Source organism: Metopolophium dirhodum, chromosome 5, assembly GCF_019925205.1.
Source record: "Metopolophium dirhodum isolate CAU chromosome 5, ASM1992520v1, whole genome shotgun sequence".
Taxonomy (NCBI): domain Eukaryota; kingdom Metazoa; phylum Arthropoda; class Insecta; order Hemiptera; family Aphididae; genus Metopolophium; species Metopolophium dirhodum.
Genome location: NC_083564.1, coordinates 36,546,974 through 36,619,062, shown reverse-complemented (window position 1 = coordinate 36,619,062; position 72,089 = coordinate 36,546,974). Strand labels below are relative to the sequence as shown.

The 72,089-nt window shown below is 33.9% G+C and overlaps 2 protein-coding genes across 3 annotated transcripts; both read left to right on the top strand.

Annotated features, from left to right (window-relative positions):
* The first annotated feature begins 23,441 nt into the window (after positions 1–23,441).
* LOC132944211 (uncharacterized) lies at positions 23,442–69,928 on the top strand. The gene is made up of 2 exons (XM_061013443.1): positions 23,442–26,200; positions 68,442–69,928. Exon 1 carries the CDS (start codon positions 23,944–23,946, stop codon positions 26,143–26,145), a length of 2,202 nt encoding a protein of 733 aa, XP_060869426.1. The 5' UTR covers positions 23,442–23,943; the 3' UTR covers positions 26,146–26,200; positions 68,442–69,928.
* On the top strand, positions 39,060–49,051 carry LOC132945368 (uncharacterized). 2 transcript variants are annotated; one of them, XM_061015089.1, is made up of 2 exons: positions 39,060–39,863; positions 46,107–49,051. In XM_061015089.1, the coding sequence occupies exons 1-2, from the start codon at positions 39,850–39,852 to the stop codon at positions 47,941–47,943; spliced, it is 1,851 nt and encodes a 616-aa protein (XP_060871072.1). In that variant the 5' UTR covers positions 39,060–39,849; the 3' UTR covers positions 47,944–49,051. The 2 variants fall into 2 exon arrangements, with proteins under 2 accessions (XP_060871072.1, XP_060871073.1); XM_061015090.1 differs by having other exon boundaries at positions 45,113–48,284.
* Positions 69,929–72,089: the final 2,161 nt, after the last annotated feature.

The window sequence follows — 72,089 nt, the reverse complement described above, 5'->3', positions numbered from 1 at the left end:
TGCATTTTAGAAAACAAAAAAAAATTAAAAAAAAAATATTATTGTAGGAATACACATTACAAAGTCCAAACAAAAAATTCAAATAGAGTTACATAACAAAAAAAAAAAAAATTGAAAGAGGGTGTTGGCGCCCGCAGGCAAATACATTTTAGAAAACAAAAAAAAATTAAAATAAAAATATTATTGTAGGAATACACATTACAAAGTCTATACAAAAAATTCAACTTGAGTTACATAACAAAACAAAAATAATATTGTAGGAATACACATTACAAAGTCCATACAAAAAATTCATCTAGTCGCATAACTAAAAAAAAAATTGAAGAAGGGTGTTGGCACCCACAGGCAAATGCATTTTAGAAAACAAAAATATTATTGTAGGAATACACAATACAAAGTCCAAACAAAAAATTCAACTAGAGTTACATAACAAAAAAAAAAAATTGAAAGAGGGTGTTGGCGCCCGCGGGCAAATGCATTTTAGAAAACAAAAAAAAATTAAAACAAAAATATTATTGTAGGAATACACATTACAAAGTCTATACAAAAAATTCAACTAGAGTTACATAACAAAACAAAAATAATATTGTAGGAATACACATTAAAAAGTCTATACAATAAATTCAACTAGTCACATAACAAAAAAAAAAATTGAAGGAGGGTGTTGGCGCCCTTAGGCAAATGCATTTTAGAAAACAAAAAAAAATTTAAAAAAAAATAATATTGTAGGAATACACATTACAAAGTCCATACAAAAAATTCACCTAGTCGCATAACTAAAAAAAAAATTGAAGGAGGGTGTTGGCACCCGCAGGCAAATGCATTTTAGAAAACAAAAATAAATTTAAAAAAAAATAATTTTGTAGGAATACACATTACAAAGTCCATACAAAAAATTCACCTAGTCGCATAACTAAAAAAAAAATTGAAGGAGGGTGTTGGCGCCCGCAGGCAAATGCATTTTAGAAAACAAAAAAAAATTAAAACAGAAATATTATTGTAGGAATACACATAACAAGGTCCATACAAAAAATTCAACTAGTCGCATAACAAAAAAAAAAAAATTGAAGGAGGGTGTTGGCGCCCGCAGGCAAATGCAATTTAGAAAACAAAAAATAATTTAAAAAAAAATAATATTGTAGGAATACACATTACAAAGTCTATACAAAAAATTCCACTAGAGTTACATAACAAAAAAAAAAATTGAAGGAGGGTGTTGGCGCCCGCAGGTAAATGCATTTTAGAAAACAAAAAAAAATTAAAAAAAAAATAATATTGTAGGAATACACATTACAAAGTCCATACAAAAAATTCAACTACTTACAAAACAAAAAAAAAATTGAAAGAGGGTGTTGGCGCCCGCAGGCAAATGCATTTTAGAAAACAAAAAAAAATTAAAACAAAAATATTATTGTAGGAATACACATTACAAAGTCTATACAAAAAATTCAACTAGAGTTACATAACAAAAAAAAAAATAATATTGTAGGAATACACATTACAAAGTCCATACAAAAAATTCACCTAGTCGCATAACTAAAAAAAAAATTGAAGGAGGGTGTTGGCACCCACAGGCAAATGCATTTAAAAAAACAAAAAAAATTTAAAACAAAAATATTATTGTAGGAATACACATTACAAAGTCCAAACAAAAAATTCAACTAGAGTTACATAACTAAAAAAAAAATTGAAGGAGGGTGTTGGCACCCGCAGGCAAATGCATTTTAGAAAACAAAAAAAAATTAAAATAAAAATATTATTGTAGGAATACACATTACAAAGTCTATACAAAAAATTCAACTAGAGTTACATAACAAAAAAAAAAATAATATTGTAGGAATACACATTACAAAGTCCATACAAAAAATTCACCTAGTCGCATAACTAAAAAAAAAATTGAAGGAGGGTGTTGGCACCCGCAGGCAAATGCATTTTAGAAAACAAAAAAAAATTAAAAAAAAAATAATATTGTAGGAATACACATTAAAAAGTCTATACAAAAAATTCAACTAGTCACATAACAAAAAAAAAAAAATTGAAGGAGGGTGTTGGCGCCCGCAGGCAAATGCATTTTAGAAAACAAAAAAAAATTAAAAAAAAAATATTATTGTAGGAATACACATTACAAAGTCCAAACAAAAAATTCAAATAGAGTTACATAACAAAAAAAAAAAAATTGAAAGAGGGTGTTGGCGCCCGCAGGCAAATACATTTTAGAAAACAAAAAAAAATTAAAATAAAAATATTATTGTAGGAATACACATTACAAAGTCTATACAAAAAATTCAACTTGAGTTACATAACAAAACAAAAATAATATTGTAGGAATACACATTACAAAGTCCATACAAAAAATTCATCTAGTCGCATAACTAAAAAAAAAATTGAAGAAGGGTGTTGGCACCCACAGGCAAATGCATTTTAGAAAACAAAAATATTATTGTAGGAATACACAATACAAAGTCCAAACAAAAAATTCAACTAGAGTTACATAACAAAAAAAAAAATTGAAAGAGGGTGTTGGCGCCCGCGGGCAAATGCATTTTAGAAAACAAAAAAAAATTAAAACAAAAATATTATTGTAGGAATACACATTACAAAGTCTATACAAAAAATTCAACTAGAGTTACATAACAAAACAAAAATAATATTGTAGGAATACACATTAAAAAGTCTATACAATAAATTCAACTAGTCACATAACAAAAAAAAAAATTGAAGGAGGGTGTTGGCGCCCTTAGGCAAATGCATTTTAGAAAACAAAAAAAAATTTAAAAAAAAATAATATTGTAGGAATACACATTACAAAGTCCATACAAAAAATTCACCTAGTCGCATAACTAAAAAAAAAATTGAAGGAGGGTGTTGGCACCCGCAGGCAAATGCATTTTAGAAAACAAAAATAAATTTAAAAAAAAATAATTTTGTAGGAATACACATTACAAAGTCCATACAAAAAATTCACCTAGTCGCATAACTAAAAAAAAAATTGAAGGAGGGTGTTGGCGCCCGCAGGCAAATGCATTTTAGAAAACAAAAAAAAATTAAAACAGAAATATTATTGTAGGAATACACATAACAAGGTCCATACAAAAAATTCAACTAGTCGCATAACAAAAAAAAAAAATTGAAGGAGGGTGTTGGCGCCCGCAGGCAAATGCAATTTAGAAAACAAAAAATAATTTAAAAAAAAATAATATTGTAGGAATACACATTACAAAGTCTATACAAAAAATTCCACTAGAGTTACATAACAAAAAAAAAAAATTGAAGGAGGGTGTTGGCGCCCGCAGGTAAATGCATTTTAGAAAACAAAAAAAAATTAAAAAAAAAATAATATTGTAGGAATACACATTACAAAGTCCATACAAAAAATTCAACTACTTACAAAACAAAAAAAAAATTGAAAGAGGGTGTTGGCGCCCGCAGGCAAATGCATTTTAGAAAACAAAAAAAAATTAAAACAAAAATATTATTGTAGGAATACACATTACAAAGTCTATACAAAAAATTCAACTAGAGTTACATAACAAAAAAAAAAATAATATTGTAGGAATACACATTACAAAGTCCATACAAAAAATTCACCTAGTCGCATAACTAAAAAAAAAATTGAAGGAGGGTGTTGGCACCCGCAGGCAAATGCATTTTAGAAAACAAAAAAAAATTTAAAAAAAAATAATTTTGTAGGAATACACATTACAAAGTCCATACAAAAAATTCACCTAGTCGCATAACTAAAAAAAAAATTGAAGGAGGGTGTTGGCACCCACAGGCAAATGCATTTAAAAAAACAAAAAAAATTTAAAACAAAAATATTATTGTAGGAATACACATTACAAAGTCCGAACAAAAAATTCAACTAAAGTTACATAACAAAAAAAAAAATTGAAAGAGGGTGTTGGCGCCCGCAGGCAAATGCATTTTAGAAAACAAAAAAAAATTTAAAAAAAAATAATATTGTAGGAATACACATTACAAAGTCCATACAAAAAATTCACCTAGTCGCATAACTAAAAAAAAAATTGAAGGAGGGTGTTGGCACCCGCAGGCAAATGCATTTTAGAAAACAAAAAAAAATTTAAAAAAAAATAATTTTGTAGGAATACACATTACAAAGTCCATACAAAAAATTCACCTAGTCGCATAACTAAAAAAAAAATTGAAGGAGGGTGTTGGCACCCGCAGGCAAATGCATTTTAGAAAACAAAAAAAAATTTAAAAAAAAATATTATTGTAGGAATACACATTACAAAGTCCATACAAAAAATTCATCTAGTCGCATAACTAAAAAAAAAATTGAAGAAGGGTGTTGGCACCCACAGGCAAATGCATTTTAGAAAACAAAAATATTATTGTAGGAATACACAATACAAAGTCCAAACAAAAAATTCAACTAGAGTTACATAACAAAAAAAAAAATTGAAAGAGGGTGTTGGCGCCCGCGGGCAAATGCATTTTAGAAAACAAAAAAAAATTAAAACAAAAATATTATTGTAGGAATACACATTACAAAGTCTATACAAAAAATTCAACTAGAGTTACATAACAAAACAAAAATAATATTGTAGGAATACACATTAAAAAGTCTATACAATAAATTCAACTAGTCACATAACAAAAAAAAAAATTGAAGGAGGGTGTTGGCGCCCTTAGGCAAATGCATTTTAGAAAACAAAAAAAAATTTAAAAAAAAATAATATTGTAGGAATACACATTACAAAGTCCATACAAAAAATTCACCTAGTCGCATAACTAAAAAAAAAATTGAAGGAGGGTGTTGGCACCCGCAGGCAAATGCATTTTAGAAAACAAAAATAAATTTAAAAAAAAATAATTTTGTAGGAATACACATTACAAAGTCCATACAAAAAATTCACCTAGTCGCATAACTAAAAAAAAAATTGAAGGAGGGTGTTGGCGCCCGCAGGCAAATGCATTTTAGAAAACAAAAAAAAATTAAAACAGAAATATTATTGTAGGAATACACATAACAAGGTCCATACAAAAAATTCAACTAGTCGCATAACAAAAAAAAAAAATTGAAGGAGGGTGTTGGCGCCCGCAGGCAAATGCAATTTAGAAAACAAAAAATAATTTAAAAAAAAATAATATTGTAGGAATACACATTACAAAGTCTATACAAAAAATTCCACTAGAGTTACATAACAAAAAAAAAAATTGAAGGAGGGTGTTGGCGCCCGCAGGTAAATGCATTTTAGAAAACAAAAAAAAATTAAAAAAAAAATAATATTGTAGGAATACACATTACAAAGTCCATACAAAAAATTCAACTACTTACAAAACAAAAAAAAAATTGAAAGAGGGTGTTGGCGCCCGCAGGCAAATGCATTTTAGAAAACAAAAAAAAATTAAAACAAAAATATTATTGTAGGAATACACATTACAAAGTCTATACAAAAAATTCAACTAGAGTTACATAACAAAAAAAAAAATAATATTGTAGGAATACACATTACAAAGTCCATACAAAAAATTCACCTAGTCGCATAACTAAAAAAAAAATTGAAGGAGGGTGTTGGCACCCGCAGGCAAATGCATTTTAGAAAACAAAAAAAAATTTAAAAAAAAATAATTTTGTAGGAATACACATTACAAAGTCCATACAAAAAATTCACCTAGTCGCATAACTAAAAAAAAAATTGAAGGAGGGTGTTGGCACCCACAGGCAAATGCATTTAAAAAAACAAAAAAAATTTAAAACAAAAATATTATTGTAGGAATACACATTACAAAGTCCGAACAAAAAATTCAACTAAAGTTACATAACAAAAAAAAAAATTGAAAGAGGGTGTTGGCGCCCGCAGGCAAATGCATTTTAGAAAACAAAAAAAAATTTAAAAAAAAATAATATTGTAGGAATACACATTACAAAGTCCATACAAAAAATTCACCTAGTCGCATAACTAAAAAAAAAATTGAAGGAGGGTGTTGGCACCCGCAGGCAAATGCATTTTAGAAAACAAAAAAAAATTTAAAAAAAAATAATTTTGTAGGAATACACATTACAAAGTCCATACAAAAAATTCACCTAGTCGCATAACTAAAAAAAAAATTGAAGGAGGGTGTTGGCACCCGCAGGCAAATGCATTTTAGAAAACAAAAAAAAATTTAAAAAAAAATATTATTGTAGGAATACACATTACAAAGTCCATACAAAAAATTCACCTAGTCGCATAACTAAAAAAAAAATTGAAGGAGGGTGTTGGCACCCACAGGCAAATGCATTTAAAAAAACAAAAAAAATTTAAAACAAAAATATTATTGTAGGAATACACATTACAAAGTCCAAACAAAAAATTCAACTAGAGTTACATAACAAAAAAAAAAATTGAAAGAGGGTGTTGGCGCCCGCAGGCAAATGCATTTTAGAAAACAAAAAAAAATTAAAACAAAAATATTATTGTAGGAATACACATAACAAGGTCCATACAAAAAATTCAACTAGTCGCATAACTAAAAAAAAAATTGAAGGAGGGTGTTGGCACCCGCAGGCAAATGCATTTTAGAAAACAAAAAAAAAATTTAAAAAAAAATATTATTGTAGGAATACACATTACAAAGTCCACACAAAAAATTCACCTAGTCGCATAACAAAAAAAAAAATTGAAGGAGGGTGTTGGCGCCCGCAGGCAAATGCATTTTAGAAAACAAAAAATAATTTAAAAAAAAATAATATTGTAGGAATACACATTACAAAGTCTATACAAAAAATTCCACTAGAGTTACATAACAAAAAAAAAATTGAAGGAGGGTGTTGGCGCCCGCAGGTAAATGCATTTTAGATAACAAAAAAAAATTAAAAAAAAAATAATATTGTAGGAATACACATTACAAAGTCCATACAAAAAATTCAACTACTTACAAAACAAAAAAAAAATTGAAAGAGGGTGTTGGCGCCCGCAGGCAAATGCATTTTAGAAAACAAAAAAAAATTAAAACAAAAATATTATTGTAGGAATACACATTACAAAGTCTATACAAAAAATTCAACTAGAGTTACATAACAAAAAAAAAAATAATATTGTAGGAATACACTTTAAAAAGTCTAAACAAAAAATTTAACTAGTCACATAACAAAAAAAAAAATTGAAGGAGGGTTTGGCGCCCGCAGGCAAAAGAATTTTAGAAAACAAAAACAAATTAAAATGAATTATATTGTGTGAATACACATTACAAACTTCAAACTAAAATGTCCAGTATCTTAAACAGAAAAAACTATTCAAAATATTTCGTTAAGGACATAAAATAATGTTAAATTTAAAATAATATTGTATTTGGCTGGGTCCACAGTCAATATTAAATTACGAACTATTAAGTCTAAATGCAAATAAAAACATAGTCAAATATCTATCTACATTTTATAATATTTGTTGTGGTAAAAAAATCATTAATTAATGTTGGCTGTATTTAATTTTTTAATAACTATACTTTAATAACTATACTATAACTATAACTATACTGGTACAACTCTAGCTGACAGTCTTTAAGACGTCTAGTTTCCTGTCCTATCCTCACCTTACCTCACCTAACCAAATTAATAATATTTAAATATTTTCTTTCAATGTTATGTTTACAATATCGAATACCTTGATAGTTAGTAGGAATAGATCATGGCAAAGCTCACGACCAGTGATGATAGTCGTCTATCATCACCATAGCTTCAACTAACCATAGGTTTACCTAACTAACCTTCGTATGACTTATTAGGAAACATTGAATAAAAAGACCCTGAGTTGCAAGTTGCTGAACTTAAGTATTTGATTATCAAGTTGATCCTTAGATTGTCAACACCTTAATCCATGCTATGAATGAAGCCCATAGATAATTATGTATGTATAGTCCACGCCTACGTTAAATACATTTGTGGCCGCTTTCCCGTGGAAGGCAATTGAGGCTCCTTTATATTGATAGTCGATACTCGACATTATTTGGCCTCAATTGTTCCCCTCGAAGACCGCTTACAAGACCATTATGTTATATCTTTATTATCTATGATGGAGCCATACCCAGCCCACTCGTGTAAACAATTTGAAGCACATAAAAGCGATCAACGAGTCTCTATCAATTTTATTGGTGGACGCAGGACCGGCTCAAGCGAAAATAGTGAACTAGGCAAAATCAAATTTTGCCACCCTTAACAATAGAATATTATCAGTATTTTGAAATTGCCGCCCTATGTCGCCTACCCCTTGAGCCGGGGTAGACGGCACTTTAACTACGGTCCCTCAACTTACTATCCCTCAACTTACTAAGGCAACCTTGAGGTATTTCCTTTTAGGAAATTAATTAAATCCTCAAACATAACACTTATTTCAAGAGTTTGTAACTAATACAATCATAATATAATATGAGTATAGTACATTTCGTAATATTTGTTTATAATATTTACTGTTAGTGAAATATTAAGTTTGTATTTCTAATATAATATATATTGACGCTTGCACCATGGCCCCTCGAAATAGTAATGTGGCGACCCGGCACATCTCTTTTAGATAAATGATTAAATACTTAATCAAGTCTACCAATTAACTAAACATTTATATTTTGTAGATAATTTGAAGAGAGACTGTGTGAATTAACAACATTTTTTTTTTTTTCAGTCCGGCTATTACGCTCAACGTGCACGCACGTAGTTGCCTATGAGCTCCGTTATCGCACTCGCAGTTCGATAATATGGTAGACAAAGTCCACAACACCGGTGGCGACTCGCTCCAGACATCAATGTCTAACAAACGCAATTTTTCAAATTCGTCAATTTCGCCAAAAGTTGCTGATAAAAAGTCAAACAAATTCGTTACACCTAATCGGTATGCCGCCTTGTACTCTGATGATTCTAGTGATAACATATTTAATACATCCACCAACAGTGCGACAGTTTGCAACGAAAAATCAGGTCCTGCAAAACAAAATATCGAGCAGCCTATGCTCGATACACAAGACGTCACGCCTCCTCCGTTTTACATCTCCAACATCTCAAATTTCTCCGCCTTCACAAATGTCTACTAAATCATACCTGATCATATATCCCAGAGGCGTACTCAACTACAACACTATTCTGAATCATCTCAATAATACTGATTCCAGTTTTCATACTTTTCAAGCTCGCGTTAATCGCTCATTCAGAGTCGCAATAAGAAATCTCCACCATTCCACATTGTGTACGGAAATTTCACGGAAATTTCTGTCGCCTTGTCGGAAGAAGGACATTCTGTGAAACAAGTTATCAATGTCCAAGATAAAAATAGACGCGGTCTCCCATTATTTTTTGTTGATTTATATCGTCAGAATAATAACAAAGATATTTCAATATCACTTCGCTACTTGATACCAAAGTTATAACCGAAAAACCTCATCTGTCCCGCCGTGGTCCGCCTCAGTGCCATAATTGTCAAGCCTACGGCCATACCGATAATTACTGTCAACATGAATCGAGGTGCGTCAAATGCGGTGGAGACCACCGCTCCGTGAACTGCACAAAGGACCGAGCTAGTCCAGCCAAATGCGCGCTCTGTTCTGAGGTACACACGGCCAACTACAAAGGATGCCGTGTTTATCAATCCGTTACAAAAAAACGCAAAAATACAAATGTACCAACGCCTACAAAGTCTTCGTCAAACGATGTCCCAGGAGATCATGCTCGGCAGCTTTAAAGGAAATCCTATGCTGCAGCGACCAAAACGGTAACCTCTTCCATGGAATCCATCACAAATGTTTTATCAGAATTTATTTCTAATTTTAACTCTTTAATTACTCCACTAATTAATCTTCTTACCGAGATTGTCAGTCGAGAATGTTTCTGTCCATAGTGTACAGGTTTTTCCCTTTTTATCTATCTTTTCATCGTATATCAGACCATACCTACAATTACTTATTTTTATTTACTTTAGTTTATATAAACACGTTGCTATTTTATCTATTTGTATACATTTTGCTCATGCTAACAAATATCATTAATTTTATATGTCATACTATATTTTATACCAATTGTAATTATCCATAGTACTTAAAAATTTTAATTATCATGTTATAATGTTAAAAATTATGTATATTTTCAATATCCCTAGATTTAGATAGCCTTAGGCTAGGAAAGTCTTATGTTTAATTAATAAAAAAAAAAAAAACAACATTTTTGGTATGAAATGTTTATTTGAACACCTGTTATAATGTATTATATTGAACTTAAGTTAATTTTTTACAATGTACTATAGTAAACATTTGAACATTTATTACAATATACGTATATTATACATAGATTTCAAGTATGATTTTTTTTAGTTTTTTTTTTTGATAGTTACCTACCTACTACAATACAAGACTTTGAAGCAATGTATGTTTTGGATTATTTAGATCTATATAAACTAAATTTCAGACCCATAGTTTAGTATTTAAAGTTTGTATGATCAAAGTCGTGGAACCAAATTTTATCAGACTCTACTAGAATGTTGTAGTTAAATTAAACTATAATAAGTATGAGGAATAACAGTACCTAACCTTCTATGATAATTTGTTATGAATATAATATTTTAAGTAATAGCTCAAATTTAGCACTTTTACGGTACTTAATACATTTTCCTAATATTTTAACAGAAATACGTATTTTTTTTGGGAGATCCCTCTTATTACAACACCGTTACCAATATGCGTTTTTTTGGGGTTAGTTAATATAATTGCATGTTTTCATGATTTTTTCGTATTTATGCTTATTTTCTTAAAATGTTTTTATATTTTCGGTTCATCCGTTACCTACCAAGTGTGTAAATAAAGAATTTTTTTTGTAAACCAATTTGAATTATAATTTATTAATTTAAAAAAATTTTAATAAAAACGTTTTCATTCAGTATTTTTTTGAATTTTAAGTGCATATTTTTGAATATTTCAGTGCATATATTTGCCTGTTTTTAATGCATACATGCAGGCAAATATTTAACACTTTTTCATTGCATTAAATTCACAGCCCTGCTAATTACTTTTACTTCCAATCATAATACCTACCACAGTTAATGTTAAATGTCAAATTGTCAACAATCAACTGCTTCTTCAACTTGATAACACTAAGAGGATGTCATTTTTTTAGCGCACCATTTATTTCTCTCTCTGACCCAATCATTTTAGTGTTTTCTTAATCGTACATTTGGTATGCTACGCGTGGGTCAAAGATGGAAAACAAATAGTGCGCTGACATCCCAACCGGCAACAAGTTTACACGAGTGAGCTGGGTATGGCTCCATCATAGTTAATTAAGATATTGGATAGGACATAATGGTCTTATCAGCGGTCTTCGAGAGGAACAATAAATTGAGGCCAAATAAAGTATACTTATATCGAGTATCGCTTATGACTATCAATATAAAGGAGCCTCAAGGGCTTCATCCATAGCATGGATTAAGGTGTCAACAATCAAAGAATCAACTTGATAATCAAACACTTAAGTTCGGCAACCTGCAACTCAGGATCTTTTTATTCAAAGTGTCCTAATGAGTCATAAGAAGGTTAGTTAGGTAAACCTATAGTTAGTTGAAGCCAAAGAGTCAATAGGGCCTTTGCAATTCAAGATCTTTTCCTACGTATTAGGCATTGTTAACATAACTATTCTACCTTTACACTTTTTCTTCCCCCGTCTCTCACAGCTATATACAGGTTGAGCCACTCTCATTCCACACCTCCATATGATCGGTATTCTGTCTATCCATCTCTTATTCAGTCTTCTCGTCCAACATTTCTCCCCTAAATTAACTTCTATAGCCACTCTCACTATCTCTTATCATACAGTGACCGAACCACCTAAACCTATTCTCTCTTGTTTTCACTACAATATGTACACTACCCTACACTACCCTTAATTAATTAATTTCTTTTTCTATCCTCTTTTGTATGTTAACACCTTACTTATTATTCTCATATCTGCTACTCTCACTCCACTTACCTACCCTAACCTTACATTTCTTTTTCATCTTTCCCTTTCATACACCAAACATTCTGAAATCCTGTTGACCCATTTCCTTATCTTCGCCATATCACACACGTCCTAATTCCTATTCACTCAGTCTCTAGTTACCTACAAGTCATCGTACTTGATAATCGGTGAAAATATTTAAATATCATTGAGCGAATTCCCTACTCGAAAGAATTGCTTAAAAAAATATCATACCTCACCAATTTTCTAATTTTGAACACGACTTTATTGATAGCCCGAATAGTGTTATACCAGTATAGTTACAATACAAATATTGAACATTTTCGGGCAATACATCCCCTGATCAATTAGTTATAATAAAAAAGTTCATCAACGGATTATTCAAGGGTACCCGATAGTCAATGTTTAAAAAGTTTGGCAAGAGGTTAAATCATAAAAAAAAAATTGAAGAGGGTGTTGGCTCCCGCAGGCAAATGCATTTTAGGAAACCAAAAAAAAATTTTGAATAAATTTAACTGTAGGAATACACATTACAAAGTACAAACGAAAATGCCCAGAATCTTAAACAGAAAAACTATTCAAACTATTTAGTTCATTAAAGAATGATCATTCATAGGGCACCAAGTTATCAATTTTCAAATCAATACAAAATATTCAACTAGAGTTACATAACTAAAAAAAAAATTGAAGGAGAGTGTTGGCGCCCGCAGGCAAATGCATTTTAGGAAACCAAAAAAAAATTTTGAATACATTTAAGTGTAGGAATACACATTACAAAGTACAAACTAAAATGCCCAGAATCTTAAACAGAAAAAACCATTTAAAATATTTAGTTCATTAAAGATAAGGATTATTCAAGGGTACCCGATTGTCAAAGTTTAAAAAATTTGGCTAGAGGTAAAATTATAAAAAAAAAATTTAAGGAGGGTGTTGGCGCCCGCAGGCAAATGCATTTTAGGAAACCAACAAAAAATTTTGAATAAATTTAACTGTAGGAATACACATTACAAAGTACAAACTAAAATGCCCAGAATCTTAAACAGAAAAAACTATTCAAAATATTTAGTTCATTAAAGAATGATTATTCATAGGGCACCAAGTTATCAATTTTCAAGTCAATACAAAATATTCAACTAGAGTTACAATACTAAAAAAAAAAATTATATATACAAAAAAAACCTACTGAGAAATAAGAAAATACATACCCCGTGACGGAATCAAAATCTGCTACGAAACTTAGTCTTCGAAACACTGAAACGTTCACACATTTCAATCTGCTTATGATTTATTATTCCCAGTTTGAAAATGTTCACTGACGAATACCATTTCTGAAATAACACGCATCTTATGCAGTAAAATGTTCTTCAATATTCTAATGACCTATGCGTTACAGTCTACAGTCTACAGTCTCATTGCAGTCTACAGATATTATATAAACCTACCAATCAATACCTAATATTAATTTTTATTACACAGAGTTTGTATTTTTAAATGTTGTATTCAAGGATTGATTAGTTTTATTTTTATACCTAACAAAAACTACATTTATTCACAAGTCAGTTATCAACTAGAACTCGACTACGAGTAAGACAGCGTTTGGATTGTTCGGACTGGCTTATAATTTATTATTATTATACATTACGCCTTTGGTAGGCAGTAGTAAACGTATTTGCTTCTACGTTACTTAGTTAACAGATTTTCCGCGACAATAAATATTTAATTCAAGTCTAAAAAGTAAATGTAAGACCAAAATAATATAAAAACAAATTTACGCATAAACATCGACTCTTCCAGTGAAACCTAGCTGTACTGCAGCACACGCTGTCGTCGAAGAAACAGCTATCTTCATCCGTCTACAACTCGCTCCATCTCCATCTCTCTCTACATCTCGCTAATTGAAACTTATCTAGTATACAATACTAGTATATTTATGATTCTTAATATATTCTGGTGTTCGATGAAAAAGATTGAAATAAGATAAAAATACATATTTTTTTGGTTTTGAATATGAAAGCTGTGAAATGATCGATATGAACTTTGTGAGAAATCTAGAGGTACTAAAAAACTTAGACGAGTGTGTTGAATGAAATAAATTAAAAAATTGATTAACACAACAATCGCTTAAAAATTAATTTAATTCAAATAATGAGATGAACCTTATTAGATCATTTAAATTGTCCAGAACAAGCCCCCAGTTGTTGGTCGCATGCCAATTTTAACCATATACTAGACCACACGTTTATAGACATTCTATAATGTATTCTCCTGCCGGTGACACTGTTGGGGAAAATTTATTTTTTTAGTAATTAAATTACGATACGAATTATAAATGACGTAGGTACTTGTCCAATACTCGACTACCAGAATCAAAATTAAAGAATGTGATGTACCTAGGTAACCTATCGATCGATTCTAAAACAGAAACTTAACTTAGGCACAAATAATATCACAATAACAAATAGTGAAATGTGAAAATTTGAAGAAAATTTCCCTTGGGTATATCCCGTAAACCCCCCCCCCCCAAAAAAAACGTACGTTTGAGGTGTTCTCTAGGTATGATCTGCTATGTACTTACAAATCATATTAAATAACATTAATCATTATGTATTTTCTTATTTTATTAGGTAGGTATAAAAACCTACCTTCCTACTTATAAAAGTATTGCCTAATCATTGATTTCAAATTTTAAAAATTATTCTACTATAACAATAAATTAACAGTTGTAGGCAAAGTATTATAATTTAAGGTATTTTTCATAATTTTCGCACACCTATAAAAACTGGATTTTAAAAATTACTCTACGTCTAGCGGTTATATAAGTTTGTCTGACAATAAATATTTACATTAGGTCTACCGCCTCAACAGAATAGAAAGACAAGACTTACGTAATTATTTATTCTTCCGGCGAAACGCGTTCCCTTCGAGTGTATAATATTGTCTAGTGTCAGAGCTGTGCATCTCCGCCAAGGAAAATGCAGCGCGCGTCTTCGTATCTCCGATCCAAAAGTTCAGTCTGGAAGTATTGAGATTAATGACATTTATAAAAGTAGGCACCTAGTTTAATAACCAGAATGGAACGAAATATGTGAGTACGTATTGGAATCGCTGTTCGTCTCAGACGATTGTCATATGCCATAGATTATTTATAATTATAACCTCACCGTCCTAATCATAAAAAATACATATATGGTCCTAACCGATGGATGATGGATATTTTTACATTATCTTCAAAAAAACATTTATTTGTTTCTACGAGACGCAAATGCTGTAAATTGAATTCAAATTTATAATATAGATAACGGTTTTTTTTACTTGATAATCAATCATTTATTACTTGGTTTATTAACAAATTCTAATTGATATAAAATAGTAATTGAATAAAAATAGTTTTATTGATCCCAATATTTAAAAATAATGTTTCGAATAAAATAATAAAAAAATTTAAGAAATACCTATTAATTAATATGTATTACCTAAATAACAAAATAACTAAATAAATTCGTAGCTTAATAAAATGTCCAGAAAAATTAAAAGTCCAATTTAAACGAATATAAAATATAATTTAGATAGGTGTATAGGTAGTGTATTCGTTATATTTTGAGTTTCATTATAGCACATCAGTCAATCAGATGCTATTTAATATTTTAAAATAAAAAACTTTGACAGTAATTCCATATTGGCAAGTGTTGTTTTCTATAACTGAAGACCGAAGTTATAGTATCGAGCATAATGGGTACGTAAAAAAATACAAAATATAATTTAAAAAAATTACCTTTATTTAATTGTATTTAATTTTTTTTTAATAAGTTTTTATAATATTGACTTCAACCCATATAAAATCTAAATAATCTATTATAAACACAGTTACTTTTTACAGATATTATAAGTTAAAATTTGGACGAAATTACATATTAAAACCAAAAATAACGATTTTAGTTATTTTGTTGTAATTTAAAAATAGTAAGTATTCGCGGATTTATGAAACTTTTAGAGTATATTATTATAATTTATAGACACGATGACACTTTCAAATGTTATTATTTGGGCAAAAATGACTTTAACCTACTACTGTAGGTGCTAATGTCTAATAGTAAAATAAATTACTTTAATCTCAATATTATTTATTAGTTAACGATGTCTTTGCTCAGAATCGTTTTTCGTTTGTTCGTTTTGTATTTTAATAATTTATACATAGATATATTATTATTACTAATAATTATAGTAGGTGTGTTTGTTTTATTTCATTAATTAGTTTAATACTATACCAATAAATTATATATTAATTAATAATTTTTGAAACATTGTGTTCGAAAAAATAAAAATAAATGTGATTTTAATTAGTCTTGTAATGTACCTACCTATATGTAAAAAATAAATAAATATAATAATAACTGTTGAACTTTTAGGGACATAATAGGTAACACATTCGTGTATGTAGTATTACACTATTTATATACCTATACGAGTATATGAGTAGGTATGTTATTCATAAGTGCGCACACGTCAGGTTAGGCAGTTGACCATTCCGTGAATATTACTTTTATGTGTGCATGGTTATACGGCCCTAATCCCTATGATATATAGTATAGATATTAGGTGAACAATAGAAGTTAAGTATGTGACACTAAATTAATAGCTACCTACAACTTATAACGTTGTATTTGGGAAAAAAAATACCAGTTATTAATTAAAATTGTATCTTATGACTATTATCAGTTATAAGTTATAACATATATTTCTATAAATTAAACCAAAACATATATATATATTTATATATATTGAGTACCCTATAAAGGTATGCACCTATTAATTATAATTATTCTACGAACAGGGATTGGAAAAACGACGACGACGTTTATATCTCACGTATTTTATACATTTCTAGTTCGCAACTAAAATATGCGCCTACAACACTTGGATAGCATATTTTTCGTGACATTAAATATTTATTTTAAGTCTTAAAAGTAAATTTAAGCCCCAAAAGAATATAAAAACAAACTTGCTTGAATTATAGACTCTTACGGCGGTATCCGTGACGTGTGTGAACTGCGACGCCGATGAGGAAACGCTCCAGAATACAGAACTTAAAAAATCTTCTTTGCTTATTGAAATTTTAGAATTTTTAGTCGAATGTGTCTTCTGCAACGACTCTGAGATTTGCCATAGATAAATAAATAAATGATAGATATTATACTAGGTACATCAATATGGTGAATCCACGGATATAATATAATGAAACTTTTTGTATCAAAGAGTTCTGTGTTAAGGACCAATTTGTTCATTGAAATTTGATATGACAATAAACCAAAATAGTTTATAATTTTGAATTTGAATTATAATAATATGATATAGGTATTATTTAAATTATTATTTTCGTTTATCAATTTAATTATTGATTGAGTTGGTGAATAGATATCAGAAGCACAAGAATATTTTTTTAAGAGCATATTGTATTTTATGAATTATTAAATAAAAATGTGATTACTGGATTTTAGAGGTACAGTAAATTCATCAAATACTATAATATCAACTAGATTTCTAAAACTCCAAGTCCATAATTCTAGATTCTGAGCGGATCGATGACTGTATTAATGATGACGTGTTCTTTATTTTTTAATATTTTTAAATATTTTTTCTTGGTGGTCTGTGTAAACGATAAGTATCGTAATAAAGATTCAATTTTCATATATAATATTATTTTATAGGCACTCAGTATATGTAATCATATGTTTATTTTTAGTTTAGTTTAGTTGTAGGTATTTAGTAAATAATAATAGGTATACGAAATTGTTTTTTCGAATAGCAATTTATTGTTTGTATTATTACCTACACCATAATAGGGAACTAACATTTTGTAAATGATGTACAAATGTACTTTTGGTGTTTTAAGGCTGTTGTAAGATCAATTTATGAGAATCCTTGCATTAAATTGTTAGGATTATTTGATATGAATAATTATTTTATTACATTTAGGTTTATTACATATAGGTAAGTCGATCAGAAACTATATTTACACTGAATGTTAATAGTAAAAAGCTATTAAAATATCTATTATTTGTATTTATTTGTTAATAATAATTAAGACTTAAATATTAGCAGTAATCTTGTTCCTTTCACAAAATGTTTTTTAATTATTTTTAATTTAATTTACATTTATACGTTTGGCATTTATCCCAAAGTTATCTCTGAATAATAATTCAATGATTCAATTTAATAGTTACATTATATGGATTATAAAAACTACAGTTTCCTACTTCTACTACAACATTGTTTTATGTTTTTAATTTTTTTAATTCAGTCTGCACCTTGTGTCGGTAATTTTACACGTAATATAATAAAATTGATACTAGTGATGAGTAAGTACCTGATTGTTTATTCAAATTATTTACACGATTTTAATAAAAAAATATCTATGAAGTATAAACATCCGCATTTCTATTAACTATAAATTTATAATTGTATGAGCTATACATGTTACATATATTTTTCGAAAAAATTATTTAAAAAAACAAGAATAATTCCTATTTTACGCCTAATTTAAGTCTAAAAAGTAAATGTGAAATAGTAGGTAATAATATGAAAACAAACTTACTCGTAAACATCTACTCTTCCGGTGAAACGTAGCTAGAGTGCCGCCATCGCCGAAGAAACAGCTATCTTCATCCATCTCCATCTAATCATCTCACTCCGATGAACTGAAACTTGAAAGTATCGAAATACTTTATGAAAATAACCTGATCATAATGAAATTTGCGAGTTTGTATTTTTAATGTAAGTTTTAACATTATAATATGTACGGTTTAACGAACTGTCCGTTTATATTAGTGGCTTATTATTTTTTTGTTCACTGAAATCAAAATATACAATATATTATATTTATAATACAATAGTGTTTGCTGAAATTATTAGAATTGTTAACCGTCGCCGACGAATTTCGACAATTGACGATTGCCATAGATATTATAAAATATATTGTTTATTATGATAAATCCATAGAACTTATATATTATAGTATTATCTAGTACTATCAGTATTATCAGTTCCTATACGGTATATTGATAAATCGTATGTTCTTTTACAGAAATCTTTGTCATCTGCAATGCACCTATTCTGGTTTTCTATTTCAATTATAATTCGCATGCCAAATTTAACTATACAAACTGGTCCGTAAGTTTATAGACATTCTAATACATTCTCAATAGACACAGTGTTTGAGAAGTTATATTTTTTTGGCACCTAATTAATTTACAATATGAATTATTATAAGTTACCTATGTAGGTACATGTCCAAAACTCTACTACCGGGAAGCCATTGGTATTTATGGTACAGCCTTACGAAGTTCACGATTTTCGGTGTTTTACGCACCCGTACAACGCTTAAAGTTTACGGAGCTTAAGTATAACAAATTAATTTTTTTTTTAATCTAGGTAAATCAACGTTTTAAAATTGATGATGCAAAAATAATTCTGACACCCACCCATGGTGGATTTATATAACAAGTCGAGGGATGTTTTTGATTTTAATTGTTCGAGCAAACGCAGTGTGTGAGTGACTACACCGGATATATTATATGAAAATACCAAAAAGTTCAATTAGCTATAATATAATTTAAAAATAAGACTGACCGCCAAATTCAGACTTCTCTGTCGTTTTCAGTTAAAAACTAAGATTTTCGGCAATTAATTTTTGAAATATCGTTCATAATTCATTGTAACTTGTAATTTATATACCTATTTTAAAAATATTATTCGTGGGTAATTGAAACGTCTAAAATGTATTATTATATACAAATATGATAATAAACAAATAATAATAACTCAACTTAACCGGCCACGGTATTAATAATATTTAATAATATCAATATAAGTATAGTATACAATATCTTAGGCTGTCAAATCGTCTCCACTTGGAATCGTTTTTCGTATACAATGATATTATATCATTGAATTCAAATGTAACACTATCCATAACAGTCACCCACTTCAACCATAGAGTATTGCGCGACGGCATGTTCTTATCAAATCTGACAAAAAACCGCGTCCCACTGTTATAGATAATAAGAGTATAAATAAGTATAATACATTTTTAACTACAAAATAATTTATTATTAAATTTTAAATTTGATAAATTTTGTCGAAATTTGAACTTTAAATGGTTTAAAAAAAAATTATGCATATGTATTTTTAATATTTTTCAAGTGATATTGTAACAATATATAAGGAGCCTTGCATTAAATTTTCACGCCTTTTTACCAAACAAATAATTTTATTGATATTTATAGAAAAAAAACTAAGAAAATTGAAAATTGACAATGTCCGTAAACAGCTCAAAAAGAGTCAAATTATTTTCAATATTGTATGGTGTATAGAAAATCCTAATATAAACATTCAGTGCAATTTTTAAGTTATTGAAGTTATCTACAGTTATTCGTTTTTTAATTACAATAAAATAAGAAAATCATTATATGAGAAATCGATTGAATATCAAATGTTGTAAAAATATGAATTTCAAACGCTCATAAAAATTTAATTTGACTTTCTTGTAGACATTTTTTTTTTTTGATAAATGTAGAAATATTTATGAGCAATCTTGTATTAAATTTTTAAATCTTAGCTTTAAAAAGATAATTTTTTATGAATTTCTAACTCAAAGTAATTTTTACGTATTTTGTCAATATTTAAACTTTAAAGTAAATGCTTATAAAAAAAATTTCATTTTTCATTTTTTTTTTCATCTGCCTTTGAAACAATATATTAGGAGACTTCTATTAAATTTTCAAGCTTTTTCAACCAACAAATAACATTTTATTGATATTTATAGAAAAAAAACTAAAAAAAATGGAAACTGAAAATGTCTGTAAACAGCTCAAAATAAATCTAAATATTTGAAATATGTTATGGTGTATAGAAAATGCTAATATAAACATTTAGTCAAAGCTACGGTCATTTGTTTAAGAGTTGCACCAAAAACCAAAATCAATTTTCCCAAAAACAAATTTTGCGTAAAATTTCCCGTTTTTCCTTAATTTTTCTTTTGTTTTTCACGGCGTTTTTGAAAACAATTGGAAATTTTTTACTTTTGACCACCCAAAGAACCAACTAGATTCACTTTCCTTTTAGAAAAGATACTGTTGAAGAAAATCTAAGCACTTTTACTGTCCTATAAGGTGATAACAGACTAAAAAAAAAATAAAAAACACACATCATTGTAAAATCAATACATTCATCGCTTCGCTCAGAATCGAAAAATTCCTAATAGTTTTCGGAAGTGCAGGAAAAAAAAAAAAATTAAAAAATACGGGAATTTTTAAGGAAAATCGGATTTCGACAAAATAGATATTCGTTTTTGGTACAATTCTAAATCAAATGACCGTAGATTTTGATGCAAAGACGCAATTTTCAGGTAAAAATGTAATTTCGGTGCAATTGATATGCCCGTCCAACAATAATTATTTCATATTTGTGATGTGAGCTACTATGAGCTAAACAAGATGAGAACTAAACAAGTATAGGTACTTACTATTTTATTGATTACATGTAATTACCTACTGCAGACAGGCAGACAAATCAATGCAATAAGAGTAATAGAGTTAATAGTATTTATACAATCAATAGTTGAATATTGTTATTATAGTTGGCACAGATAGATTTGATAGAAATACTTCACTGGATGATGATGAATAGTTATGAATAATAATGTATTACGTTCTACGGTAATCATGCGACCGGCGTATTAAGCGTTAATAAAATTACCAAAATTAATGAAACAAAAATCAAAATAGATGTTTAAAAAGTACCTATAATTTTTGTCTTCAATAGTAAATAAGTGGTTTTGAAAAGAAAATTACACAGTTGACGGACAAGATTACCAATTTAGGAATGTGATCAAGACGAATTTCTAATACTCTTATAGTCGTATAAGTAAGTTATAATATAATATAGAATATAAACTTATACAAAGCCTTTTTCATTTATTTGACCTTCATTCGCGAATGATACATTTTCTCCTTTTAGAAAACAAAAACAATTTAGGTAGGTACCTACTAACATTTTAAATACTATACAATTATAAAAAGAAAAAAAAAACAATTTCACCTTCCACCTCAAAATTAAAAATAAGGTAAAATATGTATGGAAATGCTAGGTATCGGCAGCATACAAATACGAGAACAAATTTACATTTTCGAATTCTTTTTATGTAAAAACGTCTCGGCTTTAAAGTTTGCAGCATCGATATTATTTTATAATTTTTGTAACAATTTCAACAGTTTATCTAGTAAATTATGTTTAAATTCAAAGTTACCAGATTGTTTTTATTTTCGGAGATTTTTATTGTTCGCCAATTAATTTTTTTAATTTTTTTTTTTATGGATTCTATTACTGTTCTTTTAGATTTTTTAATTTATAAAATGTGTATTATAATCTAATAGACTGTTAGTACTATACACTAATATTACTATAAATATTATAATATAAAGTAATATACAGTTTAGATAAATTGTATTGCCCAAGGGACACATATTTATTTACTGCCCTCGTATAGCTATATATAGATGTTAAATTGTTATTATTATACAGCATCACGCCATCACTGACCTCTGCTACCTCTTGATTTAAATGTTAAAAATTAAAAACATATCTGCAGCATTATAAAATAATAATGTATAATTTGTTATTTAATAATTAAGTATTACAATTTGCTGCTTCCAAAATGTGATGCTCGAGGCTATTGCACCTTCTACTACATAAACGCTCCACCAATAATACCTATATAAGTAATCCAACCACTTAAATTTGCAGTGTCGTGTAACTATCATAATATTATAAGCACACATTCTTTACTTTATAGCAACGGAAATAAAACATAAAAGTCCATAACTTAGTACGTATTATTATACTGTACATTTATACTTATTTCTCAAGACAAACCGTGCGGCGGCGCAGTTCGCCCTCTTGGCCCCTCGACCAATGAATTTATCTTTTAAGATACAGACGATATAATAACAACATTAAATAATGTATTCATAATACTGTATCGCTTGGGAGAAAAAAAAACAAACGAACGATTTCGTAGGTCATAATCGAAAAAAGAAAACATGGTCAGATCATCGTCGTCGTCGTCGTCTGCGCGCATGTCGTTTTTTCCGGACGAACCGCGGTCGGCGGGTAAAAAACCGCGCACAGATGCCGACGATGGACGTCGGGGGGACATAGGTACATACCACACACAACCTGTACACACACAAACAAACTTATAATATATTATTATTATTATTATTATTACCGTCGGCGCAGGCGAACCGGTACCTCTGGTATACGCCTGCCGCCGCCGCCAGAGTTGGGTAGGTACAGAACGCGACTCGTTCGGTCTTCCCGGTCGAATAACATAATATACCTGTCTCCCTCTCTCTCTCTCTATATATAAACGGAGACCAGGTACAACGCGGTATATTATTAATATTACCTGCAGCACTACCTGTGAAACGGTACGAGCGGTGCGGCGGAGACGACGTCGGTGGGGGACCGCCGCCCGGTAAACTCGCACGACAGGTCGCCGGCGACCGACGACTACCGCTCCGCCATCAGTCTACGGGGCACACCGTTCGCAATCGCGTCTCGTCCTGCGCAGTTCGTTTTCTGTTGTTTTGTAGTTTCGTCGCGTTTTTGTGTCGCGTTTCACGTGTGCCGAACACACCGCCGCCGGGTCGCATACCCATATTATCGCAGTCACGAACCCCATATCGTCCGTCCCACACCGGCCGCGTTTCGAATTTTGGTATACACGGGATTTCTCTGTGCGCGTGCGACCCGTGATGTAAGAGACGGTCACCGACAAACGTCGTCTAAACGCGTTACAGGGCAAATGTGAAATATTTACCGGCGGGAGCACACGCAAATATATATAAACGAAGCAGTGGACACGACGCATAGTACCACCGGTCTCGCAAAGAGTATTAGGTAGCCGATCGTCGAACGGTAGTGGGCGAGGTCCGTCGGCCGCCGCCATGAGCATGATGATGATGATGAGACCGTCCGACTCAACGCCCATCTGTCGGTGCCGGGTCTTGTACCTGGGATCGGCTGTGCCACACATCACCAAGGACGGGCTTCAGGGCATACAGGAGCCGCTCAAAGAGCTGTACCCGGAACAGGGGGCCCTGGGGGCCCGCGGCATCGACTCTTGGCTGAGCGTTTGGAGCAACGGCCTGTTGTTGGAGAATGTGGATGAGAACCACAAAAAGATCACTCGGTTCTTCCCGATCGAGTCACTGCACTACTGCGCAGCGGTCCGGTTCGTCCTGGTGCCCGAGAAGTCTAACGGGTCGTCGCAGCCACGATTCTTACCGCTGGACTCACCGTTTGCCCGGTCCCCGAACCCCAACCACCCGCCACTGTTCGCAGCCATACTGCGCCGGACTTCCGGCATCAAGGTACTCGAGTGCCACACATTCATATGCAAGCGCGAGATGGCCGCTAACGCGCTGGTCCGGTGCTGTTTCCACGCTTACGCTGACTCGTCGTACGCCAAACAATCGGACGGCGGCGGCACGAACGGTACTGCCAACGGTGCCGGTGGCCACAGCATATACGGCACGGTGAGGACCAACAGGTCGGTGGGCAACAATACAATCGAGAAGGTGGAGGGCTGGCGGCGCATGACCAACGGCGGCGGGACGGCCGGCAGCACGCTGACACTCAACAGCGCCCACTCCAACGGTATCACCATGCTGGAGGCATCCACGAATTCCATCGACGACTTGTCTGAGTGTAACGGTGACGAGAATCACAAAGTGTGGGTGGGTAGCACCAAAGACATATCGGAAAAAGAAGACCTGTACGGTGCCGGAAACACGATGCGCAGCTCGCGATCCACCAGACCCAGGCAACTGGTTGGGGGCGCGCCACCACCACCGCCGCCTCCGCCTCCGATCAGGGATGACAGTAATAAGTCAGCGACAAAGAAAGCAAAGGAGAGGCCGCGTCGCAAGAGAACGCCGACTGGTGGAAGTCGCGAAGACCTGTACGCGCCATCAATGAACGGTTCGCTCATGAGATCTGTGCACGGCGGCCGGAGTTCGGTATCGCTCAACGGCACCATGGCGAGCCGGGGACCGCCTAGAGGGTTCATGCAGTATCAGCAGCCTCCGCCGCCGCCACCGCCGCCCAACCACATATACTCCAACGGAGGGGGTGGCACCATGCTCAGACCCGTCAACGGCTATCACCCACATCCGCCACATCACCCACATCACCACCATCCAGGAATGATGCAGCCGCCACCTCCGCCGCCCATTATGATGGTGCCCACCACACTGCCGCACCCCAAGAAGATGCACAAGATGAAGCCAGGCATGATGCCAGTACCCAGACCTGGCATGATCCCAGCAAACTACATGCCGGTGCCCATGTACATGCACACCGGTAAAAAGCCCAAGAATGGGGTGCCCGTGCCAGTACCAATGGCCATGGAAGAACCGATATACATGCCTTCCGCCCGGCCGTTGAGTCCAGTCGCGTCCTATCAACCAGAGCACTTCCCGCACGAGGCGTACCTGATGCAGCAGTACGCCAACAGCGTCAATCACATGAACAACAACAACTTAAACAATAACGGGCCGGCACTCAAGACGAAGAAGGGAAAAAAGGACAAGAAATCCAAGGACTCGGTAAATGGGATGATGCCACCGCTGATGGTGCCGCAGTTGATGGTCAACGGCGGCGCTGGTGGAGGCGGAATGATGATGATGCATCAGCAGCAACAGCTGCAGCATCAACCGCCACCACCGCCCGCTGGACCGCCACAGTTGGCCGTCAACGGGCACAGGGTCAACGGCAACGGTATGATGTCGGCGGGACACGACGAAATGACTGACGACACGGAGGACTCGGTGTACAGCACCGGAATATACCGGCGGAAGGGACACCTCAACGAGCGAGCGTTCTCGTACTCGATCCGGCAGGAGCACCGGTCCCGGTCGTACGGGTCGCTGGCCAACCTAAAGTTCGCCGCGCCGCCAATCGTGCCGAACGGCGTGGACGGGGTACCGAACAAGGTGGACATCAAGAAGGAACGGGAGATCATGCAGATGATGCAGGACCTGGAGCTGTCGGGCGACGAGCTGGACCGCGCCGACCAGGTGGTGCACCACCAGAAGCAGAGCAACAACGTGGCGCACCATCAGAGGCCCGTCAAGACGAAGCGATAACGACCACAACGATATTATTGACGTCACAGCGGACCGGCACTACGACCGCCTGCAGGTAAACAACGATTCACAGTTATATTGCACGTAATTTTAAATATTATTTTATTTTATAATTTATCGATTTACGGTGCACTTTGTCGTCGATAGATCATAAGATCCGTGATCCGTCTACGTACATTATTATTATTATTAATTATAACCGTCTCAGCCGTCGCCGCCGCCGACGAGAATATTCGATGGGTAATATAATATATATTATTATTGTGTACCGTCCCGCGTTGTACCGCTCGCCATGATAATACATAGTGTTAACGATCGCGTATTGTCCTTTTCCGATCTTTCACGTCTATTTTTCCTCCGGAGCGAAAACCCGACTCTATGAGGCTTTATATGCACGCGCGTGTGTCGATATAATATCATAATCATATTATTATTATAATATTATATTGTTGTTCCCAAATGTATATCATGTAGCCCCGAGTCACGACACTATGTCGTTTCGGTAATAATAATAATAATTAATGTTGATTTCGAAATGCGAATATTCGACGGAATTATAACAAACGCGCACATCATGCGAGCAAAATATAATATTAGCCATTAGGTGCGCGTCGTATAAGGAAATCGCTAGTTATTAGGTCGACATTGCAGAAACACGTGTAATAATCGTTTAACTCTGAAACACAATAACAAACCTTAATTACTATACGTGTCAATAATAATATGTCATATTGTTATGTGTGTATTATAATAGTACATACAACTACACAGTGACTACTTTTTACATCATTCATTGATAATAATAATAATAATATTGAACTCTGAATTAAACGGCAGTTTGGACGATTTAGTAATATTTTGTTTCACGGATCAGGTTGACAATATTAATTATCATTCAGTATCAAATCTTCAAATATATTTATTCTTTAACACACCCGACCTCAAATACAACCACTCATTTACCACTATTTAAGGTGCTTCGAATATAGTATTTTCTACCGCGATAGTTTTATTTAACAAAAATGTTATGTATAATGTAAGCAGCACACATTTTAAGTGAAATAAAATCTCTACAAGTATGTTAAGGGTAATCAAATGTTATTAATAAGAATCGTTATATTTGGTAGGCAGTTAATATTCATTAGTTTTTCAACTAATGAATATTAAATACTATAAATAATAATAAATAGTCTTCTGTACAGTAAATCGTTGATATTTAAATATACTTACCTATTTAAAACAAAATATTCGAAATAAAACATAATATTATGTAAATAATAATACAGGTATTTGTGAAATTAAAGTAATATATTCGAAAAGCCTATAGAGAACGTGCTTACATAATAATACATATTTTATGTAACTCGTTCATAAGATAAACATAAACGAAAATGCACTTACAATAATCTTGGTAATTAGCTAATTAGCTTAGGAAACTGTACACAGATGAATTATTTTATGTCTGCGTGACTGTATGATATGGCATAAGTAAATTAAACATAAATAACGTTTGAGCGCTCTACTAAAAAGTAAAAACGAAATAATTACAACCATTTAGATTTTATTTATACATTTTGCGTACAATATTGTGTTCAGTTTATTACATCTAGTCAAATGGCCAATTACTTATACTTAATATCAGTTATTACGGTTACTGCCTTACTGGTTATGTTATGTAAGTGTATAATGTGTAATGTGTTACCCTACATTCATACGGACGAAAACGACAAGTTATAAGTTATGAAGGGTTATCGTCAATATCGACCGCAACTACAGTGGGTCAACAAAATAAATGTCGTTTATAAATGGTTCACGGTTTTGCAACTATATTATGAATGAGAACCCTATTACGTCGGTACTATTATATTGTGAATCAATTTATCGCAATTTCGCCGACTGTGGACACTGTGCAGTCTATATATTTATCATATTATTGTGCGCTAAATAGGCTCGTTCGTATCACAATAAATTCGCAATTATCATAATATTTATATTCACCGTGCCCGTTCCGTGTGAAAAAAATAAAATAAAAAATACAAATAATTAAAAAAAAGAAGGTAAACAAATAATTGTCGAGCCTTCGCAACGACAATAATAATACGACGGTCGTCGAACACCTCTGTTACCGGTGCGGTGGGGTTACTGCGTAGGTATATACAATATAATGTTCTACTGTAAGTGGCGCGTTTTGAAAGTGCGCGGCTGCAGAATAGCATATCGCGCGTTCGAATAATTTTATACATTAGGCGTTAAGGTATATTATATTATTATGTATAGACAGTTATGTAACATTCGGTAGTTAAAGTCTCCCACCGTCGCGTTAAATAATAGTGTTTATAATATGACGGCCGGCAACGTATGGGTTGGCCTTACGATGTATACAATTTTAAAATTTTGTACCTGTTGTTACGTGTATGTCGCGCGGTGGGGGCGTAAACGCGTAATTCCGTGCCCACGACAGACGCGGACGGTGGTCATCGTCATCTATATCATATTATTGTTGTTGTGTAGGTACAGTTCAGTAGTAAGTGTATAATACGCAATGAGGTGGATATCGTGGGCATACCCACCCAGGGTAATACCTGCCCACGCGTGTACATAGCTGCGTATATACATAGGTGTAGGTATTATAATATCGTTTTGCGGTTTTCATAATATATTATCATATACCATTCGTTTGGTTTTGAAAGGCTGCCGCGTGTGAACCGTCCAGAGCATACCGTAAAACCACAAACCGTTCGTACCTGTAATAACACAACGGACACTATTAGATACTCGACGGGTCTCCGTTGTGCAGGCACAATATACGTATATTATAATATACGCGTACGATAAATAAATAAATAAACATTTTATAAACGAGTGGAATCTTTTCGACTGTTTTTCCTATATTATGTACAACTGGTACAAGCGATATTATTTAGAAGCCTGCTCTTAAAATATATTATACAGAGAGCGTCGCTCGTGTGTCTATGTATTTATACACCTATATATATTAATAAATTCGACGGTGTCATGGGTTCTAAAGCGGTCGCTCCGGAATGCGCGCCAGCATTCCTACAGCAGACTGCGGCCGTAGAGGCGTGGCAGTCGGATAGGCGGATCTGGTGGGATACCTACACAATATAATATAATAACACGACGACGACGGCGGCGTAAGGTAATGAGATAGGTCTTGGTACAAATCCAATATTTTTCCTACGGTCGACCGTCCTGCAGAACCGTTTATTCTCCGAAACGATTCCTGCGCAGGTCAAACCTTGGCCAGATGTGTGTTTGTGCTGCAGTTATATTATTATCCCCTCGGATCTTAACCACGTCGTTCACGCGCATACACTGATTTGTTTACCCAAATATCATATTAAATGTATAATTGTTTAGATATGTACATCCGATCCATCGAAGAAAGTATCGGCGAGTATAGGCTATATTGCACGCTGCTGCAGTGACACTGATTCCACGGACAGGTTTTATACCTCGGTATATGTATTTCGCATGTATAGAAATGTTTAGAGAATTTAATATATTAAATCGTGTATACGTTATAATACACAGATCCACTAGGATTTCTAAACAGTTATTAAAATTCCATTATCAAATGAAAGTATTGCAATCACCATGCGCTGTATAAGGCACGCGAGTTCATTTTCATATCGACGGTATTACCGCTCGTCGGCTTTGTTATTATCCGGAAGACGTATGCGAAAATGTTACTATCTGCTCGAACTGCAGTCGAATGGTGGGGCATTGTGTAGTAAAATTTAAATCACAATCAAACGGACCATTAAATAGTTTGACGTCCACCACTACGGTCGAATATAAAAGCGACGCCGTGGTATTGTCGGCTTGACAAAACGCATTATAATCGCCAGTGGAAACCGAACAATAATTATAAGACAAGACGATGAGTACTTACAATATGTGTGTATACAGAGAAATGTGTGTTACAGTAAAAATGATAATAATCGCGGCCGCTGTAGTCAAACGTGAATATTGATGACCGTCGAACGAGTAAAATATAAAACCACAGGTGACCCCAAAACCGGCAACCTGTCGAGTGTAGGAACCCCCGCGGGGGCTAAGTTCCGACTTTCCTCTGCAGTGCCCTCTTGTGCCACTTTCGTGGTATAGACGTCGCCCTTCCATTTCCTCGTCCGCAGTAAATTACATACACGCTCGATAGATAAATTAATATTCTAAACTCTTCACAACGAGTCTAATGCACGAATCGGCCGGAGTTAAGCATCCGCGTAAAATTAATCAATGACCGTTTATAACACGTTCACATCCGTTACAATTGTGTCAGTGGGCCTATTATTCGCCGGCGTACGATTTTCGGTCGCACTCGAACGATTTATCTGTCTAGTGCAGCACGCACTGCACACACGTCGCGCAATAGGGCAATTATTGGAATTCCTTCGGTTTTTTAGTGGTAGGGTGAGAGGATTTTAAATTATTACCGCTAAAACCAACGATATCGGATGCACCCCCCAACCGCTATTTACAGGACACCTCTAATAACGGTTTGACTATAAAGTCGAACTTGATAAACGTGTTATAATAACAAAATTGGCAATTGTTTAGTATAACAAGTCACAACTCACAGTTTTAAAAATATTCAAAATTGTGATAAATATATTATTTATATAACTGAGATAAAACATACCTATACATACTTTTTCACTTCTATTTTTCATCTGTGCGACTGTGCTGTATTATGCCATATGGTTATGGATAATAGTCGTGTACAATAGAACAATAAATGAAATATTCAGAGAACTCGAAAAAAAAAATGATTTATACGTCTTATTAAAAGATTTAGCCCCCTCCACACCCACACTGGCATGCGCCATAATTATACAGGACATTTACGTCACGCGTATATATATACGATCTACAGATTAAATAGTAAACACCATATTTTGTGTGAAAGTGCATAGACATTTTGCCACGGTTTTTTTCCCACTACATCTTGAAATGGGTCGTGTTCGTCGACTATACAGTAAATTATACAATTATATATATATATATTTATTTTATTGGCATACATATTATACCTACACACCATTATACCAATAGTTCGTAGTCAAACAGCCATAACGACAATTCGTTACGAAACACGACGAATTCGTTTTCTTTTAAGTCCTATAGGCGATTTTCGTGATGAAAACAATTTTCTGTCGACGGCAGTCTGCAGTGGATATTATTATTGTTCTATTGAAGAAAAATTTCGCAATAAACGCGATCACGCATACATATACACATAACGCGGGGAAAAAAGATCGAGACGTTTAAACTTATTAAAATATACGCTCGATGTGTAATACTTGGATGGACTTAGTCAAAAACCAAACGATAGGTAAAATAATTTAAACTATGAATGAGGTATAATATACTACATAATAATATTATATTAAAACAGTAATATAATTTAATATCGAGTGGTGGTTTTATACCGTTATCAATTATTATAGTAGACGCACCGCCACGCTATGGAAAACGAGTTGGTTTGTCGACACTCGCGATATTCGAACGTGTCATTTATTTTTATGATCGGCTTTTGATTACAATGACGATTGACGACTTCTGACTGCCGGACGAATATAATGTAAATTATAATAATATATATTATATTATGTACTGCGTATGTATATTATAACCTCGGTAACGGTTTGTCATTACGTGCCCACTTCCCCGACAGTGATTTTCTATACACATAATAATATTATATTAATATAAAATATCGAATTGAGCTGCGTCATTCACGACCGCTTCCGCGGGACGTACAACTGTAATCAAGAATCGTTTATAATTTAAATGCGATTTTCCACAACAACAATAATATGCCCACCGCTGCATTAACGAACTGCAATCGAAATTCGCGATTCTCATCATGGGTACCGTGAACACGGACATCGCTGTATGTTTATTTATACACCCCACAGCGACTGGTCAATTAATATTTAACAGTAAACATTCATGCGTCGAAAAGAATTAATGTTTTTTTGAAATATATATTTTATATGCTTTGAAATAGTTACAACAAAAAAAAATTGGAAAAAAATATTAGTAGGTATCAACCATCTTGAATGACAGTACCTATAGGTATAATTTGAATTTCATATTCCTAAGCATAATATTTTTCTGAGAATTTGGAAACAATATAGTACATTTTTCAATTGTTAGAAGTTATAACCAAGTACTCTATTAGGGAATTCGTATTATATAATTCGTACTATAAGAAATCCGCGGTCTAATTACAACATACATTACATGCGTATAAGCTACCCGGCAACAGGTGGCGGTCGTTGTACAATATTATTGTATTATCCCCGCGACCCGGCCAATAGCCAGGAATTTACGCGAAAAAAATTATAACGTCGGCAAAAGAATCGCCGCCCTCGTTTCCGCAGCGTGTCGATTTTTTCACACGAACGTTTTTACGTTGCGTTTTAACGCGAAAACAATGTGATTCGCCGCGGTGAAAAGCGCCATCGACGAATCGTTCCGTGGCACTGGCGAGAATTCGACGATGTAATTATTACTTTAGGAATTTAAAAGGAATTAAAAATGTATATGTTATCATTAAAAACAAGTAAAAAATTATTGGCGATAGAAAGTGATAAGCTATATAGGGGCACAATGTGTATCATTTATATGTTATTTCTCCAGTGGCCCGTGACAGATCCACCCCCCCCCCCCCCGCTGGCCTAAAAATGTATAAGCTTTTTATCGCCAATAACAATGGTTATTCAAAAATGTTGTTTTGTAGCGACTTAAAATTGTTTTTTTTTAAAATACGAGCGTTATTCAATAAAAAAAAGTCACCCAGTATAAGTAGGTATATACGTCATCATTATAATATTATTATGTTTTTAAAGTCTCTCACCGCGACGGTATGCCCATATATCGAAAAATACGACCATATTTGCAGTGACTGCGACGAGAAAGAGTAAAATATACGTGGTGCATATAATATATATTTAATATTATCATATATTACAGGTAAATTAGGTATTCTTCTTCTGCCATAATCGTATACTATATGATATTGTTCGTCTAAGAGTCAGTGTACGCTGCAAAAATATGCGTTGAATTATACATATTATGATGTACGCGACGTACGTCGATAATAATAATAATATTATATACGCGGCAACTGCGTAATATAATCGATAATATTATGTATATACCTAGATAGGTGAACGTGTATTAAAATAATACAATACTGATTTGCTCCGTCTTATATATTTTTTTCGTGAGTTATTATTTCGGTTTTCTCCTTTTCTCCTATCTCTCTCTCTCTCTCTCTCTCACTCACTATCTTCACGAACGCACCACAGTCACGCCTGGCCGACACGAAGAAACGTATTATAGTATAATATAAGCCGTACACCTATATATATATTATATTATATACACAGGCCGCCGCCGCCGCCGCCCGGATGCGTCATCGTCGACGTCGTCGTCGTGTCGCTCTTGTCCCTCCCTTCAGAGCCCATCACAGCCACAGTCTCTTCCGGCCCTCGCCAATATACCGAATTTGCATATACTTAAATCGATGATGAGGTGAAGGAGGACGACCGTCTCATCTGCACATCAATATTCTCAGACACGAGTGCGGCGTGACGTACCCGAAGTCGTCGACGACGACGACTCTTGTACGGTGTGTCCCAAAAGTCCCGAATCGCCCTAATCATAATCTCCGCGGAAAATCAATATAATATGGAATGTTATATTATATAAATGCTGTAACCCGTGATAAATTTACGCCTTTAAATTGAAATTTTCCTATTTTATGTATAATATAGACGACTATAATATATATACTATAATATGGGGAAAAAAACACATTTAAATATTAGAGTAGAGTCTCACTTATCCGGTTATCGGACAATTTATATTTCGTACTATAGTACCTATGTATATACACATACACACAAATATTATATAAAAATGATTTATGTCAACGTCGATTTTAATGTACAATAAATCAATACATATTGAATTTTCATAAATAATGTGTATTAATAAGGTATATAATGTAATAATAAGGTGGAGAAAATGTCATTTTTTTAATCCGGATAGAGTCCTAGGGGTCTCTACTGAATACAGATTTGTGTCAGGCGTTCTCAGGGTGATAGGTACTTTCAGGACACACTGTATTTTATTATTATATGCATTTATACATCCGATAATAATATGTATGCGATCTGTGGTCGAATTGCTATAAGGCATTAAGGCCACGTCTGTAGCACTTTCGTCGGTCACGTAGACTTTACGTGCACCCGCCCGCCAACGTCGTCGAGTCACTGACAATCGTTTATATTATTTTATCGTCATCGTCGATGGACCAATAAAAGAAAAAAGAGACTAAACAACAATTTTACACTTTTACTACTTTCCAGGAGAGCAAAATCAACATTTTAATATCTTTTTAACTTTGGCGTTGGGGCTTTTTTTATATAAAAGTTTAATGGGAATGAGGTATTGTTATACCGTGTGATCCATGTAAAACGTAAAACACTCATTATTTCAAAAACGTTGGTATTTTTTGAAATATCTACCAGAGTGTCTTATTCTCTTGCATTAATTAGATCAGCCGTATATATTCCATATATTATTTCCTGAATGTATTCACGAGAACTTGAATACTTTTTATTCAAAAAACTGCGATTAATAATTTTAGCATTGTTCATAATATTAAAGTTTAAGAAATAAATCAAATAAAACACTTCTTTGAAAACAATATTTAAAATTAGAAATACCTAATAAATATTTTAAGCACATATGTGTAGGACAGAATGGTTAGATAATTTATTTAATATGCGCTCGTTAAATAGATATTTGAAATAAAAAAAACAGGAGCAAAAGGAATGAAATGTTTTTAGTTGTGTTATCTGTATCAAAATTGAAAAGAAATTGATGAACAAAACAATAGCTTTCACCGCAAGAGTCACTCGACCTTGGAAAAAAGACAAAACGAACACCTAATTTTTGGTATTACTGTTGATATATATATATATGCGTTATTGTTATAGTGTTGAAGAACAAAAATGAAATATGTATCCGATAATTAAAATAATATGGCCATAGTAATACCTCCACTGCTGTAGAACTTGTACGGTCGAAAGCATAAACTGTCGCGGTTATCTCGTAGCTGCTGCGTGTACACAACCATGTCGCTTAGCCCATTTTGCCTATTACCAGTCGAATTATTGCGAAAGGGACTGTAGTGGTATTGCGTCCGTCGTCATGGACCGATAACCCCGATGAGACCCGACCAAGTCGTCGCTGTGTAATAGTAGTTCGCGAGTACCTATAATTATAGTGGTGCAGTCGTGATAATATCATCTTCTCTGCCGTCGTCGCCGTCACATCGATACCCGTGGAACGAAAACGGGAAGGAAAAAAACCGTAATATTATATAGGAATGACGCGATGACCGTCTGAACTCTCGCGGGTTACGCCCGTCCGCAAACCGCAGTCGATTATTATTCGTAACTCGATCGATCGGGGCGGCGACCGTGTGCATAATATTATCGTTTCCCGAAAAATAAAAAACCGGTCGATGTTACATAATAAAACACAATGTACAAAATATGCTAAATTACGTCATGGTCAGCGCCACGTCGTTTCGCCCGATTCGACGACGACAACCAGTACGAAATAATGTCATCGTCCGCGTGCTACTTCCGGTTCTTTTGGTTGACTATATTATAGTATACTGCTTATTAGAATAGTTGTTATTAACAGCTACGTACGTTTCTAAAGCATCGTTTTCGGACGTATAAAACACGTTAACGAAACACTTAAAGTCATACGCTTTATTTACGTTTAATCCCCAGGTGGGGCCACGGAGACCTCAACGAGTGCTCACTGATGTTTTGTTGACACTTTTTTTTTGCATTTATTTAAACTACCGCACTTAAATACGTCATTATTATGTTCAACGACAATAGTTTTATACAAATATTCGACTTGGAACAAATTAAAATTCACTTAATAAAAACGACACAAGTAGCTGTTTATTTTTAACTTTTTTTATATATATAACTGTAATACTTTTACAATACCATGCTGCGACCATCATCTATGATGGTGTCGAGCGTTTTGTTTTAGACTATTAATAATACGCCTTGTTTTATATTGTCCCATGGCGTATTGATACCTACGTAGTACGTAGATTGGTTTCTGGAATAATGGTAAGGGACTATGGACCTATGGTATGGTATGAGGAACGTCGAATGACCCTTAATTTGTCTACATTAGAGTTTAATGTTAACTGCGCGATTCTCGCGCTGATTCGAATTCTTATTTCAGACCTGTGGGCGCGTATTCATGCAATCGTGAAGAATCGAACGCGCACGCGCGTATATAGGCATCGTAGCGAGGCAGCTGAAGACGGCCGAGTAATCTTAGAACCGTTGCGAATAGACACGAAATATATCATATAATAAAAATATATATAAAAGAATTTGTGTAGGTGCTCGACCCGTAATTTCGAACCGTAATAATTAATCGAAATGATTAATCAAATTAGTTGTTCGACGCAAATATAGTTAAAACCTTCTACAAACGCGTCTCCACTCCGACCTCCATAACCATCTGAACAATATCAACTCATCTTTGAACCATACTCTTTTTACCATTCCTATCCCGCGGAAGACGACTGAATCGGAAATGGTGCCGCTACCGCTTGCTTGAATAAATACATCAGCATACTGCTCAAAGTTCTATCAATGGATCATATATGTATTCTTCACGCTAGTCTAACATAATTACCTGTTCTGTATACACATCACTTTCGCTTATTGTGTATACAGTTTAACTTACAGATTGTGGAATATATTTATGATGAATAAAAAGTTGTTGTTAATCGAGTGCATATTATATATATATAACACGCGCGCTATTATAATGTACCAACGTGTTACGACTGTTACACTATTATATTATATTTACTGTGATGAGTGCAGAGACCTAATCAAACATTACTCTTGTGCGAGTGCATATAATAACGATATGCTGTTGTTGTTTGGACTTTTATACGCTACAGCGGGTAACATCATCCGTTACGAAACAAAAAAATCGTCTTGACCTTGACGGAGCGTCTATTGTTTCTTACGCTGAAGATGTGTGTAGGACGTAGGTACAATGTACATATTATTATATTATACTGCAGTACAAAAATAAAACCGAAGAAGAAATAGGTACGTGATGAATTTTTTTCCGAACGATGAATATTATAAAATATAAATTATTGTTTGTGTACATATACACGCGCAGATGGTATTCCATAACATCACCCATTAGTCATTATCTGGAATGCATACAAAATAACAAACAAATTTACCAATGCAAATATAATTGCACATTATACACCTACGCTGTGTTGGCAACAAAACCGCTGAGTATTTATAATATTTATATTTTAAAATTGATTTTAGAAACCTGCAGAGGGCTGCTGCAGACTTATAATAATATACCTTATTAGGTATCTTTGAAAATAAATCAGGATTTCACCGATCGGATTTGTTCAAAAAGTCGTCTCGGCAAAATAAAATTGCCATATTAATCTAACGGGATGTTTTTTTTTCTTCATTATTAATTATTAATAGTTCCGGCGATTGTGTGTTCGTACCTATGTATATAACATTAATACATTATATGCATAATATATATATATATATTTATATATCATATATACATCGTATATATATAATATAATATACTATCAACTCTTTTGTTTGTATACGTGTAACGAAAGACAATGTATAAAGCCAGTGCCTGTACGAGCACCGAGACGAAAATTATAAACATAAAAAATGAAATAAAATTGAAAAAAACTGAAGGACGAGACAACAACGAAGAAAATCGTTACGAATCGTTAGAATGGAGTGAAAATAATAATATCATGTTGGTCAAATTTCGGTCATTTACGATATTTTTATTGTGAACGGGTTATGCGCCCATGTAAAAATATATAATATTGTTACGAGTGCAGCGAATTAAAAAATCATTTTATGTATTTTTGGTCCATTGTTTTCGGTTTAAAATTTGACCACACGAATCGACAGTGCACTCGAGAATTACAAATTCCCGGAAACCTCTCTACCCATGTTTACCGCGAAATATCATAGTTTTGACGTTTTATGTGGAAGTTGGTTCCCACATTACTGAATTGGTTCCCGGGTAGTATGCATAGGTATAGAATGCGAAGTAGTTTAGTTCTTATAAGAACTTTAATTTTAATAATATGAGTATGTTAAACTTAACTTTTTCGAATATAGTTGATAAATTGTTATAACCGACAACATATTTCTTCTCATTTTACACAGACTTATAAGAGTATCCAAAATACTTAGGTAGGTATAATATGATTAATACGTTTGTGTTAGTCAATCTATATAGTGATATACAGTTCTGAATATCAAGTCTCCCGGCAAGCGATTTTCAACAGCATGAAATTCTTTCTGATGTAATTGAAACTTCTACACACATTTTTGGTGGAAAATCACAGTAATAAAAATATTACCTATTTGTACGTATGGGAATGAATTGGAACTGTGTAGGATGATAAGTAATTTGTATTACGGAATTTAACCAATTCCATTGCAACCATGCATTCCTGCAGATGTATCCACTGCAATAGTATTATGTTATAATATTATATTGTACATAATCACATGCACCAGTACAACACACCAAACTCTGAATGAATTAACCCGGGCAGCAGAGCACCACCAGGTGTGTCTCGTCGGTGTACACTGCACAGGTAGATAATATACCCATACACTACCTGTTTATTATATAGGTACTCGACTTACGACTTTCTAACCTTGACTCGGGCGCGCGTCGGTGTTAAAAACTGGGACACTATTTATAGCCACACTATTGTAGTAAACCTGCGTTTCTACGAATATATTAAGTACCTTTCCGCGGTAGGACAACAACAACAAGGAGATTAACTTTCAACTATTCGATTCCAAGAATCGCGTACATGTACGTACCTAGAGTTTTACGACGTAATTAAAACTTCAACATCAAATATCTGCAAAACAAACCTATAATAATTTAAGTGCCAATAAAGAAGAGTGCCAATCGTACATTCGGGTTGTTTTGCAATAACAACGTCCAGCTCCGGTTCCCTTTCAGATATCCACCTCCTGGGCTCTACCGTGTACATTTTTTTTATACATATAGATTTTATATAAATATAAGATAGAGTCTATAGCAAATTAGGATTTAGTACAGAGTCTGCACCACGCAGTCACTAACTTCTCGGGCAGATGCTTTTCGCTCTGTCCTCAAATTTATCTAATTTCTTTATAAATGTTTAATTATTATTATTTTGTCTTAACAATAAAGTACTATAAATAACTTATACAACTTGTCTCTCTCCAACCTTCTCTCCTACATTAACCATCAACGTCGACGAACTCAAAATATAAGCGAGCAGTGAGGGATCACTACACGTCTTTTGGTGTCAGGTGTGGGGTCACCTGAAGGAAGAATTTTGGTATCCAACCCAGAATCGAGTACATCAGCGGACCTCGAGTTCAACTACGTTGCTGAAACCTAGGAAGGAAGGAACGACCGAGCCAAGCCACCAACTACACTCAACATAGCCAAGCGGAGCATCAACGACGAGCCAGCAGAGCCGCCAGCACGCAGAGCAGACAGGACCAGACAAAAATCGCAATGAATTCTACATTGTAAGTTGTTATTTAAGCAAATTATTTAGTATATGTCTGAGAGTCCAAATAGGTGTTGGGAAGTAGTTAAATATAACCCGCGAACTTTACATACTACCATAATGAGTGTAACATTAGGAATAGACACCGCCTTGCGCGGCATACCTAATTTTAACGGGGGAACTGAGGCAGATTTGTCCTCATATATAACAGAATGTAACTATGTAATGGACAATATCCATGACAATATTAAACCGGTAGTATTCCAAAATATTTTAGCTAAATTAAAGGGAGACGCATATCAGGCTACACGTTACCGCAACTTCACAGACTGGACAGAGCTTAAAAACCACCTTCGTAACGTTTTTGGGGCACCACATTCAATTAATTATTTACAGTCCCAACTTAGTAACATTAGGCAACGTACCGACGAAGACGTACGAAGCTTCGCCGGACGAACCGAAAAATGCTATCACGAATTGGTAGGAGCGTTAACATTAGGACTAGAGCCAGCCTCAGCCGCCGCGGTAGCCACATCCCATAAAACAGGAGCACTTACTGCGTTCGTTAACGGAGCAAAACCAGCAATCAGGTCATTTTTAAGGGCGCGTGACGTAGATTCTCTCGAAAAAGCAATTACTATCGCGATTGAGGAGGAGCAAGACCTCCAACACATTAACCGTCGTTTTAACGCAGATAAAAATTATGTAAAAAACAATGCAAACCATAAAAAAAACATTAAATGCAATAAATGTAGTAAATTAGGACATTACGCAAATGAATGCCGCAGTAACACCGGTACTTCGTCCAACACATTTTTTAGAAATCCCATAAATAACCGCGATGACAAAACTAGTATAGTCAAACGCGAATATCAGGGTCAAGTTCGATTTTGCGCGTACTGTAAAAAAACTAACCACAACATTAAAGATTGTAGGAAGCGCATGTATAACGAAAGTAAAAAAACAAGTAGTAAGGACGGTGAAGGTCCTAGCACCAGCCGTACCGTAGCCGAAATTAATCAGAATCACGTACGAGTGGTAGCGGACTTTCAAGAGGAACACATAATATGTGGGTCTCACAATTTCGAACCGCATAACATTAAATTATTAATTGACTCCGGGGCAGAAATGAATCTTATTAAGATTTCTGCACTCAACGGGCAGGTAGTCGTAAATGAACACGAAAAACGCACAATTAAAGGTATAAACGAAATACCTATATTTACAATAGGAACTATAGTGACGACGATGCAAATTAACGCAGTAGACGTTCTCATAAAATTCGACGTCGTTTTTGGCGACTTTCCAATAACAGAATCAGGTATTATAGGACGTAACTTCTTGAAACAAAACAAGGTCATTATGGACTATAGTCAAAATTTATTGACCATACCCGAACAAACCAGTTCGAGGGAAATTATATTACCACCTCGTAGCAACTGCGTACTATTAATTAAAAACGATGAGCACATCACGCATAAAAATATAACTATTAAAAAACAAGACGTGAACGAAAACGTTATTATAGCTAACAGCATTAGCCCAGTCAATAGTGACACAATTATAAGTAACATAATAAATATTTCAGAGGAACCTTTTGTCATTGACGAGTTAACCACTCAACATATCGAGTGGGAACCATACCTTGAAACAGCTTTAACAGCTTCTTTTGTAGACACGAAAATTAACAATCGCATAACCATATTAACAAACGAAATTAACACGGACAATTTAAATCACGAAGAGCGCGAACGCATTCTAGAATTATGTTGTAGTTACGCGGACTTATTTTATTTACCGGGGGACTATTTGAGTGCCACCGACGTCGTGACACACGAAATTAATACACCGCGTTGCACTAAACCAATTAATATACGACCATATCGTTTACCTTGGGCTTACCAGGAAGAAATTGAAAAACAAATTAAAGAAATGAAACGAAATAATATTATACGCGATTCCAAATCACCTTTTAACTTTCCACTCGTAGTAGTCAAAAAGAAAAATTTAGACGCGACAGGGAAACCGAAATTACGAGTTTGCGTAGATTTCCGTAAACTTAATGAAGTAACGGAAAATGAAGCCTATGGACTTCCAAATATACTTGAAATACTAGAATCCCTAGGGTCATCCAAATACTTTACTACCCTAGATTTAGCAAATGGATATCATCAGTTACATGTGAATCCAGCCGATACCCACAAAACCGCCTTTTCTACAAAATCCGGTCATTACGAATATTTACGTATGCCATTTGGGCTGAGTTCAGCCCCAGCAACATTTACACGCGCTATGAAATCTGTTCTTATGGGTCTTGAGGAAATGTGCACCGCATATTTAGATGATATAGTGGTACACGGTTCCAGTTTAAATGACCATCAGAAAAAACTAGAACAGGTATTCAATAGGTTACGCGTACATAAACTAAAATTACAACCCCAAAAGTGCTCTTTCTTACGGAAAGAGGTCACATATTTGGGACATGTTATTAACGAAAACGGGGTATCGCCGGATCCTAGTAAATTAAAATGCATTCGGGAATACCCAAAACCGAAAAACGCAAAGGACATTAAATCATTTCTAGGACTTCTTAATTATTACAGACGTTTTGTCGATAACTTTGCAAAAACGGCGAAACCGCTAACTTACTTACTTAAAAAAGACGTACCATTCAACTGGACCGATAACTGTGAACATAGCTTTGAGGAACTAAAGAAAGCTTTAATGAACCCTCCATTACTAGTCTATCCGGATTGGGAAAAAGGGGAGTTTAACTTGATGACCGACGCGAGTCAATATGCAATAGGGGCCGTTTTATCACAGGGGGCAGTCCCCAAAGACCAACCTATCGCATACGCAAGTAGGACATTAAATAAAGCCGAATGTAACTATAGCGTAGTTCAAAAAGAGTTATTGGCCATCGTATGGGCCGTGAAATATTTTAGACCATATCTATATGGACGTCATTTCAATATTATTACCGATCATCGACCTCTTACATACCTGTTTGGTATTAAGGACGCGTCGTCGCAACTTATGCGCTGGCGTTTACAGCTCGCGGATTACGATTACACTATTACGTATAGGGCGGGGCCCGAACACTCGAACGCCGATTGTTTATCACGTATCCGAGTAGTACAAACGAATACGACTAGCGCCGATACAGAGTTCAACGAATTCCGTGCCGCTGAGAGTAAGCCAATATTCAATTCTAAAATTCTCGAAATCGAAGGCGACGTTAACAAGGTCACGGAAAGCGAAACTATTATAGTAACGATTCCCGAAGATAAAATAATTACACATCCAGTCGTGCGCGAGATCATAAAAAAAGTTGATTTTAACGAAATACATTTTACCGACGAAAACCGGTTCTATACGCACACCAATGGATCAAAATTAATTATATTCTATGGTATCACCAAAACACATACAACACCGCTTGAAGCGGAATCCATTTATCGAGCGTTACAAAATATACGCGACTATTGTATGACAAATCGAATTAAATCTTTTTCCACGGTCAAATTAAATGGACCTACCTCATTAACAAATTTCGTGAGAATTCGTACGATGTTTCGGTACGTATTTCGACAAACCGACATCGTAATAAAAATATATACAGGTGAACGTTTTACCGACGAGGAAAAACAACAAATTATTTATGAGCATCACAACTCACCTCTAGGCGGACACTCCGGTGTATCGCGTACTCTCAAACGATTAAAACTTAATCATGACTGGCATAACATTAAGAAAGACGTTAAACGTTATATTAAACACTGTGAACTATGTCAGAAAAATAAATCCCATGTTAAAACAAAGCAACCTATGATGATTACTAGTACAGTAGTCAAACCTTTCGAACGAATCTGTCTCGATATCGTAGGGCCACTACCCAAAACCGTGATGGGGAACGTATATATTTTAACACTACAAGACGAGTTATCGCGTTATGCACTCGCTATTGCACTATCATCCACTGACGCTCCAACCGTAGCACAAGCTTTCGTCGAATGTTTCGTATGCACATACGGAATTCCAAAATCGATTTTAACCGATTGCGGGACCAATTTTTTATCCGACATTTTCAAAAGCATGTGTAAGCTGTTGGACATTAAAAAGATTCAGACGACTGCATGGCACCCACAAGGAAACGGTTTTTTAGAACGGTCACATAAAACACTAAAAGCGTACTTACGCAGCTTTGTAGACAAGGACAATAATTGGGATAAACTTTTATGTTACGCAACTTTCTGTTATAACACGACGGTTCACACGTCGACTAACTTTACACCATATGAATTAGTATTCGGAACAAAACCCACAGTTCCATCAGCTTTTCATAAAGAACCCGAAGCACAATATAATTACGATAATTACGTTTTCGACCCTAAAAGAATTATGCAAGAAACGCATAAAATAGCTCGGGAAAATCTTATTAAAAAGAAAGAAACAAATAAAACATATTACGATAAAACGTCGAACGCCATCAATTTACACGTAGGCGATAAAGTTCTACTTAAAGAACAAAATAAAAAAAATGCTCTTAGTTTCAACTGGTCAGGACCATTCGAGATACTATTAGTACATGATAATGAAAATATAACGATTCAAAAAGGCCGTCGCGAATACCGTATTCATAAAAATAACGTTAAACGCTATTATGACGACGACGATACTGAGTAAATATATAACTAGTATCATAAAACTATAATTTTTTTTATTCTTATTTTTATTTTTTTTTTATTTTTTTTTTTCTCTATTTCATGGTTTTAGAATAAAACAACACATTTTCATTAAGGAACTTAGCACAGTAATCAGGTTCCAACAACATAATCCTAACGCTTTATATCATGACGAAATACCAAGTTGTTTGATATGTCATATCGACACAGCAAACAAAAACTTACTTCAACCGTACTCACCCACAGAATTACTGGGAATTACTCGTACGCTCAATCACTTCTCGCATGACCTGGTGAAAGGAAAACAACCACTTAGGAAACCAATGTGCCTAGTACTAAAGGAATTCATTGATAACACGGAGGACCCAACGGACTTACTCGTTTACAAACGATTAACGTTTTCATAAATTAATCACAACTATTTTTTTTTTTTTTTATCTCCGTTAATCACTAACAGACAATGATCTAAATATCTATTACGTACGTATTTAAATTAACAATATAACTAATACGGTTTCTGTTGTTAAGCATGAAGTTTTTTTTTCTCTTTCCTTTTTACTTATATAATCGATCTGTTTTACAGTAAAATACCCGAGTACGCGACAGTAGATTTCGAATTTTGCAGCTACAACCGGGACCACTTAATATTAATATCGGGCGCCATCATGGGGCGATACCAGCCAGGTATCATTACAAAATTAGAGGGGCGCGCATTACACTTACAGGAAAATCGAGCCGTAACCGATCAAGAGTGGAAACACCTAGTGAAACACTTGCAATATATATTTAAAGACAAACTTAATTTACTATATCCAGTACTTGCCCAACTTTATGATTCTGACCACACTGTTTCACCAAATCTTACGCAACCACGAATTAAGCAACAGCTAGACAAATACGACGCAATATTAACCTGGGAGGGTAGCACAGATAAACAAATCCTCCAGCTGCTTGACATAACCAAACCCATTTTTTCACTACGTGGGTGGGATCTCCATATGGACGGAAATTTTGTTTTACTTATAACCGATTATGGGGACAATCAACCCATAGCTTCCATTCCGATAGGAAAATACAGAAAAAACGGGCGATCGCTTAAACTCAACGAGGCACATACCCTTATGTGTAGCGATCTTTATTTTCACGGGGGGCTTGAAGCTCATGACCCCCGAGCCGATGTCCAATGGACAAGGTGCCTGTTTTTGCAACTATATAAAGAACATAGGGATATCATTAACGAAGCGGTGTGGGCGAAACAAGAAAAGAAAAGGAATATTCTTCCCGCACCAATATGATTTATAGTATACAATTAGTATTAGGATTTTATTATCAATTTATTTATGAGGGTTACGGGATATTTTTGTACTAATTACAATATTATTTTATTATCAATTTATTATGAGGGTTACGGGATATTTTTGTATTAATTACAATATTATTTTATTATCAATTTTTTTTTATCAGTATAGTAATTCTTATTAGTAGTTTCTAAGAAATGGAACGGGTATATTAAATACTATTAAGCTAAATTTTATTTTAAAATTATATTTTAACTAATAAGCTGAAACGGTTTTCAGACTTATACTACTTATCATACCATTCACGTCAGGAACTTTTCGATACGCTGACGAACCATTAAAACAACATTCTGGTCTATACTACGAAAACAGGGGACCTTTGAAACTCATAACATCTCAATGGGATCTTACTGCATACATTAATCTTACTAAATATAACGAAGAATTCGAATACATAAACGAAGTAATAGATAAAACGAACGAATTGTGTGTTGCATACATGCACGACCCAGTTACCAATAACTTTAATTGTAACAACTTACTTAAAACAGCCACCGCTATAGTTGACAATTTACACAATAAAAAGACACAAGTCTTAGATTCTATTGGTCACATAATTACTAAACGTAATGCTTTAACTAAACTCGTTACAAAAGCAGCTAAATTAATATACGGAATATGCAATTTAGAATGCATACAAAAATTTAATTTTAATATAGCAAAAAGCCAAAGCACTTCGCAATCTAAACTAATAAAAGAACAAATTAAAGTAGTACAACTACAGAATAATATAGTGTCACACAACATTATATCTTCGGTACCTTTAACATTAATGGTGAACGAAACGACAAACAGTACAAGGGAACAACAAATAAAAAATTATTTGACAAAACATTTTATACACGTTAATTTATTAATTACAAAACAGATAGAAGAAACAAACACACTATTAGAGGTAATACAACAAGCTAAAATGGGAATTATTCATCCAAGTTTAATATCTCCAAAAGAGTTATTAGAACACGTTAAAGACGTTAAAGTATCATTACCTGGGGGCACCGATTTACCAACTGATTTAGACATACAAAATATTTACGAATTGATAAAGCTCTCAGACATTACTATATACTATGCAAATGACAACTTAGTGTTTATAATTTCTTTACCTTTAATTTATCAAAATGATTTTAGTTTGTATAATTTAATACCTGTGCCAGTGTGCACCGGAAACGATTGTTTTTATATAAAACCTAGTAATAAGTATCTAGCTATAAGTAAAACGAAAGAACACTATGCTCTTTATGACGAATTGTATTACACACATTGTAAACACGCTAGAGACTTCCTTTTGTGTCCTGAGGGTAATCCTTTACATCCACGTGCTAGTAGACCAGCATGCGAAGTACAATTACTCCAAGATCCTATAAAAGTTCCAACAAACTGCGAAATCATGCACGTACAAATGGGTACATCCATCTTTCACAAAAAACGATTCAAAAACGAGTGGATCTACGTCACTAACTACGATTTAGTATTCATCACCTGCGATGAAGATAAAGAATCCACCAGCCATACACTAAAAGGTGTAGGTATCTTAAAACTAAACGAAACTTGTAAAGGATACGCCGCTAGAGACGTACTCTTACCAGGAAAAGTCGATTACAAATCAGAATATATGGATTTCAACCCAAAATCAGCTTTAGAACCCATAAGGGATATGCCGTTCACCGACAACGACAACTTAATGGAAAACTACCATGTTAAAACAAATAACATGGAGGACCTACATAAAGTGTCAGGTTCGAACAAGCAATTAGAAAAACAACAAAAAGTCGACAATAAAATCGACGAGCTACAAAACACACAAGAACGTAACGATTATATACTATATGTAATAACAAGTAGTATTTTTATGGCAGTAATCATATTAATAATAAATATGGTTAAAACAAAAACAGTAACAAACCACACGGAAGTAGCACAGTCACAGGAAGAAACAGAGGAACTTAATGCAAACCCAGTGATGTCATTAAGAGGAGTCGACATGGTCGAGTTTCCACTCGCGCCAAGAAACAGCCCTACCGGCTACCCAACACTGCGAACATTCTTGAATTAGTGGAAGTCGGGGACTTCCATCTTCGAGGGGAGGAATGTAGTAAACCTGCGTTTCTACGAATATATTAAGTACCTTTCCGCGGTAGGACAACAACAACAAGGAGATTAACTTTCAACTATTCGATTCCAAGAATCGCGTACATGTACGTACCTAGAGTTTTACGACGTAATTAAAACTTCAACATCAAATATCTGCAAAACAAACCTATAATAATTTAAGTGCCAATAAAGAAGAGTGCCAATCGTACATTCGGGTTGTTTTGCAATAACAACGTCCAGCTCCGGTTCCCTTTCAGATATCCACCTCCTGGGCTCTACCGTGTACATTTTTTTTTATACATATAGATTTTATATAAATATAAGATAGAGTCTATAGCAAATTAGGATTTAGTACAGAGTCTGCACCACGCAGTCACTAACTTCTCGGGCAGATGCTTTTCGCTCTGTCCTCAAATTTATCTAATTTCTTTATAAATGTTTAATTATTATTATTTTGTCTTAACAATAAAGTACTATAAATAACTTATACAACTTGTCTCTCTCCAACCTTCTCTCCTACATTAACCATCAACGTCGACGAACTCAAAATATAAGCGAGCAGTGAGGGATCACTACACTATGTATAGTGTATATATATACGCATGTAGTAGGTATACCGACCGGTATATAAATGTGTATTTATATATAGGCTTATGTGTATACGCACGCACACACGTCGTTCTACACAATGGGCGTCCACCATTTTTTACGTATTGTATTATTTTTCTGGGGTGCCCTCCACCCGGCCTGCAACAGCCAAGACTCGCGGAGATGGACGCAAGAAAACAATGCGTGATAGTATGTGTGGTGTATACATGGTTCACGCATAAACAGACGACGGACACAGTGTGTGTGTGTGTGTGTGCCACGGTATTCCTCGGGGCCACTGCTCAGGGGTATCAGTGGACCGTGAACGAGCACTATTGCCCCGGGAGTCGAGAAAACATAAAAAAGTAACAATAATAAGACATGTACCTATATGGGCATATAATATAGTAATATGTAAACAATAATATACGTCAGACCGGTGTATGTATATACGGAGCGATCCATTTAACCGGCTGCACGCCTACACTATACTTTTTATTAAAGTCGATTTTTGTGTTTTTCGAAAAAAAAATGGATTTTATAATATATTTTACGGTTCTAATAAAACGACATTTCTTGTCGTATAGTGGTTTACGATTTTTTTTTTTTAAAGATTGGATTATAGTAACCGAACAGTGTTCACATATTGTATATTATTATACGAAGCAATACATATTACATAATATACAAACTATACAAGGGATATATTTAAGAAAAATAATTAAATATATATAATGTATATAATTTCTTGTTTCTACTTTCTCCAAATATAAAACTAAACATAATCGTGGATTTCCAGTTTACCAGCCTAGGGAAAGAAAATCGATTACTCTAATATCTGGAGGTCATTCCGCAAATATAACACAGGTGGGTCGACATGATTACCAATCTGGAGGAGGGTGATTCTTCGGGAGAAAAGGTCAGTAATCTACCATGCAGAGTATAGCGTATAGCGTGGCAGTTCAAGGTGTATGCCTTGCTCAGAGTATCCCTTACAAGCCCAAAATATACGAATCGAACTTCGAAGTATTCAAACCTGCACAACCTAAATTCCAAATACATCAAAAACCAAATTTCTCCACAATGAACATTATTTTATATTGTATGGATAGTATATTATGGATAAGGTGGAGGTGAAATTAAAATGTTGATGTTACCGAAGGCTAAACAATACAATGTCATGTTAGCTTTTATGTTTGTTATTTTACTTTCTAACGTACCTTCGGAAGTTATAGTGAGAGATGATTCTTGGAAGCAGAATAATCGTGAATGAAACAAATATGTTTTGATGCAAAAGGAATTAAAGTCGAGTTGTTATCACAATTCTCAAGTATGTACCTACAGTGAAAACCACATCATTATCGGAGTACTAGTAGTACTACCGCCTGGCTGTTTCACTTTTCGCTACCTATATATCTTAGTTTTAATCTCATATATTAACAAAACAAAAATTCGTTCAATGTATTCAATATTTATGATGCACCGAACGTCCAAACGTTTTGAAAAGTAATACTGGTTTATACGATCGTGAAACAAAGGTTATTAGTTTTTAAAAATGTGGTGTTATCAACACTTCAAACTAGGTACGCATTATAAAAACAATCTTTTCAAATACACAAAAATCAAAAATGAGTGACAGTGCAGTCAAATTCGTCAGTCTGCCGATCATATTATTACGCATATCGCATTGTCACTTACCTCGGGAACACTTAAAGCGTTTCTGTATAGGTGTGTACAGTATCATAGACCTCCGAGGTACACGCGTACCCTAAGTAGCAGCTTTAATGTACGTCTTAAATTGTGACGACGGGCACGATGTGTGCGATGCCAAACACACCGACGCGCGGCTAAGGATTAAAAAACTGCCGCGCTTATATCATACATTTTAAGAACGCCGCGCCTGCAATAATCGTATAATACAATACGTTATTATAATGCGTTCTTAAAAAAAAAGAGACGAGGATAAAAAAAATGATGCGTTACAGTGCGTTGCGAATAATCAAACGATTTTGCGGTTTAACGCGCGTTTGTCCGTTTATATGGGCATTATGTGTGTGTGTGTGTGGTGTAGGTACGCGAAAAGAAGGCTCGTAATGCACTCACACGTACCTGTAGGTTATAGGTATACGACATGATCTAACATTATAACAGGACTCGGCGGCTATTGGCGCACACGGACATTTATATGAATACAAGTCGTATAGGTATAATAATATTCGTATTCGCTATTATAATACGCGTGTGCGAATTATGATATAATTTTGTTGTACACATGCATATTGCGTACCAAAACCCGAAGACGGACATTATCCCTATACTTGCGGTACTTATTATAGGTAATCCCATATGGATCGCTTTATGCGCGTTTCGTTGAAATCGATACAATTTTTTATTACATACTCGCGCGATTATCTATATATTATATATATGCAGAACCGGTATATTTTCTATTATTATATTGTGTTTCGTATTAGTTCTTAGTTCGAACAATATACTCATAAGTCATGGCATGGTTTTTATTTTTATTTTTTTTAAACAGCGTATGTGTTTTTTTGTATTTCCTTATGTGATTTATTTAGTTTTTTTTTCGATAATGATTTTTAGTTTAACCGAACGCCAATATGGTTTTAAATAATAAACTGACGTATAATGTTCACATAGGTACCTATAGGCTATAATAAACGATTAAAGCGGTTATAATATCGTAAAATATAATGTTATAGATTGAAACTCGAATATTATGCGCTAGAAAAAAATTTGGTTGAAACTATTATATATCGTACTGCGCGAGTACGCTATATTACTCTAAGTACACTTAACAATAAGATAAATCAATTCCTAATAGAAAACACTTGGAGAAATTGTATAGTGTTTTTTCATGTTCGCGTTCGACAAAATTTTCCCGACCTTACGACACCGAGGTAAAACTGAAAACATGATGTGAATTATATAAATAACAAACTGCCAATGGTTATAAATCTATCTTTATACAATATAAATTATTATTTAAAACGATGATTTGAAATGCATAATACCTGTCATGAAATATACCAAAATTATTGAAAACCTAAGATATTTGCATTTATAAAATTATAAGAATCTATACATACTATTTATCTGTATATATAAAACAGTAAGCTGACTGACTGATCTATCAGCGCACAGCTCATACCATTTTGGACGGATCGGGCTGAAATTTGGCATACATATAGCTATTATGATACAGGAGTCCGCTAAGAAAGGATTTTTGAAAATCCCACCCCTAAAGGAGAAAATAAGGGGTTGAAAGAATACAACAGTGGAACCATCTGTCAAGCAATATTTAATTTAAATATAAAATATTGGTTTTAAAATACAAAGCGTACGTACTTGGTATTTGGAATAGTGGTTCCTTTATTGATCTAGATGTGCAATAAGAAAGAATTTTCTGATAGTATCTCATATTTGTATGTTCTGATTATTTCAATTTCTTCCCACCACGTTTAACCGGCAACAGATAAATATTCCACTAAAAAAACTAAATTTACCTGCGAAACATTCCACAGGACGTTGCGCACGGTTACCGTCCATATACGCTTCACACAACACCTCTGTGTATACTACATTGGTTAATGGATTTAAGTTTAAAATATAGTAATAAAACTATAAAAGATCTTACTAGAACCAAAATAAACTTCATCAAAAATGTAAGGCACGTGTGGGAGGTTTTCCCAGTTTTATTTATTAATCCTCGCCGCAGTTATGAGCACAGCTTATATAGACTTCTCCACTCTTACATATAATATAAATATTTTTACTCCTTTATCATTTTTTTATAACTTCTTAAGCTATAAATGTATTTGTATTACATGTAATCACCTACATTTAATGTTCAAATCCTCAAATAATTTGTATACTTTTTATTATATTCAATATAGTAAACGCCACGCTGTAGGTACATCATGTTTATAAAAACTAAAAGTTTATATTTTTACACTCAAGTGAATATTTTCCTCATACGCACTTCCATTGGAATTATTTACCTCTTACGGTAAATATCAATATTGAATGTTGTATTGTTCTAGAAATTTAATATAGGATACAATAGTACATCGATATTATACTGTTTATTATTTTCGGTCTGTAAAACCACATCATGTAGAAATTTGAAATGGTCAAATAGAATATATTATTACGTACGAAATAAAACATTTTTATATAAAATAGGTGTTGGCCGTTGGTAACCTATATACTATTACGCTTTTTTTCACTAAAATATAACACGATATCAAATATCGGACATATCTGTAGATATACAACTTCAGCTGAAATCGTAACCTAGTCGTTTTGATTGTAGTGAACTTTTAGTACCTACATTTAGTATGCCATTATATGCATTGCCGTATAACCACCGAGGTATCATAATATCGCCAGTCCCGTCGCGTACTCAACCGTTTACTACGCGCGTCGTCGTCGTAAATATCCGAGTCCAGTGATCCTCCTGCAGCGAGCGGTAAACGCCCTCTCCGCGCGCACTGTCCTCAGCAGGTCATCCGCACGTCCGCTCGGCCGACATTCCGACACACACAACTTGCGACGAGTAAAATATATTAATTACAATTTATAAAAATACACTATATTATTGTAAAGACGGGCGTAATGTGTCTACGTAAATATTTTATTTTGATATTATAAAATAATTTATTATACATCCACACGGGCGTTTGTGAATTATTAGAGAATGGGCGCATCGATTCATTATATTACGATATACCGCGATTGAGAGTCGCTATCGACGAATATATTTATCAATCTATAACCTGCGATTATCCATGCCGAAAAAAAATTAATTATTTATAGGTGCGTTTGGACTCGTATCGTTTTTTTTGCGATGGAATTTCCGATTTATGTTTAGGAGCCGAGGTGGCGGTTAGGTAGGGTCACTGCGTTGAGCGACTAATTATCGAAATTTATTTTTCATTTATGACAATAGGTAGTTTTCGAAATAATGAGTGCCTATATACAACAATATACTGTAACCGTAGTAGCTTATGGAGAGCCTGTAATATAGTAGAAATGAGTATAGGCTCACTTTAGGTTTATTTATTATAATAATATCCTAATCTACGACTAGACCGACTATAGAATCTGAATTTCACATAACATAAGTATAATATGCACGCATGCAGTTATGTGACGTGATTTCTTGATGACCCTGTTTAGCCAGGTCATGCGTGTATGTATAACGGTGAGGGTAGGAAAGAGGCCCGAGGCGAAAAATGTTTTCGTGCAATTTCTTTTCCAAGCGAACCAAGTTTGACTTTCGAAAATCCCAGCGCAGAGATGAGACCGTGGTACGTATATAAATATCTAATATAAAACCTTTGCATTTGCGACAAAATGCTGTATTGTCTAGTTAATGTATTGCATTGTACCTAAACTCTTTTTCGAAATCGCACGCGCATAAAAATGTGTTTAAGTCGAGCGGTCGCGCATAATACGCGAGTACAATATTATATTATATTTAAACGGCAATGCGGATACACACAAAAAGTTGCCGGGTGAGGTCGTGGATCGTCCTTGACCACAATGCACAGCTGACGCAAGGAATGTTCGTAAAACACCTATTACAATAATATTATTATATTAAACCGCTAATTTCTGCTTAACGAACGTCTGTTCACGATTTTAATATTTTCAAGAGTATAGCTGGTGCGTGCGCGCACCTTTACAATTTTTAACTGAACAATAACAACAATAACAACGCATGCACTGCACATGCACCGTACACACTACACAGTGAGAAACACGTATGTATCGCATTTCAAAAATATATTCTTCACATATTATTATGCGTCATATTATATTATATATATATTATTAAATTAAAACGTAAAACCGTGTCACTACATGTGCCTGTATTTAGGTTCGAGTCAAAATATATATAATATAATATGAAACAGATACGACAACAAACGATATATTGTCCACCGCTGCTGCACAGTAGTGCCTATATATATATATATATATATACGTCACATGTGTTTATATTATTATTGCTATTGCACCTGCGTATATGTTTAGGTATGTCGGTGAAATCGAATACAATATAATATATCATATATATCATTTATGTATATATAGGTTACGATATATGAGTACATCGTGTTACGATCCGAACGTACATGTCTTCTCGCGCCCGCCATCAATTTCATCGACGCGCGAATTCCGATATCAAAAGTCGCTCCACGGTGTACCTCGATAATAAATAGGTACATTTAATCTACAACGATCCTCAGTACCTATTATATACGCATATAATAATACATACCTTTTAAGGTAAATCCGCGAAACGCTCGCCGAGCTCTGTGACATCCGTATCTTTCTCTCATCGCCTTTCCCGCGACGAGGTGTATCATTTGCCCACTGCTTTCTATATATTATGCGCACGCGGTCGCGGCGGTTTTTTTTATAGCGCACATAATTCTACGCGTATTACGGCGACGACCCATTTGTTTTAACACGTTCTGAAAACAATGAATGATTAGTTCCCCGGATGATGGTATGTTATATACGCTCATAAATATGATGTCTAATATAATATATCGATTTCTAATCAAAGAGCCATAAGGGGGAGGCTTGAGAAAGAGAGAGAGAGAGAGACGCTTTGAGAAAATCAACCGTCCGCAAACAGACCTCATCGGATTGTGGATTTTATTAATTTCGTCCTTTTTGCGGATTCCGGACGTTATTCGTCAGTAACGCTGACGTATTTATTTTCGACGCATACGACATGTCGGCTCAATAAACGATTTGTGTGTAAACAGCTTGCAAAAAACCAAAACATGTATTTTTCTGTCACGTTACGTTATTCGTATTATATTATTATATTACTTGCTAAATTTGTTGAAGTCACCAGTAAAAAAAAACGTTCCAGCAGAATTGTTGGTAAACCAAAAACTTTGTTGTTTTTTATATAGTTGTTTGTGGTTTTTCATACGTTATTCCGTGTACGCATAGACGCAAAATATAATTAAATATTAAACTATACAGAACGAATGACACGACATTTTCGGCTGCTAATTAGTTGCAAATAGTCCTTACTCATTAGTCTTTACCCGCGGCTATACATGTATATCTGATAATTATTGCATGACGTTATGCGCGCGCTATTTTGTACGCCGTAACACTTGTGCGAGCAACGTTATGCATATTATATTACTACGACGTGACGCGCAGGACTGTGCGATTCTCGAAGATTTATAATTTCAAAATCGAGCGGTTGTCAAATCTAGGGTGCATGACGGCTATAATTGTCTCGTCCAAGATCGTACCCAGCGAGAATATTACCGCCGTCACCGCGTCTGTAATGATTATTGCTATAACGATCGACGTCAGGTGTCGTGGTAAATGTTCATATACTATATAATTATCTAACTGTATATAACAGCGACAGCCGTAAATGGGAGTCGACCACGAGGACACACGTGCAATCTGTTTTCGCGGGTATAGGCCCACGCGTCGAAATCGAGAGAAACTTATTCGTATTCAACATCGGGTAGTGCGGACAAAAACCGGAACGAGCGAAAACCGCGTTCTGCGTCGAATATACGAGGCAACTTGCATAAATCATAATAATACGACGTGTAAACGTATGCTGCACCGTTATTTCGACCATAATACGCCACGTTGTCGAGAACGTATACAGAAATATTATCTTGGGAGGCAGTCCCAAACGTTTTATAACGAAAAGGGTACAAAATTACAAATTCCATAATAAACTAATTATAGGCAGGGAAAAAAATGTGCAAACATATGCAAAATTGTATGTGTGTGAGTGTGTGTGTGTGGGGGGGGGGGGGGGTGTATTATAACCTATTATGATATAATAAATAAATAATTTATATTATATAGTAATCCCTCCTGGAGATTCTACGCGCAACAATTTTGTTCACCGCGTAAAAGACAACCACAGATGTATTATTATATCGTGCCGAGTTTACGGTATTTTTTATTACACTCATACATATATTCGTTTTTGAAAAACGATTTTCTCGTGCAAACTAATAAGCACGTACGCGAGTTAATCACGGCCGCGAACCCGAACATGTCAATAATCGATATATATTATATATTATATACATAGGTACCTACATGTAAATAAGTAATGTGAAATGTCTGAACAATGGGCGCGGCGATTATTCGAGTGGAAAACTATACACTACTTAAATTTAATATGTTATGTATACATTTAAACCTACCCAACTATAATATCCAAGTGCAGTGTATACAGGGTGATTTTGTTATCGTATACGCCAAGCGATATACTGCAACAGGAAATGCGAGGAATTCATAACAGATACGCGTACTACCTTAATTTACCCATAGTGGTTATCACTCGTGGGTGTACGTACTTAAAATTGAAAAATGTCGTGTATTTATGAATGTACACACTAAAAGTCTGGTATACGCGATAAAATAATAACCCTGTACATAGTATAGGCGCGGCTGACGTGCAGGTCGTATTTCTTGGTCAACGGCGGAACTGTGACAACGACCATGGTATAATATTAGGTGGTATTATTTATTATTGGGCACGGACAGTGTGCGCGCGTGGAGAAAATTGCCGGAAAACAAAAGACGAGTATATCTATTATTATTATACGAAATGTCGCGCTTGAAAAAAAGTGATTCTTAAATTATGCGCTGTAATTACGCAATGCGTGATTATCCGGAACAGCCGATCAGTCTGAAAGATTATATAATAATATGATTGGTATATACTTATACCATTGAAAATTGTTTCAGGTTAACATTTTAAATGCGTAATTCAATACACGTCATATATATACGAAGACACGAAGTGATTCATCAATCCGCATGCTCATCCCCATTTTTCTTTTATAATGAATTTATTCAATTTCTGGTTTTTGGAATTCTTGTACACTTGGGTACCTACCATATTTTTAATTATTCAGATTTTTATACCGTTTACGGAGTGTCTTGTGACTTGTGGCAATACAAACATCTTTTTTTTACGAGAACAAATTTTTTTATATTGTAAATTATTAAGTAGTTCCAGCGCGTTCCAGCCGGTCTGACGTTAGTGCGCTGATCTTGGTGTATAATGTACACTGCACGGTACACATGCACAGTAGCATTTTTTGATTTTACAATTTTGGTTATTATATCTGTACAATTTATAATTGCAACCTCTCTTTCAAGATACCACACCACCCGCCCTCGCCATTTCCGGATGCTCCGTCTATTAGTTTAATGTAAATGCATTGCCTCCATAGTCCATATATCTTCCGAACCCATTATCATGGATCTATATTATACTTTGTACACTAATTTATATAAATTATACTACCTACTCCATCAAATTTCGTTTAAAATACATAAATCTTTTCAAAAAAGTCTAGAAAAATAGATAAAAAAAAATCTGAATAAGTATATTATTGAAAACTCGGTCCTTATCAGAATTTGAATTAAAATCTATATTAATGAAAAACTGAGGGCGAGAAACGCATGCTTGGTGAATCACTCTGTATACGCGCCGGATGTATACCAATAAGTAATATTATATTGTATTTACAACACTACGACAGTATCGGGTCACGTTGAGCGCGGTGTACCTACCTATATATAGCGCGGCGCTAAGTAGGAGCTACCTATACCTAAATAGGTATACGACGTATATGTACCGTTACACACCGCACCGGTGCGGGATCGCTGTACCGACGACGTCGACATGACAGCGGAAACGATCGCCGCCACTGCCACAGATAATGCGTTTACTATAATATAATACCCGATATTGTCTATTTTATTGTCTCCTTATGGAAAATGGTGGAATGCGCGACGCGGTCGACTGGGAAACTCCACGACGATTTTCCTTTCGTGACCTACTCGCGCGACGGTCCGCACCGGGAAACCGCACCGGCCTATAACATAAAAGCGCGAAACCAGGGTGCAAGTCTGTTTATACATATATATATATACAGAGAGAGAGAGAGAGTGTGAGAGAGCGATACGTTTTAACAAGCCATTACGATAATAGCACAATATAATATTTACAATATATATGTATATACATTACTTTACGGATGATTGCCGGTGACACCGTCCCGAGGACGGAATTGTGCCAACCTGCAATGACCCATAGGCACAGTAGTATTGCAAATAGTATACAGCTATAGGATGATGTATTGATGTAGATGTACTGACTCGATTATATTTTCCTTTTGCGTTTTGATATGCGCAAATACGTTTTTTATCACAATAATAGTATTTATATTATATAATATTATAACACAATCGCATCGTGATTTCCAATTTTTAAGACTTAAAAACCAACAACTATTTTTACGAAATACCTAATTGTTTAGAATCCGTTTACTTATTTTCGAAATTATTAAACACTACGTCGCAAGGTTATATCGTGCCGCGGTATTTCTGTTGGCGATCAAAATTATTTGGTTTCGTGATTTATGAATAAATAAATTGTGCGTCGATGAATGCACTGTGAGACGTCCGACGAGGATACGTTATCGATAACGGACGGATGTTCGTTCGCCCTAGAAAATATTGCAAGCATTATCGCACATATATAATATATTTTATCGTTATAATAATAAAACTGCATAATTACGATTCATAGACACGTCCTGCGTGTGTGTCGCGTATAGTTTATTATTAGATAGTATTTACATAAACGACGGAGATGAAAGGATAATATAATATACCTACCGCTGTTACAATTTATCCTGCAGCACTGCTTCCGATGACGTCTCGCGGGGTCACGATTAAAAACACAATATGATTTTTTATAATATACGAATCGAACGCGGCGACGATTCAAAAATAATTACCTATTGGTATTATATCGTATAGCCGGTGCTAATTTGCACGCGCGTGTAAGTCGACGGGAGTGTAGATTCATTAATCATTCGTATCGTGTAAATGTTCATAAATCCGGCCAAAATCCGGATGTATATAATACAATATAATATTATACCATACGCCTTGTATACATACAGACCAGCTACGTCCGGTCGTCCGGCTATTTGTATTTGAAACGTTTGAACTGTAAGTTTATAAGAAAACCTTCGCCGTGAAATGAAAAAAAAAACAATCGTCAAACAAACACCATTGACCGCACGCGTGCGAGTTAACGACCTACGATATTATATTATTATTATTGTTATAAATTATAATAATAATATATACGTATACGTACAACAAACACGCAAATATATAATAATATATACCGACGAACGTAAATATACTGTTGGACGTTGGTTAGGTATTTGAAATTATTCACCCGGTTTTAAATGGTTTTATATATTTTTAAGTATTACTAAGTCCACTTTGGAGTGATAATTGACACATTAAACAAAATAATATAATATTAGAGATTATTAGTCTGTGCCTTAGGGTATGTCTTATTACATATGGTCTTATATGACTGACTTGGTTACAGGAACAACATCTGATCTTAAAGTCAAGTTCATCCCATAGTTGTTCCGGCACATCCGTTGTATAGTTGACTCCAGAGGTTTTTCAGCTCCTCCATGTTATTGCGTTATAGTAATTAGTAATAGTAGTATACACACAGTAATATACAATATTTTAAACATATTCCCAAAATAAGTAGTCACATGGTGTAGAATCAGGTGATCTAGGAAGCATTGGATGTATTATTTTCAATTTTGAATAGCGCTGGTATTACATAGGTACCTACAAAATCAACGTCTTTTTTTAACATTACTTTAATGTCGTTTCGTTTTACTGCAATGATGCAATTAAATATAAAAATTTTACGCAGCTCGAAGTACTTTATTGTACTACTTATATAATGAGTATGAATGCCGAAAAAATTACTATAAATAATTATTAATTTAGTAAAATTAAAACATTGAAAAACAATACACAGGTTTAATATGTAATTTTACAAATATCCAGACTTAAATAGTTAAATACATTAGGTACATATTATAATTAATGACAAATCAAAAAAGATCTCTTTTATATAGGTAATTTGACATGTATTTGTCAAAAAGTAAGGAATTTTTTTTGCGTATAATATTAATACTACAATACACTAGTTACTTATTTATTAATTATTCTAGTATTTTTTGAGTGATTTTTTCCGATCGCCAATACTTCGGATATCCTCGTCTCACGGTGTTATAGCATATATAGATGTATCTAATATTTATTATACGTTATTAATATAATAATATAATATATAAAACGTTGCGCGTCGATTGAATTGACGTTTTGCCAGTGTAACATATAGCTGCCTGTTAGGGGGCCGAGGCAGAAGAGGGGAAGTCGATCATAGTCGTGAATATACAGGAAATCTCACGTGACAGCAGAGAGGAAAACCGTGAATAAACTGTTAAATATAAAAGATGAGAGTATGTCGGACGAAACAGGCGCGCGTCATCATTATAATGTAGGTTAGGACATAATTTGCGCCGAAATTCCGTAACCATTCGATATACGTCAACTATATTTTATAGCTGCAATATGTACATATACATACAGGTGGAGACTACACTCCAAAACAACCTCCCCCAAAAATTCAATCTTTTAAACATGAAAATAAATCATGTGACGAGGCGTGCAAAAATATTTCCCTCTCAGTACCAAGACATCGTATAAGATTTATCCATATTATGTATATACATTATTATTATATTTTCATCTTACTATTATTTTATATTTTTTTAATTCTGTATGGGTACTTAATAATTATATAATTCTTGGGTGTTTATTTAAATAGGTGCCTATTTTTAACTTATCTGCTACGCGTATACATATTGATCAGCTATGGTTTTTTTTATTTTTGTAATTGGAATTATTTCCGTCAGTAAAAAAATGTATTATTATTAGACTTATACGTAACGCGAAAGGTAGTATCAAGCCCGCGGATTAAGGGGTGAAAGGGGGCCTTGGTGGGTAGCACGTTTCCTATAATACATATAGACAACGGATATATTATTATTTATTACTATTTAGCCCCGGGCCCAAAATTATCTTAATCCGGGTTTGGTTATAGCCGGTACTGAACAATCGACAATCAGCCGAGCGCGTTTTCGTGTAGATAATATAATTACGGCCGGCGAGTGCAAAACAGAAGTGAGAAATAAATAATAATCTTATATTGGCACGTGGCATAAACCGTATTGGGCTATTGGACACCTCCCCCCCCCCCCCCCCCCCGAACCGGTCAAACAGACGCCAACCGTGTAGCATTTACATACATATTATGGCAATAATCGCGCGATCGTTGGTGTGAAAATCACCGTTGTACAGTCCGACGCGCGTACAACCTTAAGTCGATTTCAATATCGAATCGCGACATACGATCAGACGGCACCCACTTGTGTGCACCTGATACGCAATAATATATTATATTATATACCTGTCTGATATTTTAAGTCTCGGCGATTGTCGGCGCAGATGATTTACGACAATCGTATATTATACATATTATGCTTAGTAAATAAATGTTGCGCATAATTATCGTATTAAACGTGACATTCCTCCTGGCCCGTGAAAATATTGTTCAACGAGAAGAAAATTAATCATGCGACCGGTATCCGTCGGCGTTGACGATTATTGTAAGCGCCGGCATTCGATTCGTTTTATCGGTAATAATTTGTATTATATTTTATATCATATCTACACCTGGCACACAGGCGCTGATACGTATTGCACAGGGAAACAGTTATCGTGTGCACCTAATAGTTACCTAACGAACTTAACGCGAAATTTGAAGAGTGCCAAAACCTTACTCGGGTTTTTGAATTTTTCAACGATATCCTCACGAACACACAGCTTTCCACCACTACATTTTTGTTCAAGAGTATGACATTTGATTTTTGGTACATATTTTGGTTTCGAGAAAATAACGATGGTATAATATTTTTATTGTCTGGTAGCTGACATTCTGCTTCCTATAGTATAGGTAGTGAAAATTCGAATTCGTAAAAATATTATTATTATCATCAGTGGTCACTGCACCAGTGCACCACTTGTGCGTGTGTGTGACTTTTTATAATGTCTGCACAGCAAGTTATATTATATACGGCAGTTCGAGCGACTGCGACGATATTTCACGTCTATAATATGCATCCATATAAGGGTCACGTATACGTCATATTGCTCGTGTATTTAATTTTGAGTTTGGAGTCGTTGATCGAAAAATTCTTCATTATTTCTGCGTGGAACCTGTATAATTATTATTGTCTAAATATAGTCGTTTCCTTTAAAAAAAAAGATGCGCATTTACTTTACGCACGTCGCTGTCGACTCGATTCCCGAGTACGCGTTCTAATTATTGCGCGTATTATTGATATAATAATATATATATATATACATTTTTAGACAACGAACGGTAATTTTTACGGTATTATATATTGGTACGCGTTATTGTTTATGCACCGGCCGAAATGACCGCGAGTATGACGTCCTTCGGCTATAAGTCGCTTAACATTATATTTTACGAAATATATCTATAGTTAAAATATTTTATTACATACATGTGCACAATCGGTTTTGCTGTTTCGGCCGACGTCGTCATCGTTACTAATCATTTTTATATTATTAATTATTGTTATACGCGAGCGGTTTTCGGTGCAACGCCAACGGACGGACGTGGCGACTATATTATATAGAATGCAAAAAGGGCGGCCATGTAATATCGCATCTGGAGTGGCAACCAAATATTATGATCATAATATTTTGATGATTTATACGAAACACATAATATTATAAGTCATCGTGGGCGACGATATAGGTGGTATATACACCTCGTCAATGTAAACATTACGACCATTACGCGTCCTATATCGTCGGCAGCAAACAGAGAGCCATAAAATATTATATTATAATAAAAAGACGCGCACTTGATGTTATTATTAGGTATAATATTATACCTGATTCATATACGATACATATGCGGTACGTGTTATGTAAACGACTTTCCCACGTTCTCTTTCGGAAACGTCAAAAAACAGTCGTCGCGCCCGTACCCACATAATATTATTATAACTGCATAATATTGTAATTTATTTGGTCACATATTTTAATGATATATAATATATATCACGCATTCATGCCCATATAATATTATATGGTTGAGTGTAGGACTCGGAGCACGCGCCGAGTCGCAGCGACCGCGTTCAACGGTAAACGCCGTTATGTTCGAATAAACGAACAATTTAAAGAAACCAAAATCAAAAAATCTCGATAAATTATTTACAATAACGACGACTCGTTTAAAACCATCGTACAGCGCAAGACAACGGTTTCGTAGTGTGTGTGGTTTTTAACATGTTTTAATGACTACACGTATTTTTATTTCATATTTCCAAGTAGAACATTTTTCAGAAAATAAATCTGAATATCTATAACAATTAAATTTTGAACGAGTATATTATTGTAGTAAAATAGTGCAATTTTAATGGGCTGCAAGTTTAGATGAGCGGAGTGGAGTGACACTCGGCAAAAGGTTGGTCCACTACTCCGCTCATTTAAACTCTATATAAATACTAAAATAACTACTTGTTCGAAATTTGATTTTCTGCACCGAGCTGTGGTGACCACTGACCGCGGTTCAGTTTACTGCGATTTTATTGGTTATATTATAATACAATATACCTACACACAGACACCCGACAATATATCACTCGCCTGCAACACTCGTGGGGCAGACATGATTGGATTTCTCAACGTCTGTAGCGCGTGATGATTATATTATCTCGAATCGCAATAAAAAATGAAATAAACTTTTCCCCGTTTTCGGACTATTGTAAAAACAATAACGATTAAGGTCACCGCGGTATATGCACCACTATATATATATATATATATATATACATATATATATACTGTTGCGCAACGTTATTCGTTCCTTGAGCACATTACCATCGCGTTCGCATTATTATTTTAATATAATATATTATTAATATGTAAATAAAATAGAAAAACCTGACTTGGGCGACGCGAATTATCGGTTCAAACGTCGATTCGGTGCATAAAGTTGGCAGCAAATATAATTGAGCAAAGTGCGTTATAATATATGCTCGTATAAAGTTGTATCGCCGCTGGTCTGCGAAATCGCCGAGGTCGAACGACTTTAGTAAAATCGGGTCGTCGACAAGACGCTCGTCGGTTTTGTAAATATCGCAGGTACAGGGTGGCGGACAGAATTTCTAAACACATCCGCAGAGAACTAATAATATATAAGGAAGACGACACGTTGCCCCGAAATCGTTTTCGTAGCAATAAAATTTTATTGCGCCGAAGCACCAGATCGTTATATTTTGATGTCCGATGTGGGATTTACATTTTCGGATTAATTTTTCGTTGCATTACGCGTGAGTTTTTTGCGGCATTTCAAAAGGTTCTTATTTCAAAAAAACATAAAATATATCGCAATATAATAATATATTATATCATACGCGCTGTCATGTTATCATTATATTATATTGTACGAGATCGCGGACGGGCGTCGCAAAACAATGAACTATATGACATATTATATTATTATTATTATGCGTTTACTGCAAGTAACGCGTGCACGCTCGCCCGCCCGCGTGTGTCTGTACAACTATTATATTGCTATTATATATTATATACACGGCGAGGACGATATTATATTGTATTATTTTAGCCTACTTTCGTCGGTCACCCTCTGCACCTTTGCATGTTATTATGATATTATGTACAGTGTATATTAACATATATACGTCGTGTGTATCGCACGCATTATTATTCCGCACCGACGTAATCGGTCGTTTTGCGCAACGCGTACGGCGTAATTCCTAATTTTCTGCACATATCGTACGCGACCGTTTTATTGTAAACATTATGTTTATAGGAAAATTACCCAATATAATGATAATAATAATATTATTATTTTTACGATTGTAGCAATGTATATACGCGGGCATACCTGTTGTGTTGCGATTTTCGATTTCAAACGAACCGACTCCGCCGCCGACCGCCGCCCACACTCGGTCTTATATTCGTTTCGTTTATACGCGCAAGGCACACACTATCGTCCTTAAAATGTAAATGTGTAGTTACATAGATACGTGTTTACGATTACTTACACGATCGACAAGAGTGGAATAGAAGGGCCTTTTTTTATTTTTGGCCTGAGACGTGAACCGTGAAAACGGGCGTGTTTGCAGAAATTGTGTCGATAAATCATGTGGTGAGAATACAACGTTTTCGACACTTTTTGGACACAAAACTGTAAATTGGAAAATAATAAAACCCATTTTTTTTAACACGAAACCCGAAACCACAGAATTTTAAACACTTAGATACTCACGTTGAACAAAATTATACAAAATTGCTGCAGTATTTCGTGAGAACGTGTGTAATTGTTATAAATGTATTATAATATTTTATTAATTATGTACTGAAAAATATTTTTTTCATTACCGTTAAGAATTTTATATATAGGTACTCGACATGAAATACAATAGAAAAATAAGGAACCTGTATGGAATAATTTGCCATTTGCCAATTACACGCATACACCTATATAATATTATAAATATATATAAGCATTGAGTTTTAAGATAATAAATTTATATTCTGTTTTATCATTATTGTTTTTGGTACGGAAAACGGTAACTTTACGACTTTTGATTTTTAAACGGAAACACATATTTAAATGTCACAATAAAAAAAGGTGGATAAGTGGATGTCGCTCTGCTGTACGGTAGGTTACAAGTGGGTCACTGTAATGGATGGTGTTAAATTTGAATTCAATGATATAATATCATTGTATAAGAAAAACGATTCTGAGCGAAAACGGTCAGTCACCCTATGATATTACCAAGTATATTTGATGATATTATTGTGAATAAAGTAATTTATATATAACCTATTAACGTGGAGCCTTGTTTTAAATTTTCAATCCTTAGCCATAAAAGTTAAACATTTTATAAATTTTTAACCACAAAATAATTAATAAATTATAAATTTGATAAATGTTGTCAAAATTTGAACTTTAAATGCTTATAAAAAAAAATTGTGCAAATGTATTTTTAATATTTTTTAACTGCTATTAAAACGATATATCAGGAGTCTAATATTAAATTTTCACGCTTTTTTACCCAACAAATAAAAATTTATTGATATTTATAGAAAAAAAAACTAAAAAAATTGAAAACTGACAATGTCCGTAAACAGCTCAAATAGAGTCAAAATATTTTCAAAATTGTATGGTGTATAGAAAATGCTAATATAAACATTCAGTGAAATTTTCAAGTATCTACAGTCATTCGTTTTTTAATTACAATAAAATAAAAAAATCGTTACATGAGAAATCGAGTAAATATCAAATGTTGTAAAAATATAAATTTCAGACGCTCATAAAAATTTAATTTAAGTTTCTTCTAGACATTTTTTTTTTGATAAAGGTAGACAAACTTATGAGTAATCTTATATTACATTTTCAAATCTTAGATTTAAAAAGAAAAGTTTTTATGAATTCTCATCAAAATAATTTGCTATTTTTCGTGATTTTTCCGTATTTTGTCAAAATTTGAACTTTAAATGCTTATAATTAAAAACTGTGACTAAGGATTTTTAATTTTTTTCATCTGCCTTTGAAACAATAACCTAGGAGCCTTCTATTAAATTTTCAAGCTTTTTTACTCAACAGATAAAATTTTATTGATATTTATAGAAAAAAAAACTAAAAAAATTGAAAACTGACAATGGCTGTAAACAGCTCAAAAAGAGTCAAAATATTTGGAAAATTTTATGGTGTATAGAAAATGCTAATATAAACAACCAGTGAAAATTTCATGCATCTACGGTCATTTGTTTTAAAAATCGATTTTGCGTAAAAATTCCCGTTTTTCCTTAATTTTTCTTTTGTTTTTCACATCGCTTTTGAAAACTACTGGGAAATTAAAATTTTGACCTCCCCAATGCACCAACGATATTCACTTTCCCATCGAACAAGATACTGAAGTCGAAAATCGAAGCATTATTTCGACTACTTATCGTGTACACAGACACAAAAATAAAAAAAAAAAACACACATCATTGTAAAATCAATACATTCATCGTTTCACTCAGAATCTAAAATGAGCTGAATATTTTTATAAATACACTTCGTATATTGTATAACGAATATAAAGTGAATGCATTGAACGGCTATAATTGTTTTTCATCAATGAGCATTCAAGTTTAAATGAGTGGAATGTTGCACCACATATTTCGCCAGGTTCCCATTTTAGAACTTATCAATCCTTTCACATTAACTATAAAATATGCTTAATGATAAAAAATTAATAAACCGGTCGTTGTTCAAAAATCAAAAGATAATAAAATAGTGGTACAGCAAAAAACGGAAGTGTGTACAGCACAATACGAGCAAAATACTATATTATACATAATAATTTGAAAACCGTTAGTATTGCGTTTTGAATTACCAGAACATAAAATGTCGTTATGACATTAATGTTCGCTGTTAAAAATATAATCACTCTGTATACACATCGACGTCATCGAGGACAACTTACATTATATTCGTCGTATACGGGTTTATATATTATAATACATTATTTTAATTTATAGTATAGCGATATAGATGCTTAAAGTATATTATAATACTTGTTAAACTTTGTATTTATTATTTGCGCTTATGTGGTTTTTAGTACCTATCTGAAAAAGGGAGATAATTGTTTGGGAACGTTCTCACATTATAATTATTTCATTACGAAACATGAAAAATAAAATAACAATACCGTCGACGCCGAAACAATGCATGCTAATTGGTCTCCGACCGCCATACCGATTAATGAAAATAACAATTAATGGTTTTTAATTTAATTTTTTTTGTTTCAGTTTTCTTTGACGAGAGAATATGCCGAGCGGACATACAACACATATATTACAACCATTACTCCTGCTGCAGACGTGAACAGTTCTTTTTTTTTTAACGGATTTAATATGTTATTAATTATTTTTAATTCATTTTAGTGTAAGATATTACCTATATTATTTTATTTATAAAAACGATAAAAAGAAAATACGTCTTAAATATACGAGCATACGTCATATTGTACATATACATATCATAATATGTATATATAGTGAGTGAACGCACAGGCATCTTGTTTTACGTATATTTTCGTCGTTACTAAACACTCGTTGGTTTGTAGCCCACTCGTGTCATAAAAAACTATATAAACGCGCTAATGTGTGTGTTATTGTATTGGCTTTTCTTTTCACGGTTTCATTTGAGAGAAGGTCTTATGTTATACCAAATATGAACTCGACCTGACACCATAATTTCAGTTTTACGTTAAATATATACTTAATTATTATTATTATTATTTTTTTTTTTTGTATGAAAAAACGTATGACACGGCTCTGTATTATGTGTTATGAAATTTGTGTTGGATAGGAAAAAAACGAAAATTTGTAATAGCTAGGCACGTTTAGTCCGTCCGACACGTGTTTTATTATTACAGGCTAATGCCCATGCATAATTTTTCTTGCGCTAGTATACAACTACGTTTTCTTTTGTAGATATTATTATTATGACGCGTATTAAAAAATAAATATTTTATTTAAGTACGGTTTTGCTCAATAATCTTCTTATTTTTTATTTTTTATTATTACTACTATATTTCTTTTTTGTTCTTAACAATGTGTTAATACGTCGAATATATTTACCAGTTGAGAGATAATAATTACTTAATTCAATAATAATTGTTTGTGGCTAATAGTATACACAGTAATGATATAAAAACTTATTATGTAAAGTATGGACACGGAAAATACTTATTTTTATTCGTTTAAAAAATAAAAATGCCTCGCATGGTATTTACTCGAACGTGGGTAGTATCGACCATGTCGAGATTTTATACTTTCAAACGGCGTGGTAGAATGATCGACTGAGAAAAGGTTTTGATCGTAAAATTTACCACGGACGAGCGCACTTAAAAGCGAAACCCGAGAATATCGTTATTTGCCTATACTTTGTAAAACGATATTTTCGTGAGTGTCTGCATACAAAATAAATTTTAAGTCTCCTAAGTTGAAAAAAAATTAGTATTTAATAGACGGCCGTACCTACTGTACATAAATATAAATTATTATTATATTATTATTATTATTATTATTATTATTGAATCGACGACTGATGTAACGAGTAGGGATATAGCGTGCCATTTTTATGCTTTTACAAAGAATGGTATTTTCTATTATAGAATTTTATTGATTAATATTATTATTATTATTATTATTATCATCGTGTATGACTTAATATAGAAATGCTGTTATTAAAAATATGTTAAATAAAATATACGATTTTTCATTGACGTCTATTTATATTTGGTTTTCAATTTTATAACGAACATTTATAGGCACTATACAGTCGACAAAAAAAGTGTGAAATCCAAAAAAATGTACATAATAAATACAATATATTATTTACATCTAGGGCGTATTATAATCATATTGTATTTAGGGTGGTTCACCAAGCATGCTCGCCACTTTTAATTCGTAAATTTCCTTTGATGATCAATCAAAGGGTGATGTTCTTTTGAAAAAAAAATTAAGTTTGTATTGCCACAAGAAACTGATTATAATTATACCATATTGGTATAAAGAATCTAAGTATTTGAAACTTTGGCTCTTGGGTAAATTTAAAAGTTCCAAAAATCAGAATTCGTATAAAAGGAGCAAATGGGGTGGTAAGCACTGAGCATGCTTGATGTACAAACAATTTACCTATAATATATCTGTACCTGTGTATGTATGTATATTATACTATGTCTGTGTATTAAAATTAATGCAATACACTAATTATTGTGCACGACGAATATAATTATGTGAATACGGATAAGTACCAGTGTATGAGATTTATTACGAAACGAAAGTCCCCACCTAAAAACCGGACGGACCATAACTGTGGTATGTAACTACAGGTATATCACCTATATATTATTTGAACCTGTCTCAAATCTAATCGTATGATAGAATTGATAGAATCAATTGTGTCGCTAACGACTTCAATACACACTCGATTACTGTGATGTTGCAAAATAAAAAAATAATTCTCGGCAATCCTTGTATATTTCGTTTTGCTAAGTGTCTGCGGCGTGGCGTCGATAATTTAAGGAGCAAATTAATTTTATAAAAAAATAACAATAATATCCTCATAAAATTATGTGCATTCTACAAAACCACACGCCAATGTCGGGCAACGGGGCAATGTATCCGACTGGAATTAGAAAAAAAAAACAATTTAACTACACGAGTAAAATTTAAATTTTAACTAGCTGTGAAACGAAATCAGGTTGAATCAGCACAGTATAATATAGAAAATTATCATACCTACCTATACAGATATTATTATAATAGCTGCGACATAATTGTTTACGCCGCGCCGCGAGAATGTTGGCTCAAGGTGTACTATAAACTGCTCGCAGGGGAATATGAAAGTGTACGAGACAAAAACTATGTAGGTATACAAGTATCATAGGCCTGCAAGACTATATACTTGCTTGCATGGTGCGTGTTTCGAATAGTTTCCGTTTTAAGTTTCGACGGAATGTAATGTAGGTATCAATTTATCATGGGAAAAAAACTCAATAATTAATTTTTATAACACGTAGGTAAATGTAAATTCTAAACGTAAACAGGGTGTAGTGTGTAGTGTGGAGTTTTATATTTTTGTTGTTGTAGATTAAAATCGAAATTTAAAGCCGAACCCCCGTGGTTATTATTTCTTCCTGGACATTTTTATAAAAGAAATAATACATAGAAGAAAAACGTGTTAGGTATATACTTTGCACAGCAGTGTTAAAATCATAATAAATTGACTTACATATCATATGTACTCCTTAAACCAATAATAAATCTAAATATTTATATAATTTTTAACGTAGATCTGCAACAAAAGAAACGCTCATTACAGTGATTTGTAAGAAAAATGTATAGTATAAAAAAATTTTTTTGTATAATTATCACCGCCTAATGCCTATAGATCTTTGAAGACGTTCTGTCAAGAGCAGAACTACCCAATACCCAAACCTATATAAACTTTAATATAACCCATATATTTTACATATTTATACCTAATACGGCGATACTAAATATTCGAATTTGGAAAACACACTTCAAAAAATATACATATTGGTATTCGAAATACCAACATTTTCATTAGTTTCAAATCATTTAAATACATAGAATAAATGTGCAAACAAAAAATTAAATTTTCTTGATCTTTACAATCAAATTGGAATCAACGTACTATAATAGTAGAAAATGGTTACCATTTTTCTCTTTCTAATCGTAATATCAAAACCAAAATGACAAAATAAATTTAATATACTCAAGCAAACCGAAATGAAACTTTAAAATGAATTGATTTCTGTTTTCTTCTTTTCTCTCTTCTGTTACATTTCAAATAAGTAAAACCTATGCAATATGTACCTCCGTACCTAATTTACCTATATACTACTAATAATTAGCACATCATTA

Bases quoted from the DNA above. Each gene is read 5' to 3' on its own strand.
- LOC132944211 (XM_061013443.1), top strand. From the start codon at position 23,944: ATGAGCATGATGATGATGATGAGACCGTCCGACTCAACGCCCATCTGT.